The sequence below is a fragment of the Ornithorhynchus anatinus genome, chromosome 3, assembly GCF_004115215.2.
Source record: "Ornithorhynchus anatinus isolate Pmale09 chromosome 3, mOrnAna1.pri.v4, whole genome shotgun sequence".
NCBI lineage: Eukaryota > Metazoa > Chordata > Mammalia > Monotremata > Ornithorhynchidae > Ornithorhynchus > Ornithorhynchus anatinus.
The window spans coordinates 99,128,100-99,200,188 of record NC_041730.1 but is presented as its reverse complement, the minus strand read 5'-3'; the positions used below and the strand labels follow the sequence as shown (position 1 = coordinate 99,200,188).

Here is a 72,089-nt window from a genome sequence, read left to right as displayed (position 1 = left end):
CGCGGGCGGCGGCACCGGCGGCGGCAGGACCGGCCCCGGAGCCTCCCCCCCGGCGCCGTCCACCTTGTCCAGGCAGCTGATGCGCACTTTCCCGTAGAGCACCTTGAGCATGCCGTGCATGCCCGGGTGGTCGTGCAGGGGGATGGACGTGCCGCTCTTCAGCAGGAAGACGCCCAGGCTGAAGCCGTCCGTCTCGCAGATGTGCATGTAGGTGACGGGCGGGAGGTGCGGCGGCGGCGGCGGCGCCGCGGCCTTGCGCGGGGCGATGTTCAGGTCCTCGGCGCGGACCTCGTCGAGGAGGTGCTTCAGCTCGTTCAGGTTCTCCGGGAAGCCCTTGGCCGCCGAGCCCCCGCCCCGGAAGGTCAGCCGCGCCTGCCGGGCGATGCGCTGGATCAGAGAGGCCATGTTGTCCCGCGGCATCGTCGCCTCCTCCGCCCCCGCCGCCGCCGCCGCCGCCGCTCGGGGCGGGCGGGCACGCGCACGCAGCCGACGGACGCGCACGCACGCCGCCCTCCCGCAGCCACGCGCCGCACCACGGCCACCGCCGCCGGGCGCATGCGCGGGCCGCACACGGGCGGCGAGCCCCCTCCCCCGCCACCGACGGCCCCGCCTCACCCCCGGAGCATTGTGGTCCTTGTAGTCCTCTCTCTTGGGACTCGGAGGCTTCTCTCGGCCGGCCGCGGAGAAGGCGCCGCCCCCGGCTCCGTCGCCACACCCGCCCGGAGGCCTCGGGCGGCGGCTGCAGGGGTCGACGGCGGGCCGGCTCGGGGACGAGGAGCGGTCGCCTCCGGGGGAGGGGGGAACTACAATTCCCGAAGATGGCAGCGGGGCAGGGCTCGCACTTCCGGGGGGGGCGAAGGGAAGCGGAGGGGCCGGAGGGAGGCGGGCCGCCCGCGCATGCGCGCGCGCTCGTTGCCCTGACGACGGCGCGGACGCTTCGGGGCCGGCGCGGTTGGGCAAGGCCCGCGCTCTCCCTTGGCAGCCCAGGCTGCCACGACCTTGGCGTTTGCGGTGCTTCCCTTCACTCCCTTTGTAAAAATAAATAAATAAATTTCCAACCTTGCTTTATTAAGGAGTTTCTTTCATTCATTCACTCATTCATTCAATAGGATTTATGGAGCGCCTACTCTGGGCAGAGCCCTGGACTAAAAACTCTTGGGAGAGCACGATAGAACAATAAACATTCCTTCAGTGGGATTTGTGGAGCGCTTACTCTGTGCAGAGCACTGGACTAAGCTCTTGGGAGAGTACAATATAACAATAAACATTCATTCACTAGGATTTATAATAATGGTGGTATTTGTTAAGCGCTTACTATGTGCAGAGCACTGTTCTAAGCGCTGGGATAGATACAGGGTAATCAGGTTGTCCCACATGAGGCTCACAGTCTTCATCCCCATTTTACAGATGAGGTAACTGAGGCACAGAGAAGTTAAGTGACTTGCCCACGGTCACACAGTTGACAGGTGCCAGAGCCGGGATTCGAACCCATGACCTCTGACTCCCAAGCCTGTGCTCTTTCCACTGAGCCATGCTGCTTCTGGAGTGCTTACTCTGTGCAGAGCACTGGACTAAGCTCTTGGGAAAGTACAATATAACAGTAAACATTCATTCATTCACTGGGATTTATGGAGCGCCTACTCTGTGCAGAGCACTGGACTAAGCTCTTGGAAGAGTACGATATATCAAGAAACATTTATTCATTCAATGGGATTTGTTGAGCACTTACTGTGTGCAGAGCACTGCACTAAGCTCTTGGGAGAGCACGATATGACAATAAACATTCATTCATTCAATGGGATTTATGGAGCACTTACTCTGTGCAGAGCACTGGACTAAGCGCTTGGGAGAGTACAATATAACAATAAACATTCATTCAGTGGTATTTATTGAGTGCTTACTATGTACAGACCACTGTACTAAGCTCTCAATGGAAAGAGCCAGGGCTTGGGAGTCAAAGGTCATGGGTTTGAATCCCGGCTCTGCCACTTGTCAGCTGTGGGACTGTGGGCAAGTCACTTAACTTCTCTGTGCCTCAGTTACCTCATCTGTAAAATGGGGATGAAGACTGTGAGCCCCTCGTGGGACAACCGGATTACCCTGTATCTACCCCAACGCTTAGAACAGTGCTCTGCCCATAATATGCGCTTAACCAATACCAACATTATTATTATTATTGTTACTATATAACAATAAACATTCATTCATTCAATGGTATTTATTGAGCACTTACTATGTGCAGAGCACTGGACTAAGCACTTGGAATGGACAATTCAGCGACAGGTAGACAATAATGGGCTCACAGTCTAAATGGGGGGAGACAGACAGCAAAGCAAAACAGAACAAAACAAAGCAAGCGGTCTGGCGCAGACATCATCGAGAGAAATAGAATCAGAGATATATACATCAAGAACAAAATAGAGTAATAAATAATATGTACAAATATGCACAGTGCTTGAGGGGAGGGGAAGGAGGAAGAGCAGAGGACGGGAAAAGGGGGAATGGGGAGGGGAGGAGGAGCAGAGGGAAAGGGGGGCTCAGTCTGGGAAGGCCTCCTGGAGGAGTTTGTGAGCCTGTGCCTCAAAGGTGTGGCTTCTTTTAAGACTCTTCCATCACCTCCTTCCTTCTTATCTCTCTCTCCAGATGACACCCTGTCTGGTCGGCCTGTTGACCTCTCTCCCTGCCTGCCAAGCACAGCACCTCGGCGGAGAGTATTGCCCCCTCCCGAATCTTGCCTTCCCCCCTACCCCAACCCCAGCCCCAGGGGAAGGAGGAGGGAGAACATTTTATTTCCTTTTTCTCCTACTAGGCCGAGCCACCCAACTCCAGAGGAAGAAGAGAAAGATATTCTTCTACATCCTCGGTTCCTTCTTTCTTCCTCCCTAAGGGACCCCGGGGCTGACCATCTTAAGGCCCCAAGGGTGTTGTTTCGTCATCGAAATCGCCTGGAGTTTGACGGGTCTATTTCCATCCCACTACATTTACCTCAGTGCCAACCTCCCCTCTTCCTCCCTCCGCCCCCGCAAGAAATGGCGGAGCATCAGGAAGAGCAGCCCTGGGCCGTTACTGAGGGGAATGATATAACAAATATGATTTTGATGATGAAGACGGTCTCCCTGATTCCAGTGGGCCCCGGGAGAGGCCTGCGGCGCTAAATTCTCCCCTATCCTTAAGGATCCTTTCATTTTGCATGGTCTGACCCTGAAGAAGTGTATCCACTGCTACCTGTGAACCCCTTTCAGCCTCCCTCGTCTCTCAGTCATTCACTAATATGTATTTGGTGCATTTGGCTTGTAATTCTTCTGGGCGGGAGGCATAACAGGTAATCTCATTCTCTGAAGTTAGACGGATGTTCCTCTCACGCAGGTCAACAGGACCGTCACAAAAGGAAAAAAAAAAAAACCCGAAACATTTCATTGAGCCCGCTTTCCCAGGAGATGCCACAAAGAGAGAGAGAGTTTACTCGTTTATTGACTTCTGCTTCCCTTCCGCCGTCCCTGTGGATTCCGAGTAGGGCAAAGGTAGGCATTGATCAGGGGGTAGTGTGCAGCAAAGGATCTAAGAAAGACACGGTGGAATAGCAAGCTTGAGAAGAAACTGGAATAGAGATGAGTCACTCTTCTGCAGCCTTTATTCATATAAAATACACCCCCCCTCCCCTTCTTTCACAAGTTGACAGTTATGTGGTGATAGGTAGTACTGATAGAAATTATTCCCACCTCCCACCCACATATCAGTATTAAATTTAGGAATGGGGGAAGCACATACAAGAATGAAAAAAACTGAGATTTACTAACGGTTGCTTAATTAGCCAGGAACCAGGGAGGTCTGGAATAGCCCCCCTGCCTACATCTCTTTTCTCACCTCCACCCACTCTCTCACAAGCTTTCTTCATTCTACTCAAGATGATCACCATGTTCCTTCCCTCCTTCATCCCCTTTGCTCCCTTCACTTCTGCTAAACAAGAATTATTTTAATCTCTCTTCCACTTTACTGGCTCCTGTCTTAGTTTTATCACAATCTTCAATCCATCAACGGTATTTATTGAGCACAAACTGTGTGCCCAGCACTATAGTAAGCACTTGGGAGAGTACCTAAAAATAGAGTTGATACATCAGAGTTCAAATTTAACTCCTTCACGTGGTCCCTTCAGCGGACTTTTTAAACTAGGGTGTGTGAACCTCCTGGAGTTTCCTCAAAACCCCATAATGGGTACAGTCATTGTCAGACTATGAGATTTGTATGTTAATTGGCTTTCTTGATTTTTTTTTTTACCCCAGTGTTTAGTATAGACCTTTGCCCCCTAGGAAGCACTTCATACGTGTGAGTAGTGACAATAAGAGTGAATTTAGGAATTCGGAGAGTCCATCAAGCATCAGGGAGCTGGAGCTGAAGAGTGCCTTGCTCTGTCTCCCAAAGCTTGGAAGCATGAAGCAGCTGTGTCCCTGGCTGCTGAAGGAAAGACTACTAAAGGATAATCCTCGAGTTGGCAGAGGTTCCATTCCTAGAAAAGATCGAGAGTCTCCGGCCTAAAATATGATGACATGGGCTGGACTTTTCACAGTCTCTCATAGACACTTATCTGTTTTTCTTTGCCTTTGGGGATGGAGTGATTTTTTTTGGAGGGGGTAGTTTATCTTATGAGTTATGTAACTTATGAGGTATATTGTCCTTTTTGAAGGTAAGGGCTATTGAGATTGTAAATGCAAACAGACAAGTGCTAATATGATCTCTAGAGCGCTAATGTCAGTAAGGAGAAATTCACATTTCATCTTTTAATAGTAATTAGATAATCATACAGTCATTTTTATGCCAATAATCTGTACCAGAAAAAAACACTTGCCTAGTTTATGTGGCGCATTTAAATCGTGGTGGTCATTTGCTCCAGACTGGACTGAGGGAGCATACCAACCTTTTGTCTTTTTTTATTTTATGGCTATTTTATGTTCAGTTATACTCAGGTGGGTAACTAAGAATAATGTATGGTTGAGGTAATACCCTTTATCTGAAAAGCCCAAAGACTCTTAGACGTATTTTGCAATTACTTCTTATAGTCGGGTGTACTTGATGGGAAATTTGAAATCATCTCCCCAGCATTCCATAAAAACTTGGTATCTCCTGCCAAAGCAGAGACTCAAGGCAATGTATCAGATAATTTAGATGAAAAATATATCTGGAGAATTTAAATGAAAATATAGCCTTCTCAAATGATCCAAATGACACCTCATTTTTTCATTTAACTTGGTAGAGACATAACCAGAGAATGATCCTCAGCAGTAATTCAAGATCCTTTTTGACTTATGTGAATCCATTATCATTAATGGCAGTGAATAATTCCGTTAAATTTGCTAAACTCAGGAATTAATGTTTCAGATCAAATTTTTTTAGGCTGCACAAACAAAGATCCAGCAGTACAATGCGGGAGGGTACATACACCCCCGGGGATGGATTGGCAGGTCCTGATCTCAAAACCAAGCACGGAATTACAATTGTTTCAGAAGTGCTGTTTTCCCCTTTTCCTCTTCCTTCTTTCTTTCTAACTAATGAAATTTATTACACAACCAAAAATAGTTCTGAGCTGCAAATTAAATTCAAACACCCCTTACTTCTCTTAATTAGCGTTAATCATTTTTTTCCTGGTTTTATGCTTGTTTTCTTTTTTTTTCCCTTTTCTTTTTCAGAAGACATCAGCCATCTCCACCTCCTCCGCTTTCCCATCTGTCCTTTTTCTCCTGGCCGGGAGATATTTTTTAACTTTATATTTAATTTAATTAGTGTATTGACTCAGAAATGGTAAAACATTTCATTTCCAGCTTCACCAGGCAGTGGAAGGGGAGAACTGAGCCATTCCTTCGTACTTGGCAGAGAGAGCCTTTACCACAGCACCAGAGAACCAAATAGTCTGCTTGCTCCGTGCCTCAAGACTGAATATGCCCCTTAGTGTCATGTCCGGGTAACTGTAGGCAACAGAAACACAATCTGGAATTCTAAATCTGGAGGGAAAAATCTTCCAAAACTTGACTTTATTCTCTATGGCCTTAGTTGCTGTACCAGAAGGAAAGTGACTTTTCCATTTGACCATTAGAATGAGCCTAAGAAGAATATAAGGCTTTTCTAGGTCTGCTCCACAGAGTGGCAAAAGGATGTTTGTAGGAAGAGTAGAATGGTTGCCCTCCTTGATATTCATTTTCTCCTCTACAGTCCTCATTCGTTTATTCAATCGTATTTATTGAGCACTTACTGTGTGCAGAGCACTGTCCTAAGCACTCAGAAAGTACAGTTCAGCAACAAACGGAGACATTAATAATAATAATAATGTTGGTACTTAAGTGCTTACTATGTGCAGAGCATTCTTCTAAGCGCTGGGGTAGATACAGGGTAATCAGGTTATCCCACATGAGACTCAATCTTAATCCCCACTTTACAGATGAGGTAACTGAGGTACAGAGAAGTTAAGTGACTTGCCCACAGTCACATAGCTGACAAGGGGCAGAGCTGGATTCGAACCCATGACCTCTGACTCCCAAGCCCGGGCTCTTTCCACTGAGCCACACTGCTTCTCGTACCCAACAATACCTACCCAACAATGGGTTCACAGTCTAGAATGGGGGAGACAGACAACAAAAGTAGACAGGCATCAATAGTATCAATATGAATAAATAGAATTATAGATATATACACATCATTAAAAAAATAAATAGAATAAATATGTACATATATACACTAGTGTTATGGGGGGAGGGGGGGTAGACCAGAGGAAGGGAGTTCAGGCGATTGGAAGGGGAGCCTAATGATTCCTTCAGTAACCCACTGTGGACTGCTCACCCTTGAATTGGCCCAGATTCCTCTTGAACCTACTGATGTTTTCAGCCTCCAAAAATTATCTATGCTTTCTGCTCCTCTTTTGGCTGTAAGCTTGTTGTGGGCAGGGAACAGGCCTCCCGAATCTTGTACTCTCCCTAATGCTCAGTACCAGTACTCTACACGTATTAAGTGCTTAATGAATATCATTGATGGGGTGATTGATAGCCCATTAAATAAAATGTCCTCTGTTTGATTTAAGCTTTTCACTTCTACTGGATGCCCCCTCATTCTGGGATCGTGGAATTTGGTAAACAATTCATCTTCATAGAGAAGAAGAGCATGGCCTAGTGGATTTAGAGCCTGGGCCTAGAAGTCAGAAGCACCTGGTTTCTAATCCTGACTCCACCACTTGTCAGATCTATGACCTGGGGCAAATCTCTGGGCCTCTGTTACCACATCTGTAAAATGGGGATTAAGACTGTGAGCCCCATGTAGGACAGGGACTGTGTCCAACTCAATTTGTTTGTAGCTTCCCCAGCACTTAGAACAGTGCCTGGCACAGAATAAGCACTTAACAAATATATTTGTCATTATTATTATTTTATTAGATTCCCTGGCCTGAACATTTGTGGTTTTGTGAACTTTTATCATGCCCCCTCTCAGCCTTGATCCTTCCTGAATGAAGAGTCCCAATCACACCTACGCTCATATAGCAGTTTACTTACCCCTCTTGATCACCTTGATTGTATTTTTGTATCTTCTCCAGCCACAGACTTCTCCTCAAAATGTCCCCAAACAGGGGAAAATATCGTAGTCTAAACAGGGCCATTAGAGAATTAGACTCAATTTGATTGTACCCTCTCTTTCTCCAATCTGTTACTAATAATTGTAACTCCAAGTCCACAGAATTGTAGACACTTAGCTGAGCCCTATTCAGAATGGTCTAGAGGAGAGCTGTCCATGGGAATACTTCAAAGCACTGTAGTGGGTACAGTCATTATGTCAGGCAATGGGGACGAACTGGGAAGCCTAGAATTAAACAGCCATCGTGTCAGGAGCAGGGGATGAGTGTCTTGCTCAGTGCTTTGAGGTAGAGCAGCTCTTTTCTGTTGCGGTGGCTACTCTCCCTCTTTGAAAGGCTGGCTCAGAACTAGTGAGTATTACCGGGTGTGTGAGAGTGGGGGCATGGGGTATGTGAGTGTTTGGACAGTAGACCTGGGAAAGCGAAGCCTTGACCATTAATAATTGTAGCATTTGTTAAACACTTTACTTGTTTCTTGCTCAATAAAAAATTGATTATGTCAAGCACTGTCCTAAGCATTGGGATCGATACAAAACAAGCAAATCATAATAATTTAAGGTATTGGTTAAGTGCTGACTAAATGTCAAGCATTGGTATTGATACAAGTTAATTAGATTGGACATAGTTCCTGTCTCACATGGGGCTCAAAGTCTATTCATTCATTCATTCAATAGTATTTATTGAGTGCTTACTACGTGCAGAGCACTGTACTAAGCGCTTGGAATGAACAAGTCGGCAACAGATGGAGGGAGAACAGATATTGAATCCCCATTTTACACATGAGGAACTGAGGCACAGGGAAATTAAATGGCTTGTCCAAGGTCACTCAGCAGTCAGTTGGCAGAGTTGGGGTTAGAGCCCAGTTCCTCTGACTCCTGGGCCCATGCTCTTTCCATTAGACCATAGTATCTGTCTTATAGTTGGAAAATACTGTAAACCTATACCATCCTATCCCACCTTGATTACTGAATCAGCCTTCATGCTGTTTCTTCCCACGCCAGTCCATACTTCACTCTGCTGACCAGATCATGTTTCAAAAAAAATGTTCAGTCCATCTTTTCTCACTCCTCAAGAAGCTCCAGTGGTTGCCCATCCACCTTCACATCAAACAAAAATTCCTTGCCATTGGGTTTAAAACACTCAATCCCCTTGCCCCCTCCATTCTACCTCGCTGCTCTCCTACTACAACCCAGCCTGCACACTTCACTCCTCTAATTCCAGCCTCCTCACTGTACCTCCATCTCGTCTATCTTGCCCACATCCTGCCTCTGGCCTGGAATGCCCTTCCTCTTCATTTCCAATCGACGATTACTTTCCCCATCTTCCAAGCCTTATCGAAGGCGTGTTTTCCTCCAAGAGGTCTTCCCTGACTCATTCCTCATTTCCTATTCTCCTACTCCCTTAGGTGTTGCCTTGGACTTGTATTTGCTCCCTTTATTCACCCATCCCTCAGCACCACAGCACTTATGTACCTAGCTATAATTTATTTCTATTAATGTTTCTCTTCCCCTCTAGACTGAAGCTCGCTGTGGGCAGGGAGCGCGTCTACCAATTCTATTACACTGTACTCTCCCAAGTGCTTAGTACAGTGCTCTGCACACGGTAAGAGCTTGATAAATATGCTTGATTGATTGAAACCTCTAATCTAGACCACTGACAGATATTTAATGGCCACAAGTTATGCGGGGCTTTGCACGTCTCTTTCAGATTCAAATATGAGCCTCTTATGTATGTTTATGCTCGATGAAACCAGTGCATAGCTACTGACAATTCCATACCATGTGCACTAAAAGATTGCCTATGCTGCACTTTTACTTGTCATCCCTCAGAGCCTGGCACCATTTTAGTTTCTCCCCTTTAGTGGTGTGGGTCACTCCATAGAGCTTTTATTCTAAACCATTCATGCTATTCCAGTCTCTTGGAGACTCTTTATGAATAGATTTGACTCTGCCCATAAAGAAGTAATAGGGTGGGTTAATATATGATCAACATAAATGCAGTTAGATATGGCAAGTATAAAAATGAATTGAATAGGGAGGAGTGGGATAGTCCCACCTCTGCCACTGGCCTCCTGTGTGACCTTGGGCAAGTCACCCAACCTTTCTGGGCCTCAGTTTCCTCACCTGGAAAATGGGGATAAAATACTTGCTCTCTCTTTCTCTTAGACTGTGCCTGATCCTGTTATGTTGTTTCTACCTTGATGCTAGGCACAGTTCTTGGCTCCGAGTAAGCACGCAATGGATTACATTGGTATTGTTATCATTTTTATTATTATGACGCTTGAAGAATGATTATGCCTAGTTGCAGATCCATTTAAAACAAGTCAGGAATCACGTGATGGCTCTAAGTGAGCCTCGTTCTACAATGGCTATACAGCATCAAGTGAAGATTAGGAATTAGATCCTTAGGGATTATCCATGCATCTGTAAATTATTTATATTAATGTCGGACTCCCACACTAGACTGTTCTAGAGTGTAAATTTCTCGTGGGCAGGAACACGTCTACCAAATCTATTTATATATAATACTATATATATAGATATATAGTATAGTAAAAATTGTAGTACTATAAGTTGTAGTTTCCCCAAACAGTACAGAGCTCTGCACACAGTAAGCATTCAATTTCACTTTTATAGCCTGAAAAATTTACTGGGTTTGTATGCTGCTAATTCTGATGTGGCTTAGTCAGGCCTTTAATATTAAGAATAAAAATCCACAGCACAGCTTGGAAGGATGATGGTCAGAAAACCTCCTACATAAAATCTTCCTTTTTGAGGTTATTATTATTACAATATAGACAGGATTCAAATATTTTTTTCAGGAGACTGTGTAGTAATTAAGAGCAAATGGGAAATTAGATAGTTAGGGACACCTTATGATATTCTCCAGACCAAAAGGAGAAATACATTTTTCCTTTATCTTTTAAGCGCATTAAGCCTTGAGCAACAGTTAAGAAAGTTATACTCAAGAAAAACATGTTCTATACTGACTTTTCTTATGTTTCTTTATTCCTGTTTGCATTTAAAGTGGATTAAACTTAGAATTCCTGGATGCGGTTAAAATGAATAAACATAACAGTGCCCTTTATGTTTACACAGTCCTTTATTTACCTTAATTATTCTTAAGTCAGGTCATGGTAGTCCTCTTAAAGAAAATGCAGATTTGATTCTCAGCATGAAATATATAACAACAACAGAACCATATATTGCCATTGGGCAGAGTAAAATTTGCCTTGAATAAAGAGTACATTCTGACATGCCATGCTGAGATAATTGAGAACTAACATCCCTACTAGAAACACTAAGCCCTTGGCATTAGCACTTCAGTTTAATTGAATAATTAGCCATGGTAAGCCTATAATGAATGTATAGGCAATTAACAATGGTTTTACACTACAATCTAGTTCTTTTCTGTGTTCTCTTGCTGTATTAACATTCTGTAACTATGGAACAATTTATACATTTACAGCAGCAATCAACTCCATTATCATCAAGTGCTTTGCCAGTGATAAAGAAACAGTGATGGGTTTAACAATACACTCAGGATTTTGTGCACTGTTAAATTATATTTTTAAGAATGTTGCTTATTTGTGAGACCACTTGCTAGAGCTCTGACTTTGGTAAAACTGTATGGCATTTTTGCAGGATATTTTCATATGTACTAAGCCACACTTACTTATCTGCCTGGTTGCCTGCTGCCTTGTCTGGATTCTCTGGCCTATTACTAAAATATGAGCACTGGGTTAGGCTGTGGCCAGCGAGTAAGCAGAGATAGCCAGCAAATGGAAGCTCCTTGATGGTAGTCTTGGCTCATGGACTTTTAAAAACAAGCCCCACAGTTCTTCCTTAAATGAGGAGGGGTGCTGAAGAACCTGTGTTTGAATGAACCATTCACCATTTTGTGACCTTGTGAACACTTTTATGTTAGCTAGGTAAACCATGATCAGGTTTCTAAGATCGATGAAGCGATGGTATTCATCAAGCACCTTCTTTGTGCTGAGAACTGTACTAGGAGCTTGGGAGAGTACGATTCAGCAGAGTCGGTAGACATGATCCCTGCCCACAGTCTAGAGAAGCGAGACAAATTAAATTGATTTACAAATAGAGGAAATGGGACAGTAAAAGGATATGTGCATAAATGCTGTGGGATTGAGGATGCAGTGAATAAGAAGTGCTTAAGCGGTACAGAGCTGAGGACGAAGGTGACAGAAGAGAGGGCAAATAGGAGAAATTGAGACATCTTGGAGAAGATAACTTTAGTAAGGTTTTGAGGGTGGAGAAAGGTGGTCTGTCTGGTAGGATGAGTGAATGAGTTCCAGGCCAGAGGGAGGGCTGGTGTTGAGGTAGACAAAGTTGAAGTACAGCGAAAAGGTTGGTATTAGAAGACCCAGGTGTGTCGTAAAATAGGCAGGGGAGAGCTGACTGAGTGCCTTAAAACTGGAGATCATTGTGAGCAGAGAATGTATCTGTTGTTACATTGCACTCCCCCAAGCCCTTAGTACAGTACTTTGCACACAGTAAGCACTCAGATACGATTGAATAAACATATACTCTATGTTTAGAGTATAACTGAGCAAATCTGACACTGGACAGTGTTTAAAAGTGCACATAAATAGAATTACTTCATCGTATGTTATCATGAATAGTCTTTGAAAATTGACAGTTGACAGTTCAGGTATCACTGTCTTGTTTTATGCTGTCAAGTCATCTCAGGCCCATAGCGACGCCATGGACACATCTCTCCCAGAACGCCCCACCTCCATCTGCAATCGTCGTGTAGTGTATCCATTGAGTTTTCTTGGTAAAAATCAGAAGTGGTTTACCACTGTCTCCTTCCGCGCAGTAAACCTGAGTCTCGGCTCTTGACTCTCTCCCATGCTGCTGCTGCCCAGTACAAGTGAGTTTTGACCTGTAGCAGATCGCCTTCCACTCTCTGACCTCTGCCCAAGCTAGGAATGGAATGGATATGCCTCTGCTTGCCTCTCCCTCCCATAGTCGAGACTGGTATAGTATTGGAAACTCTCCAGGTGCGACCCTGAGGGGGTGAGGCACCGTATGTGACATAAAGAAGCAGCCGGGCCTATTGGAAAAAACATATGCCTGGGAGTCAGAGGACCTGGTTCTAATCCTGGCTCCACCATTTGCCTGCTATGTGATCTTAACTTCTCTGTGCTTCAGTTACTTCATCTGAAAAATGGGGATTAAAACTGTGAGTCCTATGTGGGACACGGACTGCGTCCAACCTGATTATCTTGTATCTACCCCACTGCTTAGCATAGTGCCTGGCTCATGGTAAATGCTTTAACGAATATCATAAAAACAAAACAAAACAAAAATATGACACAAATCAGATTCCATTAGATCTTTAGAATTTTTTGTGTGCACAGAATTCCTACTGAAACTCTTCTGCACCTAGTAACAATACAAAGAATACATCAAACTATAGACATAATTCAGGGTCAGCAAAATGGTTGACCTGTTTCCAGTTTAAAGATCAGTTCCAGATTTTTACTGCTTTTTATTTAATCAAGATGATGCATGTCTAAGAATTGGAAGAAAACCAATCATTAGTTTGAAATTTCTCATCCTAGGATGCCCAACTGCCTGGCATCACAAGTAGTTTCCTCTCTCAGAAACATACTAACAGGCATTTAGAAATTCTAAGACACTGATTTCAATCAATTTCAAAAATAGTGAGGAAAAAAAAAGCACTGCCTTTTCATTTTATTCCCTTAAGTGATTAAAAAAAAGGCATTTCAAAATTCATGAAGATAGAATTAAATTGTTCCTGAAATGTTAAAGCACTACAGCTTCCAAATATAGTAATTTAAGCATATATTCACTATTATTATTACTAGCTATATCATTCAATAATATTTTTGGTAGTTGCCATTTAGATGTACCGATTCTGGGGTTGCCTTCTTTGAAGTACAAAAATGAGAAACTGACTAAGGCTCTTGACTTCACAACAGACACACGGTTATTCATGAAAAATGGACTGAATAATTAGAATTAGTGATATTTTGATGAGTAAGATATTTTAATTCCTTCTATGGGTTTTATTTTAGAGCCAAAGCTTTTTTGCCTGACTTCTTGAAAATCCATCCTAATCATATGTTAGGATGTACAGTGTCGCGATGAAAATGATTTTGAACTCATATTTGGACCTCAAAATTGTAATGACCTCACCTATATTTACCAAGGATATTCCTTCTCAGTTATATCAATATTTTGAATGCTGCTCACTATGTCATCAGGTCAAGAGAATACCAGCATCTGAATGCAACAAAAGCATCTACCGTAGCTATAAGGTTCTGCAGAAACACAGACTATGGTAGACTATTTTAGCTACACTAACCACACATTTATTACAATCAGATAACCTAACGTATTGCTACATATAGAAGCAATATATATTCCAACCCAAAGTTTGGGATCCATCCATAGGAAAGGATGCAGAGAAGCAGTTTGGCTCAGTGGAAAGAGCACGGGCTGGGGAGTCAGAGGTCATGGGTTCAAATCCCCGCTCTGCCGCTTGTCAGTTGTGTGACTTTGGGCAAGTCACTTAACTTCTCTGTACCTCAGTTACCTCATCTGTAAAATAAGGATGAAGACTGTGAGTCCCACATGGGACAACCTGATCACCTTGTATCCCCCCAGCGCTTAGAACAGTGCTTTGCACATAGTAAGTGCTTAACAAATGCCATCATTATTATTATGAATAGAGGTATTTGACCTGCCTCTTCCTATCCCTTTCTGCCCAGGTTGTAGAGCAGCTCAGTCTTGGAGAATCTGACCAGTGTGGGACCAAATTGATCTCTGGAACCAATGGCCTAGTGACTGCACTGCTAAGTAATTTTTTTTTACAGTATTTGTTAAGATCTTACTATATGTCAAGCACTGTTCAAAGCACTGGGAGAGATACAGGTTTATCAGGTTGGACACAGTTCCTGTCCTACATGGGGCTCAAATAGGGGGGAGTAGGATCTAATCCCCATTGTACAGTTGAGGAAACTGAGGCCTAGAGAAGTTTAATGTCTTGCCCTAGGTCACAAAGCAAGAAATTGGCAGAGCCAAGATTAGAACCCTGATTCTCTGATTTCCAGGCCTGTGCTCTTTCCTTAATCTCCCCCCCACCCACCCACCCCCCTCAACCTGGAAATGAAACTCTACCCTTCCAAGGGATGGTCCTTTCCTTATTGGTGACACACGTACGATAGACATTTTTATGCTAGTTACAATGTGGACAGAATTACCCCTTTCTGTAAGGCTCTCGTCTTCTTCAAAGTCCTTCTGAAATCTAATCTCCAATTCACCAGGAGACCTTCTCTGATTAATTTCTCCCCTCAGCTACCACCCCAGAGCTTTGTCCCAGACACACAATTATGTACTCAGAACCACCCTTAGCGTTTTTACACATATCCTGATACTGAAGGCACTTCTCTATATCCACTTCCCTTCTTCTGCGTATCTGTAAAATTATTTTAGGGTCTGTCTCCCCTGCTAGATTGGAAATTTCTCAAGGGCATGAAGGAACATGTCTATTAACTTTACTGTGCTTTTTCTCCCAAGTTTTTAATATAATGCTCTGCACATGGTAGGCTCTCAATGACTGTTATTAATTTAACTGAGAACTTGTTTAGTTAATTCTTCTTCTTTCTAGCCCTTACCTATCAACTACCACCTCAAGACTCCAGCACCAATGTGAATTTATGAGTCCATAGCATTTATGTACAAATTGACTTACCTTACTATTTAGACACTCATCTCCACATTATTTTTTCTCTTTTTATAAATTATTTTGTATCTTTTTTCCACACTACACTGCAAGCTCCTTGAGGGTCAGGTTTGTGCCTTCCAACTATTGTAGGCTCTCAAATGCTAAGTACAATGTTCTGCACACCAGTAGGTCCCAATAAATACGATTAATAGATTGATTAATTTACTTACCATTTATTGAAGCCCTGGGTATATGTGAGTTAGTGATATTTTCTTCACTGCTAAACCACAGGTTGTGTGTCTCAAATCTTCACTTTTCTGAGCTATAGTTAGACTGGACTAGAGTATAAACTAGAGGTTATTCCGGTGTGGAAGGAAGGCAAATTGGTCTGTAATGGGGCAGCAGTGTGTCCATTCTGGCTTGAATTATTTCAAAGGAGAACCTTTTTGTTTCCTTATTTGCTTTGTGGTGTGCACCAAAGAGTGGTATTGGCTCTTTTCCAGATTGTTAGTCGGTCACCTGCAGGGGTGTCTGAACCCGCGGTGGGCTGGTATGCCTCTGGAGGTGGGGTGGGTAGTGGGGAAGCTGACCCACAATCCTGCTTTTCCGCTCTTTCGGCTGGCAGGATATGACTTCATATTAACCCTGCCCAGGAACCTGTGGTGTGTCATCAACAAAATTGAAACTATCAAGGGTGATTGTTAAAATCTCCCCTGCCTCCTCTCCAATCCCTGGCTCCTCTTCCATCCTCTCCAATTCTCCCTATATTCCCTGCAGAAACTCAAGAAGAATATCTCACCTCCTCTCTAAATCTACCCTCTCCACCTATGTTTCTGTCCCCATCCCTGTATACCTTTCTAAAACACTTGTCCCCTCTCTTCTTCCCTCCTTGACTGCCATCTTCAACTGTCCATTTTCCAACCTTCTTCCCTACTGCTTTCAAACATGCCTATGCCTTCCCTATCCTAAAAAAAGCTCTTAACCCTATGGTTCCCTCCAGTTATCACCCCATCTCCCTCCTACTATTTCTCTCCATATTTCTTGAGAGAGTTGTTTATCCCTAGTGTCTCTACTTCCTATCCTCCAGTTCTCTCCTAGATCCCTCCAATCTGGCTTCCACTCCCTTTCATGCCACCTGAACAGCCCTCTTTAAGGTAACAAATGACCTTCTCACCAAATCTGATGGCCTCTACTCCATCCTAACCCGCTTAGACCTCTCAGCTGCCTTTGACACTTTAGACTACCCTCTTCTCCTTGAAACTTTATCCAGTCTTGGATTCACTAACACCATCCTCTTTTATTTCTCCTATCTTTCTGATCGCTCCTTCTCAATCTCTTTTGCTGACTCTTCCTCTGCCTCTTACCCTCCGACAGCAGGGGTCCCTCAAGGCTCAGTTCTAGGTCCCCTTCTATTCTCCTTCTACACCAACTTCCTTGGAGAACTCATCTGCTCCCATAGCTTCTGTTACCATCTGTATGCACTTGATTCCCAAGTGTACATCTCCAGCCCTGACCTCTCTCCTCTGAAATCTCACATTTCCCCCTGCCTTCAAGATATATCTACTTGGATGTCCTGCCAACACCTCAAATTAAACATGTCTAAAATTGAGCTCCTTGTATTCCCAGCCAAATCCTGCCCTCCCCCTGTGTTTCCCATCACTGGAGACAACACCACTAGCTTCCCTGTCTCACAAGCCCATAACTCTTGCCTCTCATTCCACCCACATATTCAATCTGTCACCAAATTCTGCCAGTTCTACCTTCACAATATTGCAAAAATCTGACTTTTCCCCTCCATCCAAACTGCTACCATGATGATCCAAACACTTATTCTAGCCCACCTTGACTACTGTATCTGCCTCCTCATTGACCTCCTGGCCTTCTGCCTCTCCCCGCTCTAGTCCATACTTCACCCTGCTGCCCAGATCACTTTCAACAAAATCGTTCAATCCTCATCTCCCCACTACTCAAGAACCTCAAATGACTGCCCATTCACCTCTGCATCAAACAGAAACTCCTTACCATTAGCTTTAAAACACTCAATCAGCTGACCTCATCTTACCTCACCTTACTAATCTCTTACTACAGCCCAGCCTGACACACTCTGCTCCGCTGTGCCAGTTTACTTATTGTGCCCCGATCTCATCTATCTCATCTCTTACCCCTTTCTTACATAATAATAATAATGATGGTATTTAAGCACTTACTATGTGCCAAGCACTGTTCTAAGTACTGGGGGAGATATAAGGTAATCAGGTTGTCCCACATGAGGCTCACAGTCTTAACCTCCATTTTACAGGTGAGTTAACTGAGGCACAGAGAAGTTAAGTGATTTGACCAAAGTCACACAGCTGGAGCGTGATTTGACCAAAGTCACACAGCTGGAGCCGGGATTAGAACCCATGACCTCTGACTCCCAAGCCCACACTCTTTCCACTGAGCCACGCTACATATCCCCTCTAGCCTGGGACTCCAACCCCGTCCATATATGCCAGATCACTACTCTCTCCATGTTCAAAGCATTACAAGGTCACAACTTCTCCATGAGGCCTTCCCAGATTAAGTCCTCTTTTCCCTGGCTCGATCTCCCTTCTACGCCATCTACACACTTGGATCTATGACCTTTGGACAGTTGATATTTGCCCCAGCCTACCCCACAGCACTTATGCACATATCTTAAAATCATTTATTGTACATTTCTTATTTATTCATATTAATGCCTGTCTCACCCTCTAGACTGTAAGCTCATTATGGACAGAGAACTTGTCTGCTAATTCTGTTATATTGTATTCTCTCAAGCATTTAGAAACAGTGCTCTGCACATAGTAAGTGCTCAATCAATACCATTGATTGATTGGTTGATTATTTTCTTGCCCACACCAGGCTATAGAGTGAGTCAGAGTCTTCCTGCCTCTACTGTTTGACATGCTATGTTCTTTCCCCAGTCCCCGCCCATGACCCCTACTCTTCTCTGTCAGGTACTTTTTAATGTCTCAGTTCCAGTCCTCATTTTAGTTTGACTCAATTTTTTTTTTTCAGCACTGGGTTATGCATAGCCTGAATAACTTTCCTCTTCAAATCTTTCCTGAAAGATTTACTTCCCAGAAGAACCACACATTTATTCCTCTACATTTAAGGCTGGCGGATTGAAAATTTGGGCTGCTTGACTCTAAAGTCAAAATCTTAATGTTTCATTCCTTTTTTGAGTATTTCAGTTTGTTTTTCTAGAAAGTGATGAGTATTTTGTAGCACCACTTAGGTTAGCTATACCCCAATTGTATAGCTATAAACATTTATCTCTATGAAAGTTTGCCCATATGATCCTCGGCTGGGACTAATTTTCATTTAAAATTTCTATCTACATGCACATTCCTCTTAAATATACATTGTAGAGTTTCATATCTACTTCCAGCCCCCTCCACCAATAGTAGGTGCCGCTGAAATTCTCCCTAGCTCAAGTTTATCTCAGGTAGAAAAAGAGTTGCCTATTATTCATCACCTATGAAAAACTGAGGGCCCATTTTTCAGCACGATATTCATAGTAGAAGATTCCAAAGTTAAAAAGACTAATTTTACAATCATATATTTAAATGTTCAGGAGAGGCAATATGCTTTAACTGAAAGCCCACTGGTGGGTTCAGAACACTTATAGAGCAAGGTCCTACTGAAATAGAAAATGTTACTCAACTAGATGGTTATCTCAGTCCTGAAGCTTCTAAATTTTAGTTTCCCAGCTGTCATTAAAACACTAATGTGTAACTTCTGTTTTCTTTCCCCTTTTCCCTTCTTCCCCACAGGTTGCCACTTGCCTTTTCACATTTCACAGAATGGGATAAGGCAGACTACACCAGGGATTAAATTCAAATGAACCCATCTCTAGCAGCACACTATTTCTGTGGAAGCCTCTTTTTAAAGATCTCATAAATTGTGGACTTTTTAAAAAGATACCCTTTGAATCTATCCTTAACTGAACATATGTAATATTCACTCTTGGAGTTACACTGTGTGTAGCTTTGTAATTCTCTGATATGTAGTGCTGCAAAATCTTGTAGTGTTGAATTACATCTGGTTTGGAAAATGCTGTTGAATGTCCTTGTCAACAGGGTTAAGTTCTACTAGCTATATTGCATTGTACACTCCCAAGTCTTTAGTACCATTGGCTGATTGCTTGATTGTCACTTATTTAGACCTTATAGATAAGTGCTCAAATGCTGCTGGCTGATTGCTTGACTGATATTTATTTAGACCTCACAGATCTTCTTATTAATGTCATCCTATGTATCAGGCTAACAATTCCTCTCCACACTGGGATTCACTTTTCAAGGAAGGCTATAGGGTATTGTCCTGCTTCTCAAAGCCAGGGCCTGGCCTAGGTAAACAGGTTATATAGTGGGTCCCCCTCCTCCATTTTGCCCAACTTTGAATCCACACACATGTTATTTGCATATGTGCACACAAAATCACAATTATCAAAGAAAGCTATGTATAATACAACAATGGGGTGGAAAAAAAATCACTACATAACTCGTAACATTATCCTCCTTAGTTTCCCAGATGCAAAAGATTGTGAAATCAATCCTCCAATCAATTGGCTCTTACTATATAGAGAGCACTGTACTAAGCACTTACTAGAGCACAGGAGAATTGGTAGACATGATCCCTTCCCACGAGGAGCTTATATGTTAACAAAAGGAATGTTCAAACTATTCATGCCTTTTACATCCACTCATCAACATGCTCCCTACTTTGAGTTGGAGTGTGTTTTGTTTCAGACAATTTAGAAAATGAACCTTTCAGTCTTTCATAGAAAGAGCTTAGTACCACCTAAATGTGCCAAACATGTTAGGATAATTTTTTCCCCATATAGTTGGCCCTGCTGCCGCTCCTCCTTTTCTCATTCCTTGTCTCTTTGATGAAATGAAAAAACTGCAAGACTTCACTGTTAAAGACATTGCCTAAGTCTTAGGGTAAAAGAAGACACGCTTGTTTATTACTAAGACAAATAAATAGGCTATAGACCAAATAGAATCTTTGTTGATTACATGCAAGAGGATGATTCATATTTGCTAACTACACTTAAAAACAAATACCGATGGCCTAGCACCATATCTATTTTAAAACTGGACAAGCATATTGTAAAAATGGGTTTCTTGAATACGGAAAAAGTGCTCACTGTGGGTGGGTTCAGACTTATGGCTGGGGACTTGTTCGCAAGGAAAAAGAAAGTTTGAGTGACAGTGCCCGAGATAGACAGAGTCTGTAGAATACATGGGATAAAACAGCAGAAACAAAATGCCGTCCTGTGGGAATCAACATGTGTGTGATATTTTTTAATGGGTCCTCTGAGGCAGTGGTCACTGGGCTGTGTTCCAGTGACCCAGTATGAGGCCTATGTTGTCATTTGTCCAAATTCCTTTTGTTTTATCTCAAATTCCTCATTTTTTTTCAACTGTTCTTGTGTCAACTATAATGTTAATGGTGATGATGGAGACTCCCATTGAAATCGATAGGTTAGTCACATTCCCATAGAAGTCTTCAGACCCGAGGACCTGTGTGAAAGGATTGATTATAGTGCTTGCGGTTTCCATTGCGTCACTCACAGTCTGCCCATTGTGGGGACTTGGCCTGGCCTGGCTTAAACTGCAGGCTGGTTGGATTCGGGAGCCAAAGACAATCCTGAGTCCCTGCAGAGTTCCAGCCAACTGGGATGTGAATTCCCACCCAACTCAGCCACATCATCTTCTCCACCTCAATCAGTCAACCAGTGGTATTTACAGAGTCGCTTACTAGTGGGAGAGTACAGTGCAATCGAATGAGCAGATATATTCCCTGCCCGAAATGAGTTTACTTCCCCTATCTAACTCCGTGTGGCCTAGTGTATAGACCATCGGCCTGGGAGTCAGAAGGACCTGGGATCTAATCCCAGCTCTACCATTTGTCTGCTGTGTGACTTTGGGCAAGTCACTTCACTTTTCTGGCCCTCAGTTACCTCACCTGTCAAATGGGGATGAAGACTGTGAGCCCCAAGTGGGGCATGGACTGTGTCCAACCTAATTGCTATGTGCTCAGAAGAGTGCCTGGCACATAGTAAACACTTAACAAATACCTTAAAAAAACCCCAAAACTCTGCTTTATCACGAATGGCACTGAGACTTAAGAAATATGACTACTGTTTCTATGAGTTATGCACTAGGGCCATTTACAAGAAGAGGGCCTGCCTGGGCTGCCTGGAGCACTTTTGTAGGAGATACTTAAAATGGCAGAAAGGTGTCCATTCATTCATTAGTCATTGAGAAGCAGCTTGGCTCAGTGGAAAGACCACGGGCTTGGAAGTCAGAGGTCATGGGTTCTAATCCCAGCTCTGCCGTTTGTCAGCTGTGTGACTTTGGGCAGGTCACTTAACTTCTTTGTGCCTCAGTTACCTCATCTGTAAAATGGGGATTCAGCCTGTGAGCCCCCCGTGGGACAACCTGATTACCTTGTATCCCCCCAGCACTTAGAACAGTGCTTGGCACATAGTAAGCACTTAACAAATACTACCATATATATATATATTAGTCATTTACTTGGGATGTAGCACAGAAAGGGACAGCCAGGAGACACCTACTCTCTAGTCCAACAAGCCACCCCCTTTGATTGTAAGGTCCTGGAGAGCAGGGGCCATGGATAATATGGTCTTTATGACAGTCCCAGGACCTAGCACACTGCTCTGCACCCAATAAGGGCTTTTTTTCTGGTACTGTTGCTGTTTCTTCAGTGGCTCTCAAGTGTCACACCTCCCAGCCTACTCGAGTCCAACACTTCTCCTTCAAATAGCTAAATTCAACACTCATTCATTCATTCAATAGTATTTATTGAGTGCTTACTATGTGCAGAGCACTGTACTAAGCGCTTGTAGGTTTCAGTGGAGACTGAGCTTGAGAGGGAGTGGGGCAACGATAGTGGTCTGCTGTTCTGGGGCCTTCCAGGGAGCATTCCTGTGCCTGGCCCATGCCATTGTGTGAGAGGTGGAGAACACCTGTAGCCTGCAAGCTCCATGTGGACAGGAAATGTGTCAACCAACTCTGTTATATGATATTCTCCCAAATGCTTAGTAAAGTGCTGTGCACACAGTAAGCCCTCATTTTTTTTTGGTATTTGTTAAGCACCTACTTTGTTCCAGGCATTGAACTAAGCACTGGCGTAGATACAAGCTAATCAGGTTGGACACAGTCCATGGCCCACATGGGTCTCACAGTCTTAATCCCCATTTTACAGATTAAGAAACTGAGGCACAGATAAGTTAAGTGACTTGCCTGTGGTCACACAGCAAATGAGTGGTGAATTAAGGATTAGAATCCAGGTCCTTCTTACTCCCCTGCCCAATCTTTATCCACCAGGCCACGCTGCCTGGTAGACACATTCCCTGCCCACTAGGAATTTACAGTGTACAGGGGCAGGCAGACCTTAAAATAAATTTTGGATATATATGTAAGTGCTGCAAGGCTGAGAAGGGTGAATATAAAGTGATTATAGACTACAGATGTGGTGAATAGATGATCCGGAAGGGAGAGGGAATAAGCAAGCAGCATGGCCTAGTAGAAAGAACATGGGCCTGGGAGTCAGATGACCCCAGTTCTAATCCTGACTGTGCCAGTTGCCTACTGCGTAACCTGAGTCAAGTCATCTTCTTTCTCTGTGCCTCGGTTTTCTCATCTGTAAAATGGGGATTCAGTACCTGTCCTCCCTCCTATTTAGACTGCGAGACCCATGTGGGATAGAGACTGTATCCAGTGTGAGCAACTTGTATCTATCCCAGTGCTTAGAACAGTGCTTGACACAGAGTAAGCATTTAACAAATGGGGATTAAGACTGGGAGTCCCATGTGGGACATGGACTGTGTCCAACCTGGATTAGTTTGTACCCTGTACCCCAGTACAGTGCCTGGCACAGAGTAAGTGCTTAACAAATACCTTAAAAAACCCTATTAATATTATTATAGAGAAGGAGCTGCAACCCTAATAAGGCTTTGAAGGTGGGGAGAGTGACAGTCGGCCAGGCATGCAGGGGGAGGAAACCGTAGGTCAGAGGGAGAACGAGAACATAGGGCCAGCATCGAGACAAATGAGTCTGAGGCCCGGGAAATAGACTGGTGTCAGAGGAGCGGGATAGGCTGTGTCTAGAACCTGGACATGTTTTCTTCTCCCTTACACCCACCACCCCCACCTCACAATTTCTGGGTCTTTTGCTGGAGTAGAAAGGAAAACACCATCAAGGTGTAAGCCCTCTTTCAAGCATTTCAAAAGACTTCTCCATTCATTCTAGTGTTGTTTCTTACCACTGGGATCTTGATTTTCATTGTCATTGAGTGTCCCTCTCTAGACTGTAATCTTCCCTTCTAGACTGAAAGCAGAGGGGAATGTGTCCGATTACTGTTATAGTGTACTCTCCCAAGTACTTAGTAAAATGCTCTGCACACAAAAAATGCTCAATAAATATGATTGAATGAATGAATGGAGTAACCTTTTTATTATTTCCTTGGTTTTTATTTATCCCTTGAACACTCTGAATTTCTCCCTTGTAACTTCCTCAGTGCTAACACCTTGCTTTGCCCCATAAAGATTTTAATTAAATCTTCCTGCTGGACATTTGTCATGATTTATGGAAAACAGAAAAACAGGATGCTACTACCTTCTCCATTCAGTATAAGGGCTCCGAGGAAGAGCCTCCCTGGCCATATTTTGGGAGACAGCAATTACGTTTTGCATAGTACATTGCTCTGCATATAGTAAGTGCTCAATAAACACTCTTGATTGATTGATTATTGAGTGATTGCTGAGGGCAATGCACTGTACTAAGTTTTTGGGAAAGTATAAAAGGAACAAGAGACATGTTCCCTAATCCAAACAGGCTGTTTATATTTTTTCCCCTCACAGCTTTGTTCTAGGAAAATAAAAGAACGTGTTGGGGCACAAGAACAGACCCCATGTTACCATTTCTCCTTACAAATATCTGGCTTAGCTGGAGATGCATAAATCTGTGAGACCATCATATTCTGCTGTTGATAGTCTGCATTGTCTGCATTGGAATGGCCCCAATTTCCCTCCTAGACTACTTCCTGGGAGCGAAATCTGGTTCCTCAAATTCCCACCTTAATTTACTGTCTTTCTTTCCCCTTAATGTCACTTTATTCAAAAAACTGGAAATATCCCTCTGACCCAATTAACATTTTGCCTGCATTTCCCCCAACTACGAGATGTGTTCCACAGGGCGGGGAAATCCTCGGCCACAAGTTGTAGTAGCAAGAAGTGACTTCTCACCAACCGACAGTGAATTCCTCCTAGATAAGGTTTATTTTTAGACAGTTCTCTTCCATGCAGAAGGGACTGCTGAGAACAGGGAAGGCTGCTAGCCTCTAGGAGCCAAATTGCCAGCTTTTTCTGAAGACAGCACACAAATTTTATGTTTAACTAGAATGGTAAACAGATTGTACTATTAAGTCTACCATAAAGAACAGAGGAAGCTGGTTTTTGCTAGCTTTTGAACTTGAACTCTCTGCATCTGGCTTCTAATTTTTGAATTGCCAGAAATGTTTATTATTTGCTTGTTTAAAATATCAGTTTGGTATTGGCTCCTAGAGATAAAATTGGTAGTGTCTCAACAGGTAATGGTTTCTGCATATGAAAATATTCTTAATGTTGTAGCAGAGAAATCATGTTTATGGTAATTGGTTGTCTTAATGGATTTATAAAAGCACCTGTCTCTGGGTGTAGAAAGTGGGATAATGTACTCTCGTCAGAAAAAAAATTAAACAAAATCTTTTAGCATAATGAAGGTGGGTGGGGAAGTTGCAAGTGAAAAACTCATTGCTCTGTGGATTTCTGAACAGTTTCATGTTATTAAGTCAGTTTCAGCTTCTTAAATGAATGGAAGATACGTGTACAGACCTGCTCCTCGGAGGCGGGGGCACCCAGAGCAGATAAGAAAGATCATTTTTTGATCAGAAATAACAAATATTAGTGGACCTTTTTATGGTGGTCATTCACGGATTATGCTTTGCCCATGAAAATAATCAATCATGAAAGAAGTTCCCCAATAATGTTTATGAAGGACATAGAAATGTTCAACCTCATATTGTTTAAAGGACTATTCAAATCTACAAGAGACTAGCATTCTACATTTCCATTTGAAATGCTATTGTTTGAGCCACAGACCAGCTAAACAAAGTACTTTCTCCTGTATTAACTCACCTTTATTTCTAGAGTCCTCATTTAGAATCTGTGAATCACCAGGGTGGGTTGCTGAAAAGGGACTATTTACAGCCATAAATATAATTTGTGAATAAAAGGAAAATATAAATTACATCCTGAGAATAGTTGGTGTAAGTAGCACAAGGTGCTGCATATAGAAGACATGAAATAGACACTGATGGTCATAATGATAATGGCAAAGTATTAGAGTAATGAGATTGAATGAAGAGCATATTCAAAATTTCACAGGAAGTCCCACTGCATTAAATCATAATTTTCCCCCTTCTGTTATTCACATTTTCTTTTTTATTCAACAGCTTGCCTGGTGACCTTCCATTAAGGAAAAAGAAGGACGCTTTATTTAATGAGAATTTCAAACCCACAAACATCACTTATTGTACTGAATAGTGTACTCTCCTTGTGATCACAAAATGTGTCTTGCACTTTCCAAAGCATTTAGTACAGTGCATTGCATCCACTAGGTGCTTAATAAATACCATTACTATTACAATTATTACTACTAGTACTCCCTACTAATACTAAATACTACATCACACTGTTTCAGTCAAAGAAAGTATATACTAAGATGGAGGGCATTAAACCAGTATCTGAGGGAAGCTCTTATTTCCAAGAGAAGCAGTCAAAGGCCTATGGATAAATAGGGTATTTGTGTTATTTGTTAAGTGTTTACTATGTCCCAAACACTGTTCTATTTACTGGGGAAGTACAGGTTGATCGGTTGGATAAAGTTCCTGTCCCACAGGGGGTTAACAGTCTAAATAGGAAGGAATAGGATTGAATCCCCATTTTTCAGACGAGGCGACTGAGAAGTTGGGTGACTTGACCACGGTCACAAAGTAGACATATGGCAGGGTGATGAGAATTAGAACTCTGACTCCCAGGCCCATGCTCTAATAGACCACACCACTTCTTTTGGAAATGATTATTTTTTAACAGTTGAGCCCAAATCCTCCAGCCAAGCAATTCAGTGACAGAAGCTATTTGAACTGAACCTTCTCTCCCCAATAAGCCAAACCCTGCTCATAATTTCATCTGATCTCTTTGATTACCTGTTTTGAAAACAATGCAGAAACCAAATGTGGTGAACTGAAGCTGCGTCTGATTTAGTAGTTGCCTGTGGCTACCAGGTAACCCCGCTCTGATGGCTTATTGCAAACCTCTCCTCTCCAGACTGTGAGCTGGTTGTGGGCAGGGATTATCACTGTTTATTGTTGTCTTGTTCTTTCCCAAGTACTTGGATCAGTGCTCTGCAAACAGTAAGCGCTTAATAAATAAATGAAACCTGTATGGAGGCAGGGCAGAGGCACCTCAGAGAAGGGGAACACCCAGAAGTAAGCCAGACCGGGGCAGAGTGAGGAGAAAGAAGGGTGAGAGAGCTTCCTGAACGTGTATCTGAGTCCCAGGGTTCTTTTCAGGTTCGAACCTTGTGTTAAATCCCTGACAAGCATGGCCTTGTGGAAAGAGCACGGGCCCGGGAGGTTAGAGGACCTGGGCTCTAATCCCAGCTCAGCCACTTTTTGGCCGTGTCACTTCACTTCTCTGTACCTCAGTTACCTCAACTGCATATGGGGATTCAATAACTGTTCTCCCTCTTCCTTAGGCTGTGAGCTCCATGTGAGACCTGTTTATTTTGAATCTACTCCAGCAAGTAGTACAGTCCTCAGCTCATAAGAAGTACTTAACAAAAACCACATTTATTATTCCTTTCCTCTCCTGTTTGTCTCCCTACTGTCTTCATTTTTGATTGTAATGCCTTTAATGCCCGAAGTTAGTTCTTAGGCCAACTGATCTTGAAGTACAGGCATCAGGCAATATTGCTGTTTTACTGTGGTCCATTGAGACAATAGAAATGGAACAGAAAACAGATGATTTAGGGAAAGGAGTCCATTATTTTGGGATATCCTTGCTTTATTTAGCAGCTGGATAGATGACTATTTTATTTCTTAGGCTTTTAATTTGGTAGGATCTGGGGAGCTTCAGCTGGAGAAGGAATTTGGATTTTTTGTGTTTGAGGCTGGGGGTTATGGCAGTTCATATTGAAACCAACAAAACTTTCTTGATATGAGCACATCTCTCCTGGGTTTTACAGGAGTTTTTTTGGTCAACTATGAGGGTGTGGTAAACATTTCACCCAATTCAGCCTTACATCCTGATGAACTCAGTTCTTCTTCTGAAACCAAGGCAAATCACATTCCTTACCAGCTATAGGGGAGGCAGACAGACTGGAAGGGGTCTTCCCAAGTCAGTAGTTCAGTCCAGGGTTCGTTCGATCTTCAGAGCAACTAAGAAAGGTAGAAATGGAGGTGAAAATCACTCAAGGTGACATCCCGTAAATATCGAATAGCTGAAAATCCCCCTCCCCCCGCCCCAGTCCCAACCCACTCCTCCATACCCCAATTGCTCCTCCGTCCTCCCAGTAGCCAAGCTTCTCCTCCACTTAAACTGTGAAATAAACTGCATTCAAATCTCCAGAGCACTGGGATTTCCCCGGGACCGCCAGTGTGCAATGTATCTTTTTACACCTTTGAGCCGGGGAAACCCCAGAGTAGGCAAGACTCTAATTCTATAATCTGCGGAGACCACTATGTGGAAAAGCTAATGAACTACATGAGAACGATTGCTGTTCTATACTGTACTAAGGGAGGCCTTATGTACTGGGACAGGTGGGAATTGAAGGGATAGCAGGGCCCAGGGAGGGGAAAGAGATTTAAAATATGATCGATCTGTAAGAGTTTAATTAAACTGATCAGACTCTGAAGGAGGAGTTGGATCAGAGCTACAGTGGAGAAGCTACACAGGCTTAGCCTAGGGGAAGGACTAGGTTAGGATGAGAAAAGAATGGAAAGCAGTTGAATGAGAAATTAATTGTCTATGAGTCTTTTAGGCAGGATGCTACTTCATACTCTGTGCCTTTAAATGACTTCACTGATACAGTGGCGACATGAGAATAATGAATCGCATCTCCCCACCCACAGCACCAGAGGTTGCACATTGCTCTCCCTTGGTTCCCTTGTAATTCCCCCAAGCAAAGACTGGTGGGATATCTCTCCACTCCCCTCTGTGTTGCCTAGCAAAACAGCCAAATCTGGTCCTAATCATGGGATGCTCAGCGCTCAGGAGCCCAAGGATCTGACAGACAGGCCAGCTGAGCCTTGAAGGGCAGGCTGTCTCTGACCTGGAAGTGCCCTTGTTTGGGGCCCAAGCTGGGTAAATCCACCCTGGGGACCCTTTGGGAGTCTAGGACATTTCTGTGGTGGCATGAAAGGGATCTCCGATCCAGGACCCCTCCAGGAGAGCCTTTCAGGGATTACTATTTGGGCATCAGGATCACCTCCAGAACACTGCCGCCATGTCACCCCTCCCCCAGTCCCATGGGTGCACCCGTGGAAGGGCACTGCTGAAATTCCAGTTGATTCTCTTACATTGAAAAGCTCCCTGGGGACTTCTCTTATTGCTGAAGAATTTGGCAGTGAGAGTGGTCCTACCATCAATCAGTTAATCCATGGTCCAACAAGATTAACTTGTATCAACCCCACTGCTTACAACAGTGCTTGACACATAATAAACATTTAACAAATACCATAATTATTACATATAGCACCCTCCCAAGAGCTTAGTACAGAGCTCTGCACACAGTAAGCAGTAAATACATTTGATTGATTATTTTTACGGTGTGCAAATCACTGTACTATGTGTTTGGTAAAGTACAACAGAGTTGGTAGACACATTCCTAGCCCACAAGACATTCATAGTTTAGAGGGAGGGACAGTTATTAATAATAATTAATATAAATAAATGGGGGAATAATAAATTACTAAGATTTTTCCTGACTCAGAACTGATTGGACTAAGATCGAGTCCAATAATGCAGATATGAGTTTTTAGACTTTTCTATACTTTGATACACTGAAATACACATTATTTTCATAGTCTACTTCTTCCTCTATAGGTCCCCTGATTGAATAGCAACCCCCAATTTCATGAGTGATGTTTAGGCTTCATTCAAAAGGTTAATTAGGCAGGTTCAGGTGGGTGTGGAGGGTAGAAAATGAAAACCTTCAAGTGGTGAGAATACTCAATCATCAGCATCTGGTCTCACCACACCTGAGGAATGAGCTCTTCTTTCTGGCCACGAGACCTCCAGGAGACTTTTCTTCTCAAATGCCATCACATTATAAACTCTGGCGGAGTAGTTTGTTCAGTTAGATGAAAGGATTGCCTTTTGGTCTCTGGGGACTGCTTGCTGCTAGAGTAATGTAAAAACTAGCAAACCTGAGGTGTATTAGAGCCTAGGCAATAGGTAAGTGTCTCTGTATGCCAAAGAGGAATAATAATTTGTGTCATTTTACATGTGACTTCAAATGCTAGCATCGTCGTAAATTTAATAACCATGTTTTGGGCCCTAGAGGATTAGCAGAAACGCATTAATCATTTAATTATCTTATAATGTGCATGATTACACCAGAATTCAAAACAAAGAGGGCCCATAGACGTCATATTTTCCCTATGGGGGAGTCTGTTTTGGGGAGAGACACTTTCAGTGAAGTCTCTCATTTTAGTCACAACTCTCTGTGGTGGGCAGGGTGTCTGTCTACCAACTCTGATATAGGGTACTCTCCCAAGCGCTTAGTACAGTGCTCTGAACACAGTAAGTGCTCAATAAATACTATCAATTGGTGAGATGACTGCTGCTGGCTTTGGCTAGTCATCTTTGGACCCACAGGCCCTAAATCTCACCTCCAAACTTGTCCCAGGGACCCTGGTCTTAGCAAAGTGAGTTTAATTGCTAGAGGTTATATCTGGCTTTTCTATTCATTCATTCAATAGTATTTATTGAGCGCTTACTATGTGCAGAGCACTGGACTAAGCACTTGGAATGTACAAGTTGGTAACAGATAGAGACAGTCCCTGCCCTTCGACGGACTTACAGTCTAATCGGGGGAGACAGACAGACAAGAACAATGGCAATACCCCTTCTACTCCTTCACCAGCCTGGTGCCCTCAACTACTATCACCCTGGCATAGATCATAAGTACACTCTATTGTACTTGCTCATGTGATTAATAGTTCTCTGGACTGTAAGTGCCTTGTGGGCAAGGAACATGTATTGTACTCTCCCAAGCTCTGAGCTCAGTGCTCTGCACACCCTAAGCACTCAGTAAATACGATTAATCGACTGATTGCTCTGCACACAGTAAGGACCTCAGAAAGTACCATTGATTAACTAAGGTCACAGGGAAGCCTCAGGACTAGGAACACTGGCAATGGGTGGGGCAGAGAGAACAAGAGAACAGGGCCTCCAGCATTCCTGTCCATTAACCATCTTCTGGGCGGATTCACCGTGCATCAGGAAGGATCGCACAAGAAAGCATGGGCTTTATGGCTTCTGCCTTACTTCCACGAACTCAGGCTGTGCCTAATTGCATTAAAAATATTGGTTTCCCAGTCCCCTTTTGTTCGACTGCAATTGATTCTGGTAATATCCATATAGCCAAGCAGTCATCAGGACATGTTCACTTTTTATTTATTTAAACGGCTCTGCTGTTTGCCTCAGGTAGACACATTAGCCATCTGTATTGAAATCTAAGCAAATGGCAGATCCTCAACATCTCTTCCTAATAGAATTTGATGCTGATGTGGTTTGTTCTACCCTGCATGTAGGGATCCACATGGATTTCACTTCCTACTCTAGGTAAATATTCCTGACTAAGTTTAGGCCTGAGGGCCAATCAATCAATCAATGGAGAGCATTCTACTAAGGGTTCGGAGAGTACAATAGAGATCCACATGAACAGCCAGATATTTTCAAGGGAACATCTGGCTACTTCTGAAAATCTACATTTGCAGCATTCAGTACACCGCACAATGGCAGATCCCATTAGCAGCATTCACTCGATAAATACGATTGAAAGAATATTGCTGATAGGATCTGCCGGATGCACCATGTACATTCCTTTAACAGCAAATCCAAAGAGAGTGCAAGTTCCATTTTCTTTGCATCATTACCATAATGGAAAAATATATAATTAACTAGGGGACAACTTTGACTCCATACTTTCCTGATATCCAAGAAATGTGACTAACGTAGCACTGAAGTGATGAATGCCATCTAAGTATTTGCCATTCAGGTAGCCCCGATTCTCCCATGCTACAGGAATGCTCATTACCATGGCCAGCTCCTCTGCCTGGAAATAGTCTCCTGAAAAATGACTGTACCTCTCCCTCCTGCCACAGCAATTTGGGGTGCAAAAACAGGAAGTCGTAGTGGTTCCAGTATTTTTATCTCTTCATCAGGCAGGTGAGATGTAGGTTCATGGGAAAATAATGGGCAGTAGGGGTGGGAAGCCTTGCCCAAATCCTTGTCCAGTAAGGCAAATAGATGGGGATTGAGACCGTGAGCCCCATGTAGGACAGGGACTGTGTCCAACCTAATTTGCTTGACTCCACCCCAGGGCTTGGCACGTAGTAAACACTAAACAGATACCACAATTATTATTATTATAATGCCTCTCCAGGGCTTTCAGGGAATTCATCATCATCATCATCATCATCATCTTTATCATTCTCCTTAACAGCAACAGTATCCATTGACCAATCACTGTGGTCAGAACATTGTCTAGGTGCTTGGAGTGATATAAGTGGCGTAGCTCAGTGGAAAGAGCACGGGCTTGGGAGTCAGAGGTCATGGGTTCGATTGCCGGCTCTGCCGCTTGTCAGCTGTGTGACTTTGGGCAACTCACTTAACTTCTCTGTGCCTCAGTTACCTCATCTGTAAAATGGGGATTAAGACTGTGAGCCCCATGTGGGACATGGACTGTGTCCAATCTGATTAGCTCATATCTTCCCCAGTGCTTAGTTTGGTGCCAGTAAGTGCTTAACAAATACCATTAAAAAATCCCAACAAAAAACAAAAACAGCGGTAAGTTGTAAATTCTCCATTCTTTTACATTTTAAAGGAAATGATAAGCTGCCATTTGTCCTAGATGGTTTACTCAGACAATCAGGGAGTTAGACGGAATGATTTCCTGCAGGCCTCCCTATCTCTATGGTTCTTTCATTAGGAAACAGTCTCTGAAAGCGTCAAGTGAAATAGTTAAAATTAACCTGAAGTGTCCTTGAATGTAAATGTAAAGTCCATCTGAAAACTGTGGGGAAAGAGAAAAAACAACATGCCATTTCAAAAAGCCAAACTTGGTGACTTCAGAGTCATTGCAAATAGTCTTCTCAATTCAGAGGATGGAGCATTAAAGAAAAAAAAAATTCACAAATTTAGTGTGTGGCAGTTCACAGGGGAATTTTTGCTAATGATTCAGTGAAGTGTGACATCAATTGAAATAAGAAGTTTGGTATCTGGGCTCTGTCAGCTCTGGCTGGGGCCCAGAGTTTGTTAATTATTGACCCATGTACTTCCTCGGAGCTTCTTTGTATGCCCTGGGAGAGAGACTCTCATTCATAATCCTCACAGTTGTTATTTCTTTTTTCGGAGTATTGGTGTTGAATCAAACCCCAAATCTCTATATCTCTCATGGCTTTGGCCATTCCCCTTTGCCGCTTAAGGTAACTGTGGGTAGTCTCTTCTTCTCACTTTCTCTCTTCCTCTCCCCCTTCCTCCTCCCCTTTCTCTCTCCCTCTTCCCTCCTTTCCTCCCTCCCTTCTCATTTCTGTAAATTCTGTAATCCTCTTTCCACTAAGGCACATGCTGTTCATGTTGCCTGAATGGCTATTTCAGGGAAAGATCAAAAGTTTGTTGTTTCATTACTAACATAAATCAAAACTTTGTGTTCGCATTGCAATTCAAGTTCAGTCCCAGGAATAGCTTTGGTATTGCTAAGTGTCTGGAGAATATTGACTACACAGACATGTTTTTAAGTAGGCTATAATAGTTTCTACAGCTGTTAACAGTTCGTAGAAGAATGGCAGCTTTATTCATCAGTGTTTAAAATGTGCATGACTTGCATTGCACAGAAGTCAGATTGGGAGAAAGTCAGATTTTTTTTTTCGGAAGCTCTGCCAGGAAAGTCTTCAATAACTAGAGAAATTCTTTTCACTGGTGAAATCAACATGCAGCACATTGTGTTATTATAATTGCTTATAGCTCACCATGAAAGTTGTCTTTGTGTGAGTAGATGTACGGTCTGTACTGTTTTGTTTTTATTTATTCTGCATTCTTTATTCTAATGTTCTTTTCCTTTTTCCTGACCAGAAAGATTGTTATTGAGCTCTTCACAAAGCTGAAATAATGCTGTGTGTTAAAAAAATGTTAACAATTCAAAGAAGTTATAAAAATTTATAAGTTGGCTGAATGCTTTTGACATTTCTGCATATTTTAATATAAATAAGTAATGCAAATATTTGTTCTTTGCATTTAGAGGTGAGGCTCTGTTTTCCAAAAGGCCCTGCTATTTAAATTTTACTCATCTAATTTCCTAAAGTTTAATTTTCTGAAACTCAGTATCAAGGGTTAAATACCATGGTTAATATCAAATGCAAAAAGTTGGATGTTATAATGCATTGTGATGAGTAGATTCAAGGATTCAACAAGATTTATTCCATGATAGAGTTTCAAAGAAGTCATTGAGACGGCATCCAAGAACATACACTGCATTACTTTAAACTTCTGCAGTGTTCCAGTGAAGTCCACAGCATTTGTAGGTGGAGAGAATGACTGCTGGATGAATTCATTATTATTGTTAAAATTTCATTCAATCCTTCCCTTCTCCCATACACAAGTTTCAGTATCTTGCCTATTCAAGGAAAGACTGTATAAGAATAAGAGGCATCAGAAACAGTCCTGATTTCTGTCAGGACTCTCTTCAGATCTTCATCACATCTGAAGTGTCTAAACTTGTGAACCAATAAACACTGAAGAGCCTGCATTATGAGAAGAGACTCTATACTTGATTAAAGTTCTGCAGAGGATCTTGCCACTCTTTGAAGAATTTGGAGGTTACATGGGGATATAAATAACAGACAAAAGCCTCCAAATTAAAGACTTTCAAATTTGTTCTCACATACCTGGGCGGAAGTATCCCTACCTTCTTAGATAAAATTATTTGAGACTTGTAGATTCTATGGCCCCCAAAAAGAGAATTTCAAGAGGAAAAAGTAAATGTACCCAAACAGATGTGTGGTTCAAATAGAATTTAGGAAATTTAGACTATACTCCTTGTTTTCCTTATGTTATCAAATATTCAAGGGGTTGAGGAAAAGTGAGGAAAAATCTTAGATAAATGGTTTTCATTCTCAATTCCTTGGGCATTGGTACATAGGGAAAACAATAGCCGAGTGTAAAGTAGCTCATCTACTAATTCACAAGCCGAACACACCTGGATAAAGAAAACTGAAGTATCATTTTAGGCTAAACCTAAAGTGACATAAATTTAAAATGTGGTTGTGGTAGGAGGGGTCCAGGGTTTAGTGATTAGCATGTTAGCGGTCTGTCCCAGCTGGTTCTCTACCAATAGGAAGATACCCAGCATCAAGACCTATCGGATGCATTCAATTCACCTTTCCTGGGTGCCTGAGTTCCAGAAGGAGGATGGAAATCATTTTTTCCTTAGTGACCTTTAGGAATAGGAGAGTGACTCCCTGTTTGGATTGATTTAAATCTTCTTCTGCTTGGAGACAGGGAGTTTGACTCATCCATCAATCAATTTAACAGTAGTATTTATTGAGCACCTTCTCTGTACATAGGACTTTATTAAGTTCTTGGGAAAGTTCACTAGAGGTAAAATTCACAATCTCATCCTCAAAGAACCTGCATTCTAGTGGGAACGGTAGGGACAGTGTAATTTTCAGGTTAGAGGAAGAAGAGACTAGAAATATAGGTAGGTGAATATATGGACTTAAATGTTAAAGTCTATAAATCACTGTGTGCAAGTACTATGGCTGTGTGAATACATCAGGGCTGAGGTGGTGAGCAAGTACTGGGATGGTGTTTGGGAGGGTATGATCTGGGAAGAAGACAATTTAATTGGGGAAAGTCCCTTGGAGGAGGTGGGATTGCAGAAGGGCTTTGAAGATGGGGTGAACTTTGGTCTGGTAGATTTGAAGGGGGAAGGGGTGCTGGGCAGGAGGAAGGGGCAGGAGGAAGGGGATTAGCAACGCATTGGAGGCAGGAGAGTAAAAAAAAAGTACACGGGGAGAAGACAAGCTTGTGAGGAATGGTTACAGTGAGCAGGGATGTAGTAGGGGAAGGGAGTTAATGAGAAAGGGAAAACTGATGGAGTTCCTTTTTTTTTCTAATGGTATTTGCTATGTGCTTACTATGTGCCAGGACTGTACTTGAAGCCAATAATCAGGAATTTCTATTTGAGCCAGAAAAAGAATGGCTAATCACTGAAGGTTTATGAGGAATAGAGAGATGCATACAGACTCAATTTTTAGAAAACTGATCTGGGCAGCAGAATGAAGTATGGGCTGGGAGAAGAGAGGCTGAGGACAGGAAGACCAATACAGTAGGCCGATACAATAGTCTAGATGGGATACAGTGAGACTCTAGATCAGGGTGGGCCATTTTGAGAGCAAAGATGGGACAGAACCAGGAATTTTTGTCTAGTAAGAATGGAAATAGAAGCAGCATGGCCTAGTGGCAAGAGCCCGGGCTTAGGAGTCAGAGGTTGTGCATTCTAATCCTGGCTCTGCTACTTGTCTGCTGTGTGATCTTGTGCAAGTCATTTAACTTCTCTTTGCCTCAGTTACCTCATTAAAATGGGGTTGAGACTATGAGCCCCATGTGGAACAGGGACTGTGTTCAACGTGATTGTTTTGTATCTACCCCAGCGCTTAGAATACTGCTTGGCACTTAGTAAGCACTTAACAAATATTATTATTATTATTAATAAATATTTATCCAGATTGAATGTGAGAATTGATAGAGAATGAGGAGTGTAGGATAATTCCAACGTTATAGGCCTCAGAGGCAGGGAAGATGGTAGTATTGTCGACTCAGAGGAGGAGATTTGGAAGGGAGGATGAGCACCTCAGTTTTAGAGCCATTGAAGTGTATATTTGTACATATGTATTATTCTATTTACTTTATTAATGGTGTGTATATAGCTATAATGCTATTAATCTATTTTGATTCTTTTGATGCCCATCCACTTGCTTTGTTTTGTTGTCTGTCTCCCCCTTCTAGACTGTGAGCCCATTGTTGGGTAGGGATTGGGATTGTCTCTATTTGTTGCCGAACTGTACTTTTCAAGTGCTTAGTACAGTGCTCTGCACGCAATAAGCGCTCAATAAATATGACTGAATGAGTTAATGAATGAATGAAGTTAAGGTGCTAGTGGGGCATAGAGGTGCAGATGTCCTGGAGGCAAGAGGAAATGTGAGATTGCCAAGAGGTGAGAGGTCGGAATTAGCAAAATAGTGGGAGTGGTTGAGCTCCCAAAAGGAGTGAGTGCAAAGTGAGAAGAAAAGGGGAGCTGGAGGAAAAGAGCTGAGCTTTGTGGGAAACCCACAGGAGGGAGGATGAGAAGGTGAAAAGGAGGCAGTGAAATAAAGTGATTGATCCCTTAATGAGTATGATACTATGATTTAAAAATGGAATTTGTCAATCAACTGAGGAGTCCACTGGGCCTTTTCTGATTCTCAATGAGCATAGGAAATTAGTGAGCTATAGAATTGTTTTCCTTTGAAATTTTAGTGGGATCCTATCTAGGGTTTTTTTTTTGTGGTCATGTAAAAATAGAAAAAAAACACTCATGTAATTGAAAACTATCATCTTTCAGAGCATGCTTAAAGGGAAACAAATGTCACAGTGCCACATCTGGATTGAAGAATTGTGAGAAACCTCAAAAGCTTTGCCAATATAGTGTCTTGTGCCCATACTAAAGGCCGTTTTCTTCCTAATATGCGTTAGAAAAGGAATTTTCAAGTTAAAGACCATAAGTTCGTGACTTAGTTCTCAAACTATTTATCCCCATCTGAAAAGCTGAGAAGCTTATGGCTAGTCTTTGCTGCTTGTTCACTCAGCGAGAACTGCCAGATCAAGGCATTGGTAGAGCAAATGATTCCTATCCTGAGTTGCTGGTGAGTCTGGGAGGAGGGGGTCGTTGCACGTGTCACATTATCAGAGGTAATCATGACCACCGTGCAGCCACTGCTCTTTTGGGTTCCACAGTGCCATAGCTGCAGCTCTGCCACTTGTCTGCTGTGTGACCTTTGTCAAGTCACTTAACTTCCTCGTGCCTCAGTTACCTCATCTGTAAAATGGGGATTAAGACTGTGAGCCCCATGTAGTACAGGGACTGTGACCAACCTAAATGGGTTGTATCTACAGTGTCTGGCGCCCAAGTAAGTGCTTAACAAATGCCATTAACAAAGAAACAAAAAACCAAGAAAAATTAAATGCCTCCCATCCTGAACTCAATCAATCAATGTATTTAGTGAAGTCTGACTGTATGTGAAAGCATTTTTCTAAGCATTTGGAAGAGTATAACAGAAGCAAAACTTGCACTTAAGCAAAACTTGCACTTCCTGCCCTCAAGAGAGGAGTCTGGCAAAAATGATTTATAAATAGTGGGAGCAGGAGGAAAAACAAGAACATAGCAGAGTGTTATACAAATATAGCAGGATAAAATAGCTGAATAAATAATGGACTTTTAAATGGTATTTTTTAACCATTTACTATGTGCCAGGCACTGTATTAAGCGCTACAGTTGCTACAAATTAATCAGGTTGGAAACACAGTCCATGGCCCTCATGGGGCTCACAGTCTTAGTCCCCATTTTGCAAATCAGGATACTGAGGCAAAGAGAAGTTCAGTGACTTGCTCGAGGTCACAAAGGTAGACAGATGGCGGAGCAGGGCTTAGAACCCAGGTCTTTCTGACTCCCAGGCCCGATTCTATGCACTAGGCCATGCTGCTTCTTTAAAGAAATACATAAATAAACAAATAGGCATTCAAGTGTTGAAGCTAAGATCAAATACAGAAGTTCAAAGAGTGACTGTTAGGTTGATATGACTGGAGAGTTTTGAAAGATTCTTGGAGGACCTGGGATTTTAAGAGGGCTTTGAAGCAGGGAGGAGTTGCGGTCTGGCAGATTTAAGATGGGGGAGGGAATTCCAGGTTTGGGGGAAAAGTGTCAGTCACCACCCAGAGAGGGGGAGGAAGATGGGGGGAGTCCCCACATCAGTGACTTGGGTCTCAGGAAGTGGCACCCTGGTAGGAGAAACATAATAACAGTAATAATAATACCTTATGTTTGTATAGGTCTTCTTTGTTAACAAAGCACTCTCATATTGGTTTTCTCATTTTTGTCCTCATAACACTTCTGTCAGGTTGGGAAAGGCTGGTATTATTATTTCCAATTTACAGATGGGGCAACTGAGGCATTAATTAAGGTATTTGTTAAGCACTTGCCCCGTGCCAAGCGCTGAACTAAGTGCCAAAGTAGAAAGAAGATAATCACAATGGGCACATCCCTATCCCACACTGGGTTTACAGTTTAAGTAGGAGGGAGTTGGCTCTAATCCCCATTTTACAAATGAGGCGACTGAGGCATAGAAAAATTATGTGACTTGCCCTAGGTCACAAGGTAGACAAGTGGCAGAGCCAGGGTTAGAACTCAGGTCCTCTGATTTCCGGGCCCGTGCTCTTTCCACTGTGCCACACTGCTGGAGCGGTACCTCTCCGGTGCTTTCCTAACCTCACTGCAGCTAGTGGCAGAGCTCGGATTAGATCCCAGATATACTGACTTCAAGAATGTGCTCTTCACTGCCACTTCAAAAGTCGTCGGTCAGTCAGTATTTATTGAGCGCTTACTGTGTGCAGACCACTGTACTAAGCACTTGGAAGAGTGAAACATAACAATAAACAGATTCATTCCCTGCCCACAATGAGTTTACAGTCTAGAAGGAGAGACAGACATTACTATAAGTAAATATTCCAGAAGCAATGTGCTGGAAGAGAGTCTCTTTGATGCCAGTGTGGCACCAATTCCAGAAGCTGATAACACCTGGGCTAGACTTCATCAGCTGGAGAACCAGGACAAGGCTGTCACAGGCAAGGAAAAATCACTGAAGCAGGTCCTCCTGGATGCGTAGTAGGGTCTGTCCGAGAAAGCGGTGGGAGTTTTCTCCTCTACGTCAGGGGATGTTCTGGACCTGAATCTCAGTGAAAAACTAAACAATTCCCTTATGCCTGAAAGCTACTTCCTACTTCACATCCACCTTCCAGTTCTCTCTGGCCCTGCGTGTACCAAACATTTTGAGATCTTGGGTCAATCCTTCGATCAATGGTATTTATTGAGTGTTTTCTATGGGTGGAGCACTGTACAAAACATTTGGGAGAGTACAATACAATAGAGTTGGCCTCGATGAGTTTTCAATCTAGTAGGGGAAACAGACATTGAAGTAAATTATAGCTAGGGGAAGTGGCAGAGTATAAGGCTATGTACATAAATGCTGCAGGATTGGGGGTGGGATGAGCATCAGAGTGATTAAGAGGTACAGAGCAAGAGCGTAGGCAAAACAGAAGGGAGAGTGACTAGGGTAGGGAAATGAGAGTTTAATCAAGGAAGGCTTCTTGGAGGACATATGATTTGAGTAGGCCTTAATAGATGGGGAAAGGGATGGTCTGTTGGGAATGAAGGGGAAGGGAGTTCCAGGCCAGAGGGAGGACATGAGCAAGGTGTCAGTGGTGAGAGAGTAGCAACTGGAGTACAACGACTAGGTTGGTGTTAGAGGAGCCAAGTGTGAGGGATGGGTTGTTGTTGAAGATGAAACAGGTAAAGTAGGATGGGGATAGCTGACTGAGTGCCTTAAAGCCCCTAGTGAGGAGTTTCTATTTGATGTGGAGATCGATGGGCAACCACTGGAGGTTTTTGAGGAGTGGGGAGATTTGTGCCAAATGATTCTAAAGAAAAGGGATCCTAACAGAAGATTGAATTATGGACTGGAGTCGGGAGAGACTGAAGGTAGGGAGGTGAGTGAGGAGGCTGATGCAGTGTCCTGGTAGGATCTGATAGGTGCTCAGACTAGCATGGTTGCAATTTGGATGGCGAGCAAGGGGCGGAGCCTAGAGATGCTGTGAAGATAGAACTGACAGGATTTGGTGAGTTGAATGACAATGTGAGTTGAATGAAAGACAACCTGTAACCAAGGTTACAGGCTTACAAGACAGAGAAGGTGGTAGTGTTGTCTACAGTGATTGAGGAGTTGGGGGACTGGGTGGGAAAATGAGGAGTTCTGAGTTAATCATCACTGTTGCTTGAAGCAGAGAATACTGTAAGTACCCATCCAATTTTCTCTCTGGCCTATATTTGAGGACCTGGACTCCCAGTGGAAACACAGATGCTCAGAGTTTGATATTGGTTCTTGGTTCCTAACCGTGGGGAAAAGTAGCCATAGTTTCTTCACTGGGGAAGAGTTACAAAATAAACTGAGGCTGATTCCAGATCCAAGGTGGCATAAAAATGATGGAGTGAAAACCCTGGTGGGGAAATTCAAAGTGACATAGAGAGAACTTTGAATGCTTTTGACCCATGATAAACCAGTTTCTTCACCCAGAAATTCTGCTTCCTAGTTAGGTCCATTTTGTTGAAACAATAAACCAGGTTTAGGGCTCTGCCTAGAGTTCTTCCAAGTAGAGGTAGACAGCAGGGTTGTTTTTTTTTTAAAAAAAACCCCACAGTAAACAGACTACAGGAAGGATAAAGATAAAGCTGTCCTAATCATTTCAAAGAGTTTGTTAAGGTAATCTACAACCCCACACACTACCCTGAGGAAAGATTTACATCAACATGTGGCTTAAAAGAGTTTGGTGACATCACTCTTTTTCTTGTTATGATTCTTTCATTTAATTATAATTTATCTAATTAGGGCATTCTCAAAATGTTCTGAAATAAGATGGTATTCAGGATTCACAGAGAACTCTGGGATAGTTCTAATCATTTCTGGCAGCTCTGTATCTCTTACTAGTCCTAGCTTTCCAGAGGCTATGTAAAGAAGTAGACCTTATCCTCTAGAAAGCCAATCAGGATCATTCAGGAAGTTAGTCGGGATCATTCAAGCCAGCTCCATGAAACAACTGCCCCTTTATGGACAACAAGTCCAATATTTGGTGAAGCCCTGAAAGGCTGGTGGCCATGAGCCCAGTGTAGTGGTCTGGTTCAATGCTTTTCCAAGTCCTTTAAGTGTCACTTTCACCTGAACTAGCTAAGAAGCATCTGGGTAGGGGAAGGAAGCAGGATAAGACCTGCCTCTGGCCTTCCAGCACTCCGGCCTGAAGCTGCAATGAGGGTGCATCAGGATGGACCTCAGCTGTGCTAGGACATTTTTAATTTTGAACCATAAAAACTGACATTCCCTCTTGGCAAAGACTGCAGCCATCACCATTTTCTACCCGTCCTCCCACTCCCCCAACACCCACACACCCTCCAAATCCCTCCACCAACCACCACCACCGCTGGCCGCCAATCAGTAGACAGATTGGTAGATAAGAATCTGTCTGGTGGAACCAGTGAGAGGAAGTGACCCATAACGCCCCATAACTTAGACTGTGAGCCCCATGTAGCACAGGGACCGGGTCCAACTGGATTACTTATATCTACCTCAGTGCTTAGCACTTAACAAATACCATAATTAAGCAATGCTTTTAAGTGGTGAAATACGATCAAAGACGGTCTCCTAGAGATCAATCATTTTTTGGAAAAATGATCTGAGCATCAGAGTGAAATATGGACTGGAATGGGGAGAAAGTGGAGTCAGGGAGGTCAGTGAGAAGGCGCCCGCAGTTGTCGAGGCAGGGTCTGATAAGGCGCATCTTTGATGGGTACTCTTCAGGCTATCAGAATGATTGCTTAAGCGATTCCAGATTCATCTTTAGATTGCATGCTCCCTGAAGTCAGGGATAGTGTATTTTGCATTTCATCTACTGGGACCAGAAAATGTGCACTACTGTATTTTCATGGACCAAAGTATGTGAATGTATAAGAGGTCTCTCTCAAAGATACTCACATTCATGGATGCAGGTTCCCCATTGGCAGTTTTCTTTGAATTAAAGACAATTTTACACTGTGGTCTCCCAAACAATGAGTATAGTGCTCTGCACAGAGTAAGCACTTAATAAATAGCACTTACTGACTGACAAGATAATTACATCCTGAGAGATACTCAGAACAGAGGTCTTCCCTAAAACAAGGTTTCAAGAATCAGGGATGAAGCTACAAATCATCATGGGATAAATTAATTCATCACTCCAGTGATATTTTTTCTGAAAAAACATTCAGTTCATATCTCCCTACTCCCCCCAAAACTCCAACTGTGGCCCATCCACATCGAACAGAAACTCCTTACCATTGACTTTAAGGCATTCAGTCAACTCTTTCATTCATTCATTCAGTCAGTCATATTTACTGAGCGCTTAGTTTACTACGCACTTGGAAAGTACAATTCAGCAATGAAGAGAGACAATCCCTGTCCACATCAGGCTTACAGTCTAGAATGGGGGAGACAGAGATCAAAACAAGTAAACAAGCTTCAATATAAATAAACAGAATTAAAATTATAGATATTTACATATATACACAAGTACTGTGGGGTGGGGGGAGAGCAAAGGGAGCGAGTCAAGGCAATGTGGAGGGAAGGAGAAGGCTGACCGCACTATGTCCAACAACCCAATCCATACACTCTAACACTAGCCTACTCACTCTACTTAGAGTGCTTCTCTTTCTCACCACTGACTCCTTGCCCACATTCTCCCTCAGGCCTGGAACTCCCTCCCACTTCATATCTGACAGGCCACCACACTTTTCACCTTCAAAACCCTCCTGAAATCACATCTTGTCTAAGAGGTCAAGTCCATATTTCCCTTATCCACCCTCCCCTCTGTGCTATGAACTTGGCTATGAACGCTTACACATTTTGGTATTCACCTTAGGTCCACAAAACCTATGTAAATATTCTTATTCTCTTTTATGATTCGACAGTATAAAACAAAACAAAATCCCTAATCCACTTTAGTATTTGTCTTCATTATAGATTGTAAGCTCCTTTTGGGCAGGGATCACATCTAATAATGTTGGTATTTGTTAAGCGCTTACTATGTGCAGAGCACTGTTCTAAGCGCTGGGGTAGATACAGGGTAATCAGATTGTCCCATGTGAGGCTCACAGTTAATCCCCATTTTACAGATGAGGTAACTGAGGCACAGAGAAGTGAAATGACTTGCCCACAGTCACACAGCTGACAAGTGGCGGAGCCGCGAGTCGAACCCATGATCTCTGACTCCGAAGCCCAAGCTCTTTCCACTGAGCCATGCTCTATCGTATTGTACTTTACCAAGCTTTTAGTACAGTGTTCTGCACACACTAAATGCTCCATAACTACAAATGTTTGATTGAAGTGCTGCTTTTGAAGTCTTAGACGAGAGTACACGTGGGAAAGCTTTCTTAACATCTTGAGATGCCATTTATAGACTCTTTTCTAGGAAGCTTAGAAATAATGTATTATAGTTGTGTGCTTAGGGCTGCACAGTCTGTACTTATTAAGTAGAGTGTTGTCTTCCTGTTTTGGGATGGCAGTCAGGAACTCATAGAGCAATTCAGTCAAACAGACAGCCAGACAGAAAATCTGACAGTCAGTTTATTGAGCTCCCTCAATGCACCGAGGACTGTACTAGGTGTTGCAGGAGATGACCAGCCACTCCCCAGGAAGATTTATAATTTAAACCGTAATACAGTCTAAAAGAAACTCCTTATAGGCAAGCATTGCTAACCACAAAGAGCTGAATTTATACTGTTACTGTAGCTGCTTCGAACTGTGGGAAACAATATCTAGGAGTTGGTGAATTTACTCTAAGGGAGGTTTGAAGTTTCGAAACAGTTCAGGATGAAAGTCATTCATTCACTTCCCAGCAACGAAGTTAAGAAGAGTTAACAAGGAAGAAGAGGATTGCACTTAGATTTATTATCTGGTTGCTGAGGACCCTCTGGGCCTGGGAAGGGCTGAGAAGCCCCTGCTCTATCTGACTTGCTCCACCTCCTAACTCACCACTTAGGTACTGCTCTTGGTACACTTCGTAAAGAGAAGCAGCGTGGCTCAGTGGAAAGAGGACAGGCTTGGGAGTCAGAGGTCATGAACAGCGTGGCCCAGTGGAAAGAGCCTGGGCTTGGGAGTCAGAGGTCATGGGTTCAAATCCTGGATCTGCCACTTGTCAGCTGTGTGACTGTGGGCAAGTCACTTCACTTCTCTAGGCCTCAGTTACCTCATCTGTAAAATGGGGATTAACTGTGAGCCTCCCGTGGGATAACCTAATTACCCTGTATCTACCCCAGCGCTTAGAACAGTGTTCTGTATACAGTAAATGCTTAACAAATACCAACATTATTATTAAATCCCGGCTCAGCCGCTGGTCAGCTGTGTGACTTTGAGCAAGTCACTTAACTTCTCTGTGCCTCAGTTACCTCATCTGTAAAATGGGGATTAAGACTGTGAGCCCCACATGGGACAAGCTGATTACCTTGTATCTACCCCAGTGCTTAGAACAGTGCTTGGAACATAGTAAGTGCTTAACAAATGCCATCATTTTTATTATTATTATTATTATTACACTGTGCGTACAGTGGCAGAATTGCCAGGATGCAAGAGTATTCCGTTGTGGGCTTATGGGCTCCAACATGTCTAGTGAGCACTGAGCCTTGAATGAGTACTATCGTTGATTCTCAGGGGAGAGAGATGCAAAGTGTGTGTGTATGTGTGTGTGAGGGGGTAGGGGGCGGGGGGAGAGAGGTAGGGAAAGATCATTTTTGCAACTACTTTTTACATTCTGCTTTCTCCTGGAGCCAAACTTCCAGGGACTTACCATGCTGCCTTCAGAAACAGACTGCCATGATGCAAATCAGCCTCATAAAATGTACTTGGAAGAAAAAGGTGGGTAGAGAAGAAAGGGGTCATTTGATGACTCATGGAATTTGCCAAGAGAAACTGTAAGAAAATAAGCTGTTTTTTCTTATGAGGGTTTGGGTGAACTCTGGGTAGTGATAATCAGATTGAAAAAACCCACAAATTTTTACCTTCAGGCCACTACTGGTTTGAATTTAGTATACAGGCTGCTAGTTGCTCCAAGTCATTATTGTGTGAAGATTTATCAAAGGCCTGTGTGAAATGTGTGGGCCTTTTATGAATCTGTTTTTATTACATTAGAATGTTTAAAAGGCTCGTAGGTACAAGGTACTTTGAAGACTATAATGGTGTCCATAATAACGTATAATTATGGAGGTCAAATTGTGCTGGACAAACCTGATATCTATGTCTGAAAGAATGACAAAATTAATGGCTGAAGAGAGTTGCCTATATATATGAAATACATATAAATCCATATATATACATAAATATTGTATATAATATATATATTTGGATTTTCGTAAAACATCTGGTATGGTGAGAACTGAACTATTAAATCTGGTCTAAAAAATTGCTAGTGTTTACTTCTCTCAACTCTTTTTCCCGATCTGACCAGTATAAATGGGTGTGAGGGACAGTTTGCCTAATTAATTACTGAATACTGTTAGCCAGCAGTGTTGACTCACAGGTTTCTGGCCTGTGAGTTTTCATTTTCCCATTTTATATGGAGTATACTGGTAGAACTAACAGGCAGAAAAGATCTATTTTACTCATCCTTACCCCACTGCCAACTCAGAAGCTAGCCAGAATCCGTGCAGGCCCGAAACAGCATGGAAGGACAGGATCACTGTAGTCTGCTCTTCCTCTCCCCACCCAGAGCATTAGGTTTCAATCATGTGTACTTTTGAGCCAATCAAGAAGCACCCACAATGAAACCCTATCATTCAAAGGCTGCTTGGTCTCCACAAGCCCAAACAAGCAGCCTTAAGGCACACAGGGCTCAATTGTGGTGAATATCACCGGTTGCCAATACTTATTCATTGGAATGAATATGAGGCCATGAACTCTCAGGCCATTAAGCAGTAGTGGGCAGGACCCACCACATGCAGTTCGCCTTGCATAGACCTAGTATATAGGATTTTAAGATTCTGTGATTACTAGGTTGGGCTGAACAACTAGGTTAGATTACTAGGGTAAAGATCATGATTGTTAGAAGAATTTAGAGCTATCCATGTCAAACTGGATACCCCACATGACAGATTTTCAGAGTAGAAGCCTAACATTAAGAAAATCTACCAGAGTTTCATTTACTTTACGATAATTACAGCATTTGTTAACCACCTACTATGTGCCAAGCACTGGGGTAAAATATTGGATAATCAGATGAAAGAGTCCCTGACCCATTGTCAAATGGAGGGAGAAAATAGGTATTAAATCCCTGTTTTACAGATGAGAAAAACTGAGGCCCGGAGAAGTGAAGTGGCTTGCCCAAAGTTATGGAGTAGGTATGTGATGAAGGTGGGATTAAAACTCAGGTCTTCTGATTCCTGGGTCTGGGTTCTTTCTACTACACCACGCTGCTCCTTTTGCTCCTTTCTGAGATGAAAATATTTCTACTGGTCTGAAATCCTTTCCCCAAGACTCGTCTCCTGTTTTTCCAATCATTTCCTACTGCCAGTTTGCTTTCCACACAGTCATTGGCATTGCTAAGTATTTTCACACCTAGGGGAAGCTTAAAAACTCTGACCCCTTACAGATGAGGCTTTCGATAGTGATATATCTTCCAAGGGGGTGAAAGGCACTTTAAAACGAAGAGCAATTAGATCTGGAGCACCAAATTCTCTTCTGGGCTTGCGCCTAAAGCAGCTGCCTCATTTACCCACCCGTACCATGCCTCGGTGAACAGTAGGAGCTGTGAGACTCTAAATTTAATGAAGCATGTTCAGTGAGTGGAGTGTAATCCCCCTTGCCATGTGACACAAGTGTTTGAAACTCTTCCATTCTCTCCCAGTGGGTTTGGGCACTTTGTGCCTTAAATAGCTGCTGTTCTTGTTGTCCATCATGGTCAACTATTTTTTAAGCTTCAAGATAATAAATTTAGACTTTCTTCCACAATTTCTGACCTTTTTTCTTTTTTCCTGTGAGGTTATTTCCTTGATTGCTTTGCTCCCATGTGTTATCTTACTCTGCATATCAGTTCCTGGTTGTGGGGAAAGAGCCAGTGACTTGTATATCTCCAGCTGCCTGTTTGTTACAGACCCACCATTCCAGTAAACAACAAGAAAGTTTCCTCATCCACATAAAAAAGAAAGGAAATCAACCTTCCAATACTCTCAATCATTTAAATCTTGACCCAACTGGCCCATTAAAAAAAAATCTGTAATACATGGTAGCATTCATTTAAATTACAAAAAAATGGAATAACTAGCAAAATAAGCTCACTGTACTTGTGTTACAAGGCAAGGGTACGGTCTATTTAAATGAATAAATTCAATAACACAGAGAAAACCTTGATCAATTGTGCCTGAGATTACTACCAGGAAGGCCCCGGGTGTATCATAATCCTTGGTTCATATTGATTTTTTATAAACATTTGCATCCATGACATGTGCTTTTTCTATGTATTTTGGTTAGACTGCTGTTATGGAATTAGGGAACATTCATCCAATAATGTGAGCTTTTTTGGGTTCAGCAAAAATGTACTGTTGGAAGAAACAGTTTGTATAAATGCATATGGGGTGAGACACGGTAAGTTGTACATTGAGCGTTTCCCCTAATGCAGGATTTTGCAAGAATTCATTCCCCACACTATAGGAAAATCAGTTGAACTATGCATGAACTTGCTCCATAAAGTCCTTGTGGAAAAAAAAAAATCCTTACTCTCAGTGATGCAAAATAGCACAAACTCTCATGTAGGGGATCCCAGGAAGCCAGGCATACATAGTAAGGGAAATTAGGTAGTGGACATGAAAGAAATAGTCTCAATTCTTTTTGCGGTAAATTGTGTTTGTAGACAAACTCTGAGAACAAAGACTGCAGGAGACATGCTTTTCACTTAGCTTGCTGATATGGCAAGCAGATCTGTGGCCTGCTGTAGGCTGTTAGCTCCACGAGGGCAGAACTTTTGTTTACTAACACTGTTGTATTGTACTTCCCCATGCATTTAGTACAGTACTTTGTTCACAAGAAGCACTCAATAAATATCACTGATAGATTGAAATCGAAAATTAGCCTGGCTCAGGACCTAACAGTACATTTGGCATCCACAATGGTGGGGAGTATCATGGTCAATCCACCATCTTGCCATGCCCTGCCAATGCTTACCTCTTCCATGAGGGATGTTCCAGGCTAAGAATTCCCCAAGGGTAGTGTGGGCATGGAGTCTTATGAAAGTCTTGACCATGTCCTATGAGATGGGGTGACCTCAGTAAGGGGATGAAGCTAGTTATGGAAAATATCGGTGAGACCAATGCAAATTTTGTAGTTAGTCAAAATTGTTAGAGTCCCCCAAATTTTGCCCCTATAGCAACATCTGTGATTGCAGAAATGTTGGGCCTAATTCTCTCAGTATATCTAACTGGAATAACTCAGACAAAACTTTAAGGACTTAAAGTATCCCCCTCCTGTTCCTCTGAGCATACTGATGTTCGCTCTGAATGGTCAGGGGTCGGAAAAGGTGGTCCTCTCTATTTGCATTGAAAGAGTGTGCAGGTGGGAAAGAGATTCCCCTTCAAAGCCACTCACACTCAAAATTACAGTCCCACCAGCAGCCGTCTCTTCGAATCAAAAGACAACTTTATCTCTCTCCAAATAATCTGGTTGTGTAAGTAGTCAACTTAACCAAACTGGGCTAATGAAGACCTTCCCTTCAGTCTGTGGGGCTTTCAGTTTCTTCGCTTTGTGGGATGGGGAGAGCAGGAGCAGGAGCAGGAGCAGGAAAGGAAACTAATCTGTGCCATGTTTCTGACAAGGCCATTTGTTATTTTCCCTGACTGACAGTTGGTGGACAGAAAACAACCAGTAAATCACTGTCAGAAGCCAGAGTTCTTGCCATTCCTAACCTAATTCAGTGGTTTAACAATAATAATAATAATAATAATAATAATTTGGTATTTGTTAAGCACTTACTATGTGCCAGGCACTGTTTTAAGTGCCGGAGTAGATACAAAATATTCAGTTTGGACACAGTCCCTGTCCTAATAGGGCTCACAGTCTTAATCCCCATTTTACAGATGAGGGAACTGAGGCCCAGAGAAGTTAAGTGACTTGCCCAAGGCCACATAGCAGACAAGGGGTGCTTCTGGGATTAGAACCCATGATCTTCTGGCTCTCAGGCTTCTGGTCTATCCACGCTGCTCCCCTAGTCACTTGAGCTATCGGAATATTGTTAATATCACATTATTATTATCAGAGCAAAACCATGTAAACTTAATATTTGTCTGGCTTTATATAGTTTGAGCATATTGTCACACTACAATTCGGGCTATCTTAGAGCCTTATGTTAGGGTGTATAGCACAGATTAACTGCAGCTGCCTATCTGTACATCACATTGTTCTTTGTTTCCTAATTGGAAAACACCTAAATTGCAACTAATGAGCCACCCCCTCAGTTCAAGGTTGAGAAAACACTTCACATACTTCTTCCTTCATAGATTTTTTTTAAGGGCAGATGAGCCCGTCAGTTTGAGTTAACTCCCATTTCCATAGACAACCTAAAAGTACCCCTCAAGAGAGTCAGTTCAGATAATGCATTGTAGTCCTCAATCTATATACATACAATGAGTGTGTATGTATATCTATATCTATATATACATATGCTTTAATCATCTCTCACTGTAGAGGTTAGGCACTTATTTTCTTCCAAACAAGGGAATAAATGCATATTTTATCCTTTATTGATGTTGATAAAATTTGTACAGACCTCAGGAAATTACTGGCAGGATGTTTGCCACATGGACGTCAAATTTGCCTTGTCCCAAATACTATCTCACAGGAGTTTCTTTATCTGTCTTCCACCCAGGAATCAATTTCAGATCCTCAGAAGCTCCAGGCAGAGAGGCAGACTGCAGGGGAGGGATTTAGGATTCTCTTCCAAACTTCCCCCTTGTTTCTCTCAAAGGCCAACCTTGAAGTTGATCCATACTCTACCAGCTTGAACTCTTTTGGCTTGAACTCTTTCTTGAAAGTGTCTTTTAGGCTCCTTTGTGAATAAATTGTCCCCAGGGCTTAAGAGCATCACTGGACTGATTCAAGTCACACCAAAACCAAAAAGCAACTGTGGTTTTAAACCAAATACAACTTTGAATATACCCTTGACAGGTCCTGGGGAAGACCCAGAGATGGGTCCAAGCATTCATCTATGTCATTCCCAAGAGGACTAGTCATCAGAACTGGAGAATGGGAACATCTAGAACATGGGCCATCTGCTCCATCCTTTTAGTGTTGCTACTGGAAAATGAAGCCAGCCTGACTGCTTTTCCTAAACCTTCCTTCATAGGTTGCCCAAAAAACCTGGCAGCTTTCCAGGAAGGTTATTCATCATTCCAGTATCAAGGGAATTGCAGCCCAGCAGGCTTTTCTCCATCCCATGTTGAGTTAGCTTTGGGTCCCTTCCTATTTGTGTCTATGTACCAACCCCCCATGTTTCAATTGCATTCTAGAGGCAACCTGGGCCTCCTGGAGTGAGACTGTTCTTTATAGAAGGCTATTGGTTTCAAAACCTTCTTGGGCGTGTAATTCTCTCCTGAGTAAGGAATTTGTTGAGATCGGCCCCACTGTCAAATTGCAGAAAAACCTACCCACAGATAGCACATTCCCTTTATCCACTGATTTTTACAAGGTTTCTAGCCTGCTCTAGTCCTGGGACTATAAACATGTCATTTCTCTTGTTCCTTTGGGCCTTATAGAAGCCAGCTATATATCAGGGGAATGGTTATCATAACAGGGCATATTTTAGTTTGTGTAGAGACTCTCATGGTTCATAGAATCTCATTTTCTCTTTTGCTTCCAGGAGGGTATATTATATCCTCACTCGGTTGCCAGAAAGACTGATTAGAGACATCAATTCATTCATTCATTCAATAGTATTTATTGAGCACTTACTATGTGCAGAGCACTGTACTAAGCGCTTGGGATGAACAAGTCGGCAACAGATAGAGACAGTCCCTGCCGTTTGACGGGCTTACAGTCTAATCGGGGGAGACGGACAGACGAGAACAATGGCAATAAACAGCGTCAAGGGGAAGAACATCTCGTAAAAACAATGGCAACTAAATAGAATCAAGGCGATGTACAATTCATTAACAAAATAAATAGGGTAACGAAAATATATACAGTTGAGCGGACGAGTACAGTGCTGTGGGGATGGGAAGGGAGAGGTGGAGGAGCAGAGGGAAAAGGGGAAAATGAGGCTTTAGCTGCGGAGAGGTAAAGGGGGGATGGCAGAGGGAGTAGAGGGGGAAGAGGAGCTCAGTCTGGGAACGCCTCTTGGAGGAGGTGATTTTTAGGTAGGGTTTTGAAGAGGGAAAGAGAATCAGTTTGGCGGAGGTGAGGAGGGAGGGCGTTCCGGGACCGCGGGAGGACGTGACCCAGGGGTCGACGGCGGGATAGGCGAGACCGAGGGACGGTGAGGAGGTGGGTGGCAGAGGAGCGGAGCGTGCGGGGTGGGCAGTAGAAAGAGAGAAGGGAGGAGAGGTAGATCAATGCTACTGTCAGTTAGCTGGACAAGCCATAATCTACCTTTCCCTGAGAAACTGAAGATATAGTTTTATGTCCATCTTCTCATCCTAGGATTTTGACTTTGCTTATGAGTGGTCAAAGGTATTTCTTTTTTACTCCAGTATAAAAACAAAGAAAACCTAAACTAGCAGATGTGTCATAGATGCTAGATTTAAACACATCAAAGGTCAGTGTAAAGGATTTTGACAGTATATAGTTCATCTCTTTCCTTCTTAAAAGAGCAGTGCTGTTATGGCCTGTTATTCTTGTGAGTTTTTGAAATCATTTATCTTAGAAGAAGAAGTAAAGTAAGAAGAACATAAGCATTTTAGTTTGGAAGTTCCTTCAATTAAACTTACATCACATCCCACCTATTGGGCTGATTCATTTATCAGTCTGACCCAAGAATACATGTCATGGGCTATTTCCAGAGAAGGGATTCAGTAATAACCTGGACATTAGGTTCCAAGAGGAATATGCTGAATCAATGAAATAAACGTTCTAAGAATGAGCACTCACATCTACCTGAAAGCAACACTCTCTTTCAGAGAGAAAAGTCTTGGTTGTTTCAGATGGGGAGGAGGTAGTTTCTCAGTGGAGAGATCTGTTTGTTTCAGAAAAATGTTTCCAGAAAAGTTTTGCCTGAGACATGCTGTTGGAGACAGCAGAGGGAATTTTCCAGATGACATGATTCGTTAGCAGCTAATTGACATAGGTCATTGGCAGGAGCCTCCCTTTTTTAGCCATGCCTGCCTGTGATGTCGGCACGCCACCTCTCAGCCATTAGTAGGCCACATATCTCAGAATAAACCTCCAAACAGAAGACTGTTCAGAGGCATGGAGAGAGAGCTTCAACTTCAACTCTTGAAGCCTCAACTTGAGGGAACTGAATTGAATGATTTATTGATTACATCCTCGGTGGTAACCTTCAAAAACTCTTTGGCTCATAAGGTTGTAGGCAGGAATGTGGGTTGGTTGCCCAGGAGTAGGAGTCTCTTTTTCCCCCTTCTATCTGGTTCCCTTTTAAAATCCCTCATGTAGAGGATTACCTAAGGGCCTGCATCCATATCTATTGCAGTGAGGAGGGTCCCAACTCCTTCCTCTTTAAAACCTAATAATAATGGTGGTGCTTATGTGCTTACTATTTGCCAAGCACTGTTCTAAGTGCTGGGGTAGGTTGGACACAGTTCCTGTCCCTTATGGGACTCACAATCAATCCCCATTTTACAGATGAGGTAACTGAGGCTCAGATAAGTTAAGTGATCTGCCCAACGTCACACTGCAGACATATGGCAGAGCCAGGATTAGAAGCCAGGTCCTTCTGTCTCCCAGGCCTGTGCTTTATCCACTAAGCCATGCTGCTTCTCAAGTCAGCGGCCATAAAGGACCCCCCAACCATTCCTGACATACCAACTCCCTCTCCACTCCATGGCATATCCTTCTAAACTTCAGGGAAACTGAAGTTCGTGAGCTATATTTCAGGTGTTCACTTTCAGCAAGCTAGGGCAGGTGTCTGTGAACTGGTTAGGCCAGTAGGATAAGATATCTTCTAACTGTGGATTGTAGCCAGCTCTCCATTTTGGTGCACTCTGAACAGACAAGCAATATGGAGGCCAAAAAAACCAGTGGCCAAATAATACGGAGGTCTTGGGTGTTCCTGCTTCAGTGAGCTCATTCCAGTGTCTGAGAATTGTTAAACACCAGACTGTTTACTGAGAGCAGTTGTGAAATCACTCTTCAAGATGGCAACAGATGTAAGATAACTACTCATTGGTCAGTTTTAATGTAGCTCTGCCTGATGTCAGGGGGAAGGACTGAATGACCTCTTCCTATGGCCCTGAGATAGAAATATAAATAAAAGTTTTCAGTGCCAGAGGTTGCTTCAAAGCCTTAGAACTGTCAGCTGAATTTGTGAGTGGCCCTAATGTAGAAAGAAATTCAACCTTTTCCCTCTGTCAGCAAAGCCATCAGTGAGCCAGGGGTAACACTAGTTGTAAGTTCAGAAAAGAGCAATGCACAGTTAAGAAAAATAAGGGACAGGTGAGGGAGGGGAATTCGCTGTTTTTCTCTGCCAGCATTTGTTATTGTCCAAAACTAAATTGTTAGCTTGAGCCCCGGGACTGTTGCCGGAAAAAATTTTCACTGGGAATTCCCTGATAGAATTTCCATTAGATTGTAAGTTCCTTGTGGGCAGGGAACTCTCGCCATCAGACACAAACTCCCCCAAGTGCCACTTTTGCCTCCTCATTTTCCCCCTAATCCAGAACAGCATTCAGCTTCTTCCCAGCTGTTTCTCAAGAGGAGAATGCTCTTTATTCTTAAAATCTGACCAACCCCTCTCACCTCATAGCAATACTTGGTCCCACCCTCATCTTCTCTTTCACTCTATTTTCAACCTCTCTTCCTCTTCCTTGGCTCCTTCCGCTCTGCCTTCAAAAAACCCAGAGTGAAAGAAGCCTTTCTTGACCACACTACACCCTCTAGCCATCATCCTCTCCCTGTTCTCCTTCCTGCCTGAACTTCTTGAATGTTCTGCACAAACCTTCTGCCTCCACTTCCTCCCCACTGAGTCTCTTCTCAGCACTCACCAATCTCTTCATTCTACTGAAACGGCTCATTACGGTCTACAATGATTTCTGTCCAGTACAATCTAATGGGTTCCATTCCATCCAAGTGCTTTGTGATCTTTCTGATACATTGGACAAGGTTGACCAAATTCTTCTCTTGACAACTTTCATTTATTTTTGCCAACTCAGCACTCTCCCAGTTCTCTCCCTACAACTCAGACTCTTCCTTTCCAATCCCCTTTGCTGACTTCTCATTTCCTCACCCTTTTAATAGTGGGAGTCCCACAAGAGTTGATTCTCTGTGTCCTCTATTCATTAATCAATTCTTTTAATCAAATTTATTAAGCACTTTATGTTCAGAGTAATGTACTAAAAGCTTGGGAAAGTACAGTACAACAATAAACAGTGAAAATCCCTTGCCCACTCTATTCTTACTCTACATTAATTCTCTCATCCACTAGTATGATTTCAGCTACCACCTATAAACAGATGTTCCCAAGTCCATGTCATTTTTGCTATCCTCTCACTGCAATACAATTTCCAACCTCCTTTTGCCCTTGGCATAGCTCCATCTTATGATCTGCTGGTACTTTAAACTTAATGTCAAAAACTGAACTTTTTTCCCTACCCCCATCTTTCCTCCTAAACCATCTCCTTTTCCTAACTTTCCCATCCTAGTCAACTACAACTAGCAAACTCCCTGTCCCAGAAGCCCAGAACTTTGGCTTTGCCTTTTGGTTTTGATTCCTCTGTCATTTACATCTCACAGTCAGCCAGTTTCTAAATTCTTCTGGTTCTTTTCCTCTAAAATATTCCACAAAAGTACCCTTCCTCTCCACCCATACGACCCTCGATCAAACCCTCATCACTGCCTAACTGTATTACTATTTTCGCCTCCTTAGAGGCCTCTCTTCCTTAAGCCTCTTCCCTCTTCAATGTATTTTATGTAGAACTACATGCATCATCTTTTTAAAACATAACTCAGAATGAAACATTTCCCTGTTCACAAACTTTCTATGCCTCCTCAGTTCTTCTTGCATAGAACAAAAGCTCCTGACCACTGGTTTCAAAGTTTTCCACTAGCTTGCCTCCCTCGTAACTAATCACTTGGTTTTCCTGTTACAACCTAGCTTACATCCTTCACTCCTTTCTAACATTACCTTGCTCATGACTCTCCTTATTTGAATGATTGCCAGGAGCTCTCTCCCTGCTCAAATCTACCAAACCATATCTCTCCTTCCCCCTTTCACAGCCCCCAAAGACCATCTCCTTTTTTATGGTATTTCATAAGAGCTTACTATGTACCAGGCACTGTACTAAGCACTGGTGTAGATACAAGCTAATCATGTTGGACACAGTCCATGTCCCTAATGGAGTTCAGAGTCTTAATCCCCATTTTACAGTTGAGGTAACTGAGGCACAGAGAAGTTAATGTCACTTGTCCACGGTCACACAGCAGAAAAGTGGTGGAGCAGGGATTAGAACCCAAGTCCTTTGGACTCCCAGGCCCTTGCTCTATCCACTAGGCAGTGCTGCTTAAACCCCACTTTGCAGGTCATGTCATTACATCAGCCACCTTAGCATTCACCTGTGGGACTTGTCATATGCTGTCGAGTCATTTTGGACCCATGGCGACTCCATGGGCAGGTCTCTCCCAGAATGCCCCAACTTCATCTGCAATCGTTTTGGTAGTGTTTCCACAGAATTTTCTTGGTAAAAATATGGAAGACTCCTTCTGCACAGTAAACTTGAGTTTCCGCCCTTCACTCTCTCCCATTCTGCTGCTGCCCAGCACAGATGAGTTTGGCCATGTAGCAGATTGCCTTCCACTCGCTAGCCACTACCCAAGCTAGGAATGGAATGTGTAGGCCTCTGCTTGACTCTCCCTCCCATAGCGAGACTGATAGAGTACTGGAAACTTTCCGGGTGCCATCCTGAGAGGGGCAATTGTGTATACTACATCTAAACAAATCCTTCGTGTGCACTTTGCAGTGTTCAGCCTTCCTGCCCACTTGTTGCACTCCATGCACTCCAGTGGAAACATGATTGGCAGGGATGAGAGAGTGAAAGTGCCACTGTGCAAATCACTAGCACTACAATCAATTCCTTCAGACAGATTCTTGGTCATGAAGTTTAAGGACTAAGAATTACTTGTTGCTCCCGATAGGAGACCTAGAAATCGTTGTAGTCGTCTTTGTCATCATCATCATCAACATCATCATCATCATCATTATTTATTCAATTATTTTGTCTTATCATCTGTACCTATGTTATTACTCTTTTTTTTGAATATTTGGCAGTCTATGTCTTCCCCCATAAAAGTGTAAGTCCTTGATGGCAGACTGTGATTTTTTTTTCCTGTTGTATGTTTCCAGGCAATTAAGCACCAATAGGAGTTCAATAATTGCTATTGATGATGACAATGAGTCTTCTTTCTTCTGTGGTAATTGTAATTATTTTCAGACTAAATCCAATTTTGTGATTCTCACCCATCAACATATTCCATTTGGCTTTTGGTATGATGCTCTTGGTCCATTTTTACATATTTATCCTGATTTTTTCCTCTACAATAGCTTCATCATCGAAACTCGCCCAAATGATATTTTCCAAAGAGCTTTTTATAGGAGAATCTTTAAAAGCAAATAAAGGAAATGAAAACTCTCATGGAGATTGTGTAAGAGTATCATTGTATCTCAGCCCATGAAATGTTCTTTCCTAAAAACTAAATGAGGAACCAGACCAGGAAGCATTAAATATGAATAACACTGAGATCTCGGAAAATTCTAAGAAGGCATCATGCCCGGGTTATAGGGATGAGACCCAAATCTGATCATTTCTACTAAGTACGTAGCACGTGATGGAGTGCTGTACACAGAGTAGCCACTCAATAACTGATTGAGCATAAGATCAACATGATTGGTGAAAAGCAGTCTTAAGTTCTGGCTCAAGCAAGGATCAGTGAAAAGACCCCTCTCCTGCTCCGTAGAGCAGGGGACTAAAGAAACTCATGTTCCAGGGAGGAAACGTCCAGAGTTATCTTGGTGTTTTTCTGCTGGTCCTGGAGGCAATGAAGAAATGGTTCTAGCAGGCAGGCAGCATCCTTACACCCTTTTCTCCTGCTAAAGTAATTTTGGTTATTTTGTCATCCGATTGGGTCGAACTACAATCAGTTCTTTTGAACTGAGGTGTAAATGGCTCATTGTGGGCAGGGAATGTGTCTGTTTACTTGTTTTGTTTTGTTTTGTTTTGCTGTCTCCCCCTTTTAGACTGTCAGCCTGTTGTCGGGCAAGGATTGTCTCTATCTGTTGCCGAATTGTACATTCCAAGCACCTAGTACAGTGCTCTGCACACAGTAAGATGTAAGATATGGCTACAAAGAGGTGTTACTGAGCATTCATATTAGAGCTGCAGCTGTGACAAAGCTAATCTGATACTTCTAAGTTTCAACTCCAGTGTAAAATATTGTACATTCAACAACAATTTACCTACTATTTACCTTCTTGTAGTTAACTGTAATTTACTTCTATTGAAAATGTATCTTTTTTACGGGCACCTTATTCAACTCAAGGTCTGGCAGGGCCACCTCAAGTTATTTTGGCATAGGGCTTTCAATCCCCAGCCTGTTGCCCAAAGTGCCAAAATATCTTGAGGTGGCCCTGCCAGGCCTTGAAGTGAGAAGACAATTGCAATTCACCTATATGGTTGAGCTGGCCTTGTGCAGTACTCAGCCGAGGAGTGCTATTTGCATAACCCTGTTAAATGGAATCAAGCCCACAAAAGGACTAAACATTTTGAGACGGGCAGCTTTCTGTCCCTTTGATTCAAGTGAAGTAGCAGGGCCCTGTGCAGAAAGCGTGAGAGTCAGAAGGAAATGGGTTCTAATCCTGGCTCTGTCGTGCCTGCTGAGTGACCTGGGGCAAATAATTCAACTTCTCTGTGCCTCAGTTACCTCATCTAGAAAATAGAGATTAAATCCTACTCCCTCCTACTTAGACTATGAGCCCCATATGATATAGAGACTGTGTTCCCCCTTAAAAATTTGTACTACCCCAGACTTTAGAATGGTGCTTGCATATGGTAAAATAATACTATTGCTATTTTTATTATTATGTGACCTGTTTCATTGATTCTGGCTCAAAAAGATTCATTTTCCAACCATGTGTTCATTTTCACAAGACTAATTTCAGTCTGCTACCATCCAGGCCCAGAGTTCATAAAAGAATAGAAGAGCAGTGGCCAGATCCTGCTGGAGCCATATTTCCTAGTTTATGGTGGTCATTTTCACTGATAGAAAGTACCCCTAGAGGATAAAATAGTTTAGATAATTTATTCTCTGTCTAAATGTCTGCCTTAAGCAGGTGCTACTCATGTCCACTGTGGTTTTTTGTGGCATCTATTAAGTTCTTACACTGAACTAAGCAATGAGTAATGAGCTCCGACACAGTCCCTGTCCCACATGAGGTTCACAGTCTAAACAGGGGCAAGAACAGGTATCGAATCCACATTTTATAATTGAGGAAACTGAGGCACAGAGGAGTTAAGTGACTTACCCAAGGTCATACAGGAAGCAAGCGACAGAGCCTAGATTAGAAGTCAGGTCCTCTGGTTCCCAGGTCCCTGCTTTTTCAAATAGACTATACTGATTCTATAAGAGTCCTGTACCTAGAGTCAACTGGCCATCCTCAGTAATGTAAACCCTGCTCAGTTTCACAACTTGTCTTGTTTTTACCAGGCCCCACCATACATGGTGTTGTCCATAAAACCAGAAGAAGCGTAAAGAAACTTATCTCTAGGGTATTTTTATGGTATTTGTTAAGCACTTACTACATACCAGGCACTGTACTGAACATTGGGGTAGTTACAAGTTAATCAGGTTGGTCACAGTCCATGTTCTACCCAGGGCTCATTGTTTTAATTCTCATTTTACAGCTGAGGCCCAGAGAAGTGAAGTGCCTTGCTCAGGGTCCTAAAGTAGACAAGTGGCAGATCTGGGATTAGAACCTAGGTCCTTCTGACCCCTCAGGCCCATGCTCTGTCCACTAGGTAATGCTGCTTCTCCAGTGTTCACTTACTCCACTGATTGGAGTCTTTAAGAAGTCCCACTCCCTCAAAGTAGGCGAGTCTTCTGGTCCTTTCCTTAGCCCTACCTAATTCTATCCTTGTGTTCTAGAAGAAAGCATGAAATGGGTGGATGGATCAATTCAACTAGATACATGATTGATTGATTGATTGACATTTGGTCAAGCTGACTTGGGGACCAGAAGGAATGTTGACATAGAAACAAAACAATCTGCCAACTTATTTCCCCCCTCTAGACTGTACTCTCCTCGTGGGCAAGAAATACGTCTACTATGTCTGTTGAACTCTCCCAAGCATTTAGTATAATAATAATAATGATGGCATTTATTAAGCATTTACTATGTGCCAAGCACTGTTCTAAATGCTGGGGTAGATACCAGGTAATCAGGTTGTCCCACATGGGACTCACAGTCTTAAATCACCATCTTACAGATGAGGGAACTGAGGTTCAGAGAAGTTAGGAGACTTGCCCAAAGTCATAGTACTCTGCACACAATAGGCAATCAGTAAAAATGATTGATTATTTTCAACACTCCAACAATTGCATAGTCCCATATGGGTCTGACCCTGTCTGAATCACAGGTCAGTAGGAACTCAATTGTACATTTCAAGCACTTAATGCAGTGCTCTGCACATAGAAAGCACTCAATAAATGCGATTGAATGACCGGATGAACCCAACCACCAGATCTACCCATCCTATTTTCCCTCAACTAGACTTCTGCCAAGGGTCCTGATAGAAGCACAAATCAGACTTTAGTTCATTTTCCCAACCATTAATTCTACATCTTGAGCCTTTTCAAAGCCCTCCACATGTCTTGTTTGAAAGTTAGTAGATTGATACTGTGTAAAAAGAACAAACAATTCCCTAGTTGATCCATACAAAAACCCAACAGGTTAAAAGGGGCATATAATACAAAAGGCAAAATATCACACTTTATTCCTCTCCCTTAAATGGCCATGGATTCCAATCCATTTGGCAAATAAATGTGTTGATTTTTAAAACAGTTTTTGCTCTTGCCAGGAAATGTCTGAAGGCCCTAAGCCATTCAAAGTGGAATGTTATTTCTATCTGGACTGCATTGGCAATGAGTACCTTGGAAATGAATATGCCTATGAAATTTCTGTTTGAAGATTCATAGAACACCTGCCTGGGTTCTTTTTTCCATTGCCACATCTCAAAGACACAAAACATCGCTGGCTGCATTGCTAGTCAACAATTAGTAGGACCACCCCAACTCTCCAAAAATTCTGGTGAAACTTAGCAAACAGAGTATTGGGTGATGACCACTTGAATTTATAGCGGGATTTGATTTTTCCAAAAATACTTTTACATCAGGGATCTCAGATTTTCCTCACTACATACCTGTGAGGAAGGGAGAGGCAGGTATAATTATACACATTTTATAGATGAGGAAACTGGGGCTCAGAGAGGTCAAGTGACGTGCCTGAGGGCACAGGGCAGGGCACTTTCAGAACTGGGACTAGATAGTGAATTTCCTGCTTCCCAGCCCCATTAGACCTCAGAACATTCCTGAGCTAGGAAAGTGCTAGTGCTAGGGAAGCGGCATGGCCTTATGTATAGAAGGACCTGGGTTCTAATCCCAGTTCCACCACTTCTCTGCTGTGTGACCTTGGGAAAGTCACTCAACTTCTCTGTGCTTCAGTTCCCTCATCTATAAAATGGGGATTAAGACTGTGAACCACACGTGGGACAGGGACTGTGTCCAACTCAATTATCTTGTATTTACTCCAGTGCTTAGTGCTTGGCACAGAGTAAGTTCTTAACAAATACCACAATTATTATTATTCCTCACCGTGAGCAGAACTCTGAGTCATGAGATAAAGACCCTGAAGTGTTGAGATAAAGATTTATTTGTTGGCCCCAGTGGGACACATCACCACGCTCTCTCCCTTCAAAGCCTTCCTAAAATCACACCACTTCCAAGAGGCCTCCTCCAACTAAGTCCTCCAACTAACTCATCTTCCCTCTTGCATCACCTTTGAGTTTGGATCAGTACCACTTAAGCACTTGACATTCACCGCATCCCCAGCCCCATGTAATTTTTTTAAGGTATCCGTTAAGTACTTATTTACGGCATGTCAAGCAGTGTTCTGTACTCTGGGGTAGATACAAGTTGGTCAGGTTGACCACAGTCCCTGTCTCACATGGGACTCACAGTCCAAGTAGTGGGGAGAATAGGTATTGAATCCCCATTTTGCAGTTGAGGAAATTGAGGCCCAGAGATATGAAGTGACTTGCCCAAGGTCACACAGCAGGCAAGTGATGGACCTGGGATTAGAACCCAAAGTCTGTGACACCCAGGCCCATGCTTTATCCACTAGGCAACACCGCTTCCCTAGTACTAGAACTTCCCTATCTCCTTCTTCTCTCCCATTTCCCCTCTCTGAAATTTATTTTAATATCTCTCTCTCCCTCTAGACTGTAAGCTCCTTGGGGGCAGAAATAATGTCTACCATTTCTGTTGAATTATGCTCTCCCCAGTGCCCCGTACAGTGCTCAGCACACAGTAAATGCTCACTGATTGATTGTTGGTTGACTGGTTGACACTCCATCATCACAGTTCTCTACTGAAAATTAGCCATTTCTTGGAGAAGATCTACAGAGAGGAAACAAGGAGAAGAGCAGGAGATCTTGAAGGAGAGCCACATCCTCTTCTTCTTCTCTAATATGTGTCCCCTTTATTTCGTAATAATTCTCTCCACAGCTAAATTTGTCAGTACCAACCTTTGTGGGGCTGTGTCTACCAAAAGTGTACTCTCCCAAATGCTTAGTACACTGCTCTGCACACAGTAAGCACTCAATATACATCATTGATTGGTTGATTGATTGGCAGGGGTGGAACTGGGGGGTATCTTTATCACGTTATTTCTGTAAAATAATTCGTATAGAAACTGAATAATTCTGCCTAAGATTCCCCTGGACTCAACTAAGCTTCAATTTGACCTTTGGTTAAAATCTGTTGTAATTTACAGATTAGAGAGTTACCGCATCTAAAGAAGTTTAGAAACTTTCTTTTTAAACCGATCTGTCTAACATAAGCCTTCCAGACACAGACTTAGGCCCCTAAAGGTTGACTCATTCTGTTTATGTGGGTGGGGTCTGTAAACTCCCCAAAGAGTGGAGAAAGATGATCTTGATAGTGGTAGCAAAGATTTTTTCAAAAGTCCAAATGCATAGTAAAGCAGCAAACAAAAGAATTTGTTCATTAAAATGCATGGCACTGGTGGCCTACAATTCTCCATAGCCCTCAAATGCAGGATGTGGTCAGAACATAATGCACAGTTCAGAAATTTCCCTTTAAAGCAAACTGGCCCTGCTCTGCATGTGATGGTTAGATGATTCCCGAACAGTACCTGCAAGTCAGTAGAACGAGTACTTAGATTTAATGGTCTCTCCACTTGGAGAACCTGCTTTTCAATTTTCTATAACCTCTGAGAGCTCAACCGAAATGGGATCGACCCACCTCCATCTCTGAACATAATAACAAACCCAGGAGTCAGCACAGCTGTCACAGGTTCCAAGCACAAGAGTCACCGAAATGGGGAATTTTTGACCTTTCCTATAAGCCCCCCACACCTCATCTTATCGGTCTAGCCAGAATTTGACCCAAACTGACCACCCGATGTCTTCCAGTGGAGTCGGTCTGGAGAGGAGGAAACGGGGAAGGGAGGAAGAGATGGAAGGGAGCTATTCTGTGTCTTCCTCCCTTTCCTCCCCCAGAGAGAATTGAATGTGCTCACTTTTCAGTAAGGGGAACTCCATCTGGGGGTGAGGACAGTTCCTTTCTGGCAGGGAATCCCCCGCCCAAGTAGATGGCCTCTGAGTAGATCCAATCTCCCGTTGCCCTTTACATTTTATACCAAACTTTTCTCATTGCCATTCAGAGCCACATGAAGAGGGAAACTACTGATGTATCTGGACTTATGAAAAATTAATGGATCAGGAAAACCCAGTAAACTAAAAGTTAGATAATAGGTGAAAGGAACCATTGGCAATCATTTTCCATTAAAAAAACTGGAACAGAGCTGGTAGAATGTATGAATTCATTCATTTGTATTCACCGAGCAACCTACTGTGTGCAGAGGATTGTGCTAGGCACTTGGGAGAGTACATCAAAATAAAAAAAAACCAATCCCTACCCAGAAGGGGGAGACAGACAAAACTGTTTACCTACAGTGCAGATAGTATCATCTACCTGACCCTTTTTTATGGTATTTGTTGAGCACTCACTATGTGCTAGGAACTCTAGTAAGTGCTGGAGTAGATACAAGATAATCAGGTTGGATGCAGTCCATGTCTCACAAGGGGCACCTAGTCTTAATCCCCATTTTGCAGATGAAGTAACTGAGGCACAGAGAAGTTAAGTGATTTGCCCTAGGTTACACAGCAGACAAGTGGTAGAGCTGGGATTAGAACCCAGGTCCAGAACCCGGGTCCTTCTGACCCCCAAGCCCCTGATCTATCCACTAGGCAACACTGCTTCTCAAATTCCTTTGTAAAATGGGGGCTTGGTAATTCCCCTTATTTCCCTTGTAGAAATAGTTACAATTTTGCATGTGGCAACCGCTTCAGAGATCAATTTTGCTCTCTAAGTGGCTAAGTGGGGGGTGATTTTTCTCCCCTTCACATTTCATTTCACTGTACAAAACCCACTATACTATAGCAGGTACATTCCACTCATATGCCATCATTTAGGATGGTTCTGTGGTCTTGATGAAGTCAATCAATCAACCAGTCAGTGGTATTTATTGAGTGCATACTGTGGGCCGAGCACCGTACTAAGAACTGAGAGAGTACAAAACAATAATAGATGGAGATGAGCTGGGCCCACAAAGAGCTTACAGACTAGGAGGAGAAGATAGACATTAAAACAGATTACAGATATAGATGTACGTTAAGTGCTGTGGGTCTGGGGAAGGGGTGAAGAACAAGTGCTTAAGGGGAATGTGCATTAGCAAAGCAGAAGGGAGGGCTTAGACAGGGAAGTGTCTAGACTGTAAGCCCACTGTGAACACGGAACCTGTCTGCCAATTCCCTTAGCACTTAGTGCAAAGCTCCGTGCACAGTTAAGTGCTCAATAAGTACCACTGATGATGAAGTGAGGGGTTAGTAGGGGAAGGCCTCTTTGTGGAGAGGTAATTTTAGGAGGGCTTTGAAAATGGGGAGAGAGGTCTGAAGTGTCTGCAACTGGATGAATGCTGTCTCTGGGTTAGGATAACTATATGCCCTTTCTCACAGTTAATGAGGGCTTTAGGTGCCCATCCTCCATAGAACATATGCTCCCTGGGGACAGAGGCTATTTAACCTGCTTTAGTCTGTGTCTGTAGTAGTCTGTACTACTTACCCAGAACTCTGGATCAGTCAGCTTCCTTTGCTCCTGTGCATGAGTCACAAAGGGCTGCTGGTGGAAATCCTGGTATCAGATAGCAGGTAGACTTCTTCTTCGGCAAGTTCATCCTTGCCTGGTTTAACTCTCTCTGCCCTCCCCTCTGCCTGGAAGCATTATTTCTTCATCTTCATTTGACTCCCATGCGCACTTCCCTCACCAGTTGTTTCAGATGTTTAACTCCCTCCTCAAACACCCTGTCCTCCTACTTCCCCCATCTCTTGCTCCTGATGTCCTGGCTACATACTTTATTAAGAAAATTGAAATCATCCCTAAAATCTCCCCAAACGTCTCCAGTTCCTCCATCCTCCTGCCCTTTCTTCAACTCTCCCATCTTTCCCAAAAGTATCTCAAGAGGAGATTTCCTAACTCCCCTCAAAATCCAACTCCCTCCAAGCCCATCCCTTCACATCTTATCAAAGCTCTTGTCTCCTCCCTCTTTGCCTCCTTTACCAACATCTTCAACTGTTTACCCTCCAGTGGCTTTATCCCCACTTTCAAACATGCTCATGTCTCCCCTATCCTAAAAAAACCCCTCTCTTGCCCCCTCCCATCTCCCTCCTACCACTCCTCGCCAAACTCCTTGAGCAAGTTGCCTAAACCACTCTTCCCACTTCCTCTCTTCCAATTCTCTTTTTGACCCCATCCAACCTGACTTCCTCCCGCTTTACTTCACCAAAACTGACTTCTCAAAGGTCATCAGTGATCTCCTTCTTCCCAAATCCAGTGGCCTCTACTCTATCCTAATCCTCCTCAACCTCTCAGTTTCCTTCGACGCTGTCGACCACCCTCTTCTCTCGGAGACATTATCAACCTCAGCTTCACTGACACTGGTTCTCCTTCTTGAACCAGCATCATTTGCCTGTAGTAAGGAGGAGTTCATTGAATCTCACCAAAATCTCCTCCATCCAAACTGCTACCACCTTAATCCAATCACTTGTCCTCTCCCTCCTAAATTATTGTATCAGCCTCTTTGCTCTCCTGTCTCTCCCCACTCCAGTCCATTCTTCACTCTGCTGCCCAGATCATTTTTCTACAAAAAAGTTTAGGCCATGTTTCTCCACTCCTCAAGAACCTCCAGTGGTTGCTCATCCACTGCTGCATCAAGCAGACACTCCTCACTATTGCCTTTAAAGCACTCAATCACCTGTACCCTCCTACCTCACCTCACTACTCTCCTACTACAACCCAGCCCACACACTTCTGTCCTCTAATGCTAACCTTCTCACTGCACCTTGATCTTGCCCCCAGCATGGCTCAGTGGAAAGAGCACGGGTTTTGGAATCAGAGGTCATGGGTTCGAATCTCAGCTCTGCCACTTGTCAGCTGTGTGATTCTGGGCAAGTCACTTAACTTCTCTGTGCCTCAGTTACCTCATCTGTAAAATGGGGGTGAAGACTGTGAGCCCCACGTGGGACAACCTGATTCTCCTGTGTCTACCCCAGCGCTTAGAACAGTGCTCTGCACATAGTAAGCGCTTAACAAATACCAACATTATTATTATTATTATCCCGCTACTGGCCTGGAATACTAGAATAACCTCCTTCCTTGTATCCCAGCTCTGCCACTTGTCAGCTGACTGTGGGCAAGTCACTTAACTTTTCTGTGCCTCAGTTACCTCATCTGTAAAATGGGGATTAAGACTGTGAGCCTCATGTGGAACAATCTGATTTCCCTGTATCTACCCCAGTGCTTAGAACAGTGCTCTGCACCTTACTTAAAAATCACCTCCTCCAAGAGGCCTTCCCAGACCTTACTTAAAAATCACCTCCTCCAAGAGGCCTTCCCAGACTGAGCTCCTCTTCCCCCTCTACTCCCTCTGCCATCCCCCCTTTACCTCTCCGCAGCTAAAGCCTCATTTTCCCCTTTTCCCTCTGCTCCTCCACCTCTCCCTTCCCATCCCCACAGCACTGTACCCGTCCGCTCAACTGTATATATTTTCGTTACCCTATTTATTTTGTTAATGAATTGTACATCGCCTTGATTCTATTTAGTTGCCATTGTTTTTACGAGATGTTCTTCCCCTTGACGCTGTTTAGTGCCATTGTTCTTGTCTGTCCGTCTCCCCCGATTAGACTGTAAGCCCGTCAAACGGCAGGGACTGTCTCTATCTGTTGCCGACTTGTTCATCCCAAGCGCTTAGTACAGTGCTCTGCACATAGTAAGCGCTCAATAAATACTATTGAATGAATGAATGAACATAGTAAGCGCTTAACAAATACCAACATTATTATTTTTATCTGTCAGACAATTACTCTCCCCCTCCTTCAAAGCCTTATTGAAGGCACATATCTTCCAAGAGACCTTCCCTAAACCCTCCTTTCCTTTTCTCCCGCTCCCTTTTCCCCTTTCCCCCCCACAGAACTATAAGCTCACTATGGACAAGGACTGTGTCTGTTATACTGTGATGTTGTACTCTCCCAAGCACTAAGTATAGTGTTCTGCACAAAGTGCTCAACAAATAGAATTGACTAATTGGCTGACCAAAAGAAAAATTGTCTTAAGAAATTGCTGACCTCCAAAAAGTATCATGCAGGCCATCCTACCGGCAGGTAACAATAAGCAAAGTTAAAGAGGTGACAATACTGCTTGAAACCATAGTTTATGGCCAGATCACTAATTATGGACCCAACCATATCCTTGGATAAAAATAGTTAGAACATTCTAAATAATGATATACTGGCAGTCCCCCTGGGAAGATGTAGTCAATGACCTGACTGCAAATTTGTTATAGATTTTCTGAAATCAAATTCTAAAAATCCCCTCTGCACATCTGTACACCTTCTGTATGAGAAGCAGCATGGTGTAGTGGATAAAGCACAGGTCTGGAAGTCAGAAGGTTATGGGTTCTAATCCTGGTTCCACCACTTGTCTGTTGTGTGATCTTGGGCAAGTGACTTAACTTCTCTATGCCTCAGTTACTTCATCTGTAAAATGGGGATTGAGATTGGGAACCCCATGTGGGACAGGGATTGTGTCCAACCCTATTTACTTGTCCACCCCAGTGCTTGGTACAGTGTCTGGCACGTAGTAAGTGCTTAATAGATACTACAATTATTATTGTTTAAATAAATTTAACTTTATGTTAAAAGTGGTTTTCTTTGTACATCATGTGAACACTTCTGGATAACAATGCCCTGTATCCCTGGCAAAAGGGACCCATTCCCAGAGGAAAGTTATGATATTCCTTTACCGCATATATGTGGTAGGTAACAGCTGAGCCACTCACTAAAATTTATAAGTACTGCTATTCTATACTTAATAGACTGTAATGGCTGCTTTGAAAAATCTATATGTTGATATGCACACAGACTTTGAAATGCTTCTTCTTGACTCAATTAGATTGTAATTGGTTCCTTATTCTAGGGTATAAATCTGTATTTTGGCACTTTTAAAAATTGATTCCACTTGGAAAAATCAATGGCCACCTGTCTCTTTAAGCAGAAGCTGCTTTTAGTTATAGCATCAGGAAAGCATGAACTTTGAGACACTGATCAGACTGTTTGAAGTTGCTTTCCATTTCCAAGTCTCAGAAAGGAAGTTAAGGGTATATTTGCTTCTTAGAAGTCCCCAGGATGTTTCAAGGGGTGAAAACTCAGTACCCCAGAAACAAAGAGGAATAACCCCCCCCAAAAAATGATCACTTCTTCCAGGCTGTAGTTAAACATTCACACTCTGACCACCAAACTGCTCAAGCTGGGCAAGAATTGGAGACAATTAAATGCGGTGACTTTTTCATTGTATCATAATTACAGCAACATCCCTGTTACAAATTATGACTCATTATCTCCTCACCAACCAATTAGCATCTAGGTTGCTCCAAGGAGGAAGTCCATTTGAATGTGCAAGAGCAGTGGTTAGCTCATGCAAGAGGCTGGGGGCACCTGTCTAATCATGCAGGAGAGTTTTTCTCCTTCAAACAAGGATCGAAAGATGAATCCAAAGCTGACAACATCAATGAGGCGGTCCCCTTTGCTAGTCTGATGCTTCCAGTTGGCCTGCATGCAACAATCAGTCAGTCATCCAGTGTTTATTGAGCACATCTGCAGGATATAAAGTGCTGTGGTTTTCACATAATAAGTGCTTAATAAATTCCATTAATACTACTAATGATAGGTGCTCGAAACACGTTAAAAAGTAAGCATTGCCTCAGCCAGTCTCTGCCTGCTCTAGTCCATATGCTACATGTCCCCACTCCTAAAAAACCTTCAACAGTTTACCCATTCTTCTTTGCCTCAAGGAGAAATTCTTGACCAGTCAATTATCTCCCTCCCACTTATCCATTCTCTTCTGCCACTACACCCCAGCTTGCACTCTTAGTGCCTCTCAATCTAATCTACTCAATGTACCTCACTTTCCCCTCCCCAGCCTGTTACTCTTTGCTCTTGCCCTTCATCCTGCCCAGAACTCCCTTCCCTTTCACATTTGCTACAGCACCGCACTCCACATCTTCAAAGTCCTCCAGAAATCACATCTGATTATTTTCTCCTCTCCCCTAGGATTCCCCCCACACCCACCATAACTACCACCCCAGCACTCCTGTGTCAGCTGTGCATTTATATACTCACAACCTTTATCTTGGCTGGTCTTAGATTTGTCTCCACCTTATAGAGACTCCATGGCCATATCTCTCCCAGAATGCCCTGCCTCCATCTGCAATCATTCTGGTAGTGTATCCATGGAGTTTTCTTGGTAAAAATATGGAAGTGGCTTACCATTGCCTTCTTCTGTGCAGCAAACTTGAGTCTCCACCCTCGACTCTCTCCCATGCCACTGCTGCCCAGCACAGGTGAGTTTTGACTTGCAGCAGATTGCCTTCCACTCTAGCTTCTCTAGCCACTGCCCAAGCTAGGAATGGAATGGATATGCCTCTCCTTGGCTCTTCCTCTGGTAGCTGACACTGGTAGGGAAGCAGCGTGGCTCACTGGAAAGAGCCCGGGCTTTGGAGTCAGAGGTCATGGGTTCGAACCCCGGCTCTGCCACTTGTCAGCTGTGTGACTTTGGGCAAGTCACTGAACTTCTCGGTGCCTCAGTTACCTCATCTGTAAAACGGGGACTAAGACTGTGAGCCCCACGTGGGATAAGCTGATTCCCCTGTGTCTACCCCAGTGCTTAGAACAGTGCTCGGCACATAGTAAGCGCTTAACAAATACCAACATTATTATTACTGGAAACTCTTCAGGTACTATCCTGAAAGGGACACAACCTTTATACTTAAACACCTACATATTCTCTTTCCTTCTTTTTCTTACCTGCAAGTGATTTTAGTGCCTGTCTCCTCATTGTATTGTAAGGTCCATGAGCGCAAGGATTGTGCCTAGTAAATCTATTGTTGTTGCCCAAAGCTGAGTACCTGGTGGGTGCTTAATAAATGTGATTGGTTGACTGATTGATCCAAGATGACAAACTTATGAGCATCATCGGTATGTAATGATGCTGCATTCCGTGTTACTTATGAGCCGCGGCCCAGCGACCAAGACTTTGAGATCAAAAACCTGTATGAAGAAATGGTATATTACGTTAGTGGTTTGCGCAGCATCACTTACACTCTCATTCTTGCCAGTCATGTTCCCTGCTAGAACAGCAGGTGTTGTGGAGAAAGAAGTGGACAGAAATGCAGCACCTGGTGAAGTTCATGTCGAATTTTGTAAACGAAAGCCACTTAAGGTACAGTGACCGTCACATAATGCTGATGCTTTGCTACAACCCCACTGTAGTTGCTGCAGACTTTGCTAACAATATTAGTCAACTGTTTTCAGCATTCCTGGGCAGGCGGGTCAAATTTTATGTCTAGAGTCAGTCCATGAGTAAGATGAGGGAGATGAAGGTCACAAATGGTCCTGCCCAGGGCCAGAAGAGGGGGTTAGGGCCATAGGTATCAAATTTTCATTTGGAACCTGGAGACAAAAAGTGGGAATGGGTGTTTTCTAGGAGGGATCGAGTGAAACAGGACTTGCAATTTTCAAGGAACTAAAGAGATATAAAAACTCAATTTGGGGCCCATTCAGCTCTGCTGGGAACTCTTGGCTCTTTTCAGCTCTGGTTGGTGGCGCTCAGGTCTTGTCAGAGACACTGGCTCAGATGTGCTAGAAATCAATGGGGACAGTGACTGCCATTATACACTTATAGAGTTGGTGTCTATCGTTGAGGGGTGCAAGAAGGTCTGGTTCAGATTCTACGCTAATCATTTGTAATGGGGCCTAATTTCAGCAACTGGGGACTGGATGGCCATCTTGCTCCTGGAAGAAGCTTTAAGAAGAGTGGCCACAGCAACTGTGACTACTGGCTTGGCTCCCTTTCCTTTCCTCCTCCTTTCCCCTCTTCTTCCTCTTGGCCATACAAGATAAGTTACCTGTTCCCCCCCCCCCCCCCCCCCCCCCCCCCCAGGGACCGAAGTGGTTAGATATTGCCACCTCTTAGAGAGCAGAGCACTGGAGGTGAGGGAGGGAGGGATGATTATTGGCATTCAGGGAAATTTTTCAAGTGGGAAAGAGAAGAATCTAAAAATAAACCCTTCAGATTTAATCCTGTTCTAATGATGGCAGGATGGGGAATGGTGAGATCACTGGGGGAAACGTGGAAAACAAGATCCCAGAATTGCAATTTAAATGAGAACAGGGAGTGGGAGAGCAGCGTGTCTTAGTGGAAAGAACATGGGCTTGGGAGTCCCAGGTCATGGGTTCTAATCCTGGCTCCGCCACTTATCAGCTATGAGACTTTCGGCAAGTCACTTAACTTTCCTGTGCCTTAGTTACCTCATCTGTAAAATGGGGATTAAGACTGTGAGCCTCACGTGGGACAACCTGATTACCTTGTATCTACCTCAGCGCTTAGAACAGTGCTTGGAACATAGTAAGCGCTTAATGCCATCATCATCATTCTGCCAATTGGACA

General features: G+C 43.0%; 1 protein-coding gene and 1 non-coding gene across 2 annotated transcripts in view; both read right to left on the bottom strand.

The window, feature by feature from the left end:
* ADO (2-aminoethanethiol dioxygenase) overlaps nt 1–470 on the bottom strand; it is a 1,002-nt gene extending 532 nt beyond the window's left edge. The window contains exon 1 of the mRNA XM_039911546.1: nt 1–470. This exon is cut by the window's left edge and continues 532 nt beyond it. Within this exon, the coding sequence (XP_039767480.1) occupies nt 1–420 (420 nt within the window). The 5' untranslated portion in view covers nt 421–470.
* A 56,043-nt stretch (nt 471–56,513) lies between these two features.
* LOC114810462 lies at nt 56,514–56,650 on the bottom strand. Its single transcript, XR_003758161.1, has one exon. It is a non-coding gene; the product is annotated as a small nucleolar RNA SNORA7 (small nucleolar RNA).
* Nucleotides 56,651–72,089: the final 15,439 nt, after the last annotated feature.